The 72089-nt window shown below is 39.0% G+C and overlaps 5 protein-coding genes across 7 annotated transcripts in view; 3 read left to right on the top strand and 2 right to left on the bottom strand.

Annotated features, from left to right (window-relative positions):
* uhrf1bp1 (UHRF1 binding protein 1) overlaps window positions 1–4061 on the bottom strand; it is a 16713-nt gene extending 12652 nt beyond the window's left edge. Inside the window, exons 1-2 of the mRNA XM_022767587.1 lie at window positions 3888–4061; window positions 686–848 (exon numbers count right to left, since the gene is read on the bottom strand). Coding sequence (XP_022623308.1) covers window positions 686–848; window positions 3888–3931 — 207 coding nt within the window. The 5' untranslated portion in view covers window positions 3932–4061. The remainder of the gene's footprint in view (window positions 1–685; window positions 849–3887) is intronic.
* Window positions 4062–6348: 2287 nt separating this feature from the next.
* On the top strand, window positions 6349–13288 carry LOC111238206 (uncharacterized protein C6orf106 homolog). The gene is made up of 5 exons (XM_022767613.1): window positions 6349–6585; window positions 8469–8623; window positions 8713–8910; window positions 9736–10064; window positions 11093–13288. Exons 1-5 carry the CDS (start codon window positions 6422–6424, stop codon window positions 11126–11128), a joined length of 882 nt encoding a protein of 293 aa, XP_022623334.1. The 5' UTR covers window positions 6349–6421; the 3' UTR covers window positions 11129–13288.
* A 2401-nt stretch (window positions 13289–15689) lies between these two features.
* Window positions 15690–22357, top strand: LOC111238207 (SAM pointed domain-containing Ets transcription factor-like). The gene is made up of 6 exons (XM_022767614.1): window positions 15690–15746; window positions 19152–19578; window positions 20776–20973; window positions 21097–21141; window positions 21286–21423; window positions 22179–22357. The coding sequence occupies exons 2-6, from the start codon at window positions 19170–19172 to the stop codon at window positions 22355–22357; spliced, it is 969 nt and encodes a 322-aa protein (XP_022623335.1). The 5' UTR covers window positions 15690–15746; window positions 19152–19169.
* A 1609-nt stretch (window positions 22358–23966) lies between these two features.
* LOC111238196 (protein kinase C and casein kinase substrate in neurons protein 1-like) lies at window positions 23967–59149 on the bottom strand. 3 transcript variants are annotated; one of them, XM_022767601.1, is made up of 11 exons: window positions 59003–59149; window positions 52564–52634; window positions 38608–38737; window positions 35180–35336; window positions 34763–34998; window positions 33676–33831; window positions 30973–31148; window positions 29024–29144; window positions 28812–28918; window positions 27868–28064; window positions 23967–26116 (listed from the first exon to the last, which is right to left on the bottom strand). In XM_022767601.1, the coding sequence occupies exons 3-11, from the start codon at window positions 38665–38667 to the stop codon at window positions 26007–26009; spliced, it is 1320 nt and encodes a 439-aa protein (XP_022623322.1). In that variant the 5' UTR covers window positions 38668–38737; window positions 52564–52634; window positions 59003–59149; the 3' UTR covers window positions 23967–26006. The 3 variants fall into 3 exon arrangements, with proteins under 3 accessions (XP_022623322.1, XP_022623323.1, XP_022623324.1); XM_022767602.1 differs by lacking the exon at window positions 59003–59149 and adding an exon at window positions 58838–58856; XM_022767603.1 differs by lacking the exons at window positions 52564–52634; window positions 59003–59149 and adding an exon at window positions 43428–43646.
* A 10971-nt stretch (window positions 59150–70120) lies between these two features.
* The window catches only part of LOC111238195 (uncharacterized protein C3orf18 homolog), a 3918-nt gene continuing 1949 nt past the window's right edge, over window positions 70121–72089 (top strand). The window contains exons 1-4 of the mRNA XM_022767600.1: window positions 70121–70261; window positions 70403–70428; window positions 70558–70663; window positions 71998–72089. The exon at window positions 71998–72089 is cut by the window's right edge and continues 1949 nt beyond it. Of these exons, the coding sequence (XP_022623321.1) occupies window positions 70154–70261; window positions 70403–70428; window positions 70558–70663; window positions 71998–72066 (309 nt within the window). The 5' untranslated portion in view covers window positions 70121–70153 and the 3' untranslated portion in view covers window positions 72067–72089. The remainder of the gene's footprint in view (window positions 70262–70402; window positions 70429–70557; window positions 70664–71997) is intronic.

Genomic DNA, 72089 nt, shown 5'->3' on the forward strand with positions numbered 1-72089 from the left:
ACATACATACATACATACATACATACATACATACATACATACATACATACATACATATATGTAATACTGTCTGACAATGTTGAGAAAACATTTGTTTCCTACTTTAAAGCTACCTTTAATGAAACTCTAGGAGAAACTGAGGTTCAGGAGATTAAAATATATATATATTATGTGTAGAATTCACTTTATTAACTATAGGAATATTATTCCTGAACTTTAAACAAACTGTCTTGTACATGTAGTATTATTGGGATTATTTGGGAACACAAACCAGCCACCCTGACAGCTCAATGTACAACAGCCAGTATATCTCAGGATCACAATAGCCTCTGGCCTTTTCTGCCTCTCTGAATCATGGCTTGACTTTCTATTACCAACAACCGGTTCTGGTCTGAAGAATCATCGTCCTCAGCAGCGCCTCTAGCAAAGTTAATCTCTGTGGTACTGCCACTGATCATTTCCTCTACGATTCTACACATTCTGAAGTTCAAAAGAGAGCTCTTTGGCTTTAATAAAATAAAAAAACTTTTATTTAGTTTTAAAATGAACAAGGAGACAATAACCAAACTGAAATAATTCATGTAGCATTTCTTTACCATTTTTGTGTTTCAATAGTCTTCTCAGAAAAGGGAGAGAGCCTCTAGAGAGCAGCTACACAGTCAGGTTTGACCAGTTAATAACTTACCCTGATGGCGGCTTTGTTGCAGTAGACCCGAGTGACAGCCAGCCAGGTAGGCAGGTCAAGCATGTTCTGCAGAACCTCTTCATCAAGCTCAAGGTTGGACAGCTGCCCCTCCCCCTTCAGCGTGCTCAGATTGATCTTGTCTGGGGACAGGTTCTTGGTGAACCTGAGGAAGGGAACCAGATAAACTGTTAAAATAAACTGTTTTAATGTGAAAACACACAGGAGTTCAGTATAACTTTTACCAGGGAAACGCCAGCATACGTCACTGATGATGCGGGAGAAAAAAAATGAATTATGCAGCTTGGCTAAGATGCGTTTGAAGGAGTGCAAATGAATGAGTCATCATGAGAAACCATAGCAGCCACAGCTGTACTCCCCATCTAGGTTAAATGTCTGCTAATGTAGCAAGCTACAACAGTCAGGACTAGGCTACGACCGTACACAGGATAAATATAACAGAAATTGTAGCTAATTGATTTGATAAGTATTTTAATTTCACGTACACCACATGACTGAGCACTGCTCTAACAAATCCCTGTGACATTTCAGACATCAGCCAAGAGACACTGATGAAAGAGCCATAGATTAAGTGTGGCTCACAGTTTCAAGACATGTGAATGTAGTCAAACTTGTTAAAATTTTTAACACTGTTAAGCCTAATACTATGCTGTACCTGATAAACCTGATGAGCCAGTCAAAATGTAGGCTTCCCTTTAGTGTTGAGCAACAAAATAACGGCTCTACTTCTACTGTTGACAAAACCTGAGGCATTGTTTTCCTAAAATTAACATTTCATATTCACTCACAGTCTCTAAGGGCCTTTAATGAGTCAACTGTGAGGTATAGAGCTAGCCGGCCTGTCTGAAAACACAAAACAGCTTTGATTCAACTTTTGCATTTTTGAACAATTGCCTTTTGGATTGGCAGATAAGAATATAAAGAAGTGATTTAATGGTGTACATGGTTAAAACCAACAATAGAGCAAAGAATATAGTGGTTCTTTTTTTGTAAATCTAGCAATATTGGCTAATTGCTGAGATTAGCACGGTTTAAAAAGTGCAGAAATTCCAGAGCTTATCAAAGGCAATAAAGAAGTCATTGTACAAACACGGGCAAAAGCACAACTTTGTGGTTTTACAATTGAGCAAAACCAAAACTGCTCTGAAACACATAACACAAAAGGATCAGACTTGAAATCATCAATTTAAACCCATCAATCCCCCAGAAGTCCACTGTATGTAAGTTTTAGGTTCCATCTGTATATTTACAGCAAAACATACAGTGGCTGTGGACTTGGACAAAAAATCCTGCCATTAACAGAGATGTACTACAGGTAGGGACAGGTTACAACTGATGATATGATCTCGTCATCTTCCTGCCTGTGTTAAAAATTATGAGTATTATTATTAAGAATACTGCTACACTGGGTCACCCACTAATAAGGATATATTAAAACTAGCACGGAATGATAGAATATTATTGAATTATTGCTGAAAAGAAAACCGAAGATATCATAGGACTATGAAGCTCATTTCCTATCAAAGAGCAAGCTCTAACCCACAACCATGGATATATTATTAGACCCACAACATTAATGTGCTTGCATGTCTAGCTTTCAAGTATGTGTCCACTGTGTCCTATCTGGTGCAAATAATTGTTTTAATTATTCAGTGACAAAGGCAACAGAGACAAGGAGAACAACAGTGAGTCGAAGGGATTTAGCACACACCTATTGTCCAGGCACATGATCAACTTAAGCCTTTACCCCATCTAGCTGGGGAAAGAGAGACCTTTTAAACACATGTCAACATTGCTCTCTCACCCAAATTAATTTCTTCACTTGTCAGCTGTGCCAAACTGAGAACAACAGAAAACATGACACATTGTTTCAATAAAACCTAAAAAAAAAAAAAAAAAAAAAAAAAAAAAAAAATGAATTGTAGGTAGGAATAGAAAGTTTTATGTCTCCTGAGCAGCAGCATAACATATGGAGGAAGTGAGACAAGGTGTGGACAGAGAACTGCAGCCAGATCTGCAGGAGATGCTGAAGGTGACGAGAAAGCAGTATTTGCTTATGTATAGCAAGGTGTGAGAGGGAATAAATGTTGCTGAAAAAGACTGTAAACTGTAGGAGCATAACTGAGCAGTCTGATAGTAAATGTCAGCTGACAATTTTCATTCATTCATGTACAACAGGCCAAACAGTTTTCAAGATATAAATATGTAAAACACTAAATTACTCCCTTCATATCTGACTCTATCTAGAAAATCTTTTTTTCTTTCTTTCTGCTTGAGGAGATGTTAATGTTTTCTGTACTTGGGTGAAGACAGGAATTATGTTTAGATAGATAGATAGATAGATAGATAGATAGATAGATAGATAGATAGATAGATAGATAGATAGATAGATAGATAGATAGATAGATAGAAAAATGCTATATTTGTCGGGTCAACAGTCAAAAACACAAAGCTATTGAGTGTACTTTTATAGAAAACTGGCAAACTAGTACATATTCACATTGGAGAAGCTAGTACTTGTGATTTTTTTTTCGATTATCACAATTGCCATCAAAGTTAATTGTCTGTCAAAGGATTAATAGATTTGTCAAGTAATCACTTCGGCCCAAGGGTGCGGGCTGGTTACAGTGGGGAACAACAGGGGTCCATAAAGAATTTTTTGCCACAGGGAGGTTAATCCAGACAGACAGGTGGATGGATAGAGGTATAGATAGAAATGGCTAAAAAGAAAGGATGCCACTTCAGATACATTCCCAATGTAAAGTAACTATAATACTGAGGGCCTTAGACCGTTAAGTGATATAAAAAGACAGAGAAGAGCTTTTTCAACAGTGACGATGGGTAGTAGGCCCATTACCAAAGCAAGTAGGCTATATAGACTATCGTGCCTTTAAGAACACACATAGATACACTAGGAAAAGTAATGTAGTTAACATGATCTGTCTCGTCCAGATTGAGGTGGTTTGCTGCGTTCACTGTCCCTGTCAAACCTCCTAACGTTATTCTCATGGGGCTGTTACAACATGTGGCGTTGCGCTTGATGGTATGCTGTGAGTAAATCGATGCAGCTACATGTAGATGGCAAATACTAGCGAACTAACGTTTGCTGTGTTATATTCAGAAACGTTAACATCATCATCCAGCTGGGCTAACTGGCTAACACAAAGCCAAAGATGACACTTACCTTGACAAATGTTTCAGAATTTGCTTTTTAATAATTCCGGCCATTTCTGCTAGCGTTCGTGTCGTACCGGTAGCAGCAGTTCTCCCTCTTAAATAAACATATACTAGCTTGCAGGCACCTCTATACTGTACATAGCACTAGCTGTGTGCATCTTGTTAGCCGCTGCTGGCAGAGCACAGCCTAGCTGCTATATCGCCAAACACCGGACAGCAGCTGAAACCCCCCTTCTTCAAACACTCATACTCACACACACACACACACACACACACACACACATACACACACACACACACACACACAGACACTTCTCCAGCAGAAAAACGCAATGCTGCCATCTGCTGGATATTCAGGGGAAAACAGGTGGGCGGGAGTGCGGAGAATCCCACCAGTTATGACAAAATATTTAATAATAAAGTACAGTTAAAAATGAAAATGACACTACTGTAGCCTACTGTAAAGCGAAGGTTGTGTGTTTTAAAATTATATCTAGTCAAGAAGTCTCGAGGCACATGGTCGTATTAACTAGTCATGTTAACTCTGTTTTTTTGTAGAGGAAATAATTGTCAGACCTATTGAAAATGCAAATAATTGTTGGTTGCTGTCTTACAGTACTGTAAGGCCCTGTCACAGTATCTCTGACTGTTGAATACTTGGCATACATAAGAATTAAAGCATTTTGATTTGTTTTTCAACTTTACAACTTAAAATGAGCTAAAACAATTAAGTTCTTAAAACTAGCTTTTGACACAGAGTCCCTCTATGAGACCAGGACCACAAACTAGGGATTAATCATATTAAGCCTGGAGCTACTGGGGCCCCTGGGAGTCTGGGAGTCTGGGGCCCACCACTAAAAGGAAAATATAAACTTTACATTTTATCATTATAGATTATACTGTGCTCACATGGTGCTTTTCCTAAATAAAATTATGTTTCAACAAACTGCCACAACCTAAGTGACATAAAGTGTGTGTACCACTCATCTGTTTTTTTCAGTTTGTTTGTTGCATTTTCAATTTGCATTTCAGGGAAAAAAAAGAAATATTGCAAAAACATTTTTGGCTGAAGTGGAAAAGCTGGTGTATCAATACAGGCATAATGCAACAAAGTACAATGGAAATGACAGTGCACGCAAACATCAGATCTCTATGGAGTAATAAGGTGTCTGTAGGGTTCCACAAACTAAAGATTTTTAAAGTTTTATAGCCTCCTGTGTAGTTTTTCTGACAGCTTTACACACTACACAAAAGGATCCAGAGTTTGAGACCATGCATGTGGAGTACAATCAGTTGAAAACATCAACCCTGACTCCAGAGGGTTAATACATGACAAAAAGGTAAATGGCATATTTCCATTACACTTTCTAAGTTGCTTTTCATTGTTTGTGGCTTGATTGGCAGTATTTTAATTATGTCAACTCATTGCACTCACCTCTTCTGCAATGTTTAATGGAATAAGCTGTGTGGTTCATTTGGATGGAAACCAGACTATACAGAAAACCTGGATCCAGTTAGTATTCTAGTATAAGAGTCTTGGATGGTCTGTGGGTCTCTAAGCAAAATGTGCACTATGCATGATGGGAACTTGGAGGTAACAGCAAAGTTTTGGCCATGGGCCCACAAACAGGTCAATCTGGTCATGTAAATAGAACACCTGCAACAAGTGGAGGTATTCCCATTGCTCATTTTCCAGTGTACAAATACAACATTGCAAATCAAAGAAGAAATTTATACAGAAATACAGTGGTACGCAAGAGTTTAGTCACTCCTGAACAAATTACATATTTTATTAATTAAGTGAAAAGAAGTAAATACAACCCCTGTCAATGCACTGTTGCCTTATATTTTACGAACTTACAAAACAGACAAAAATTAAAGAGTTATTCTGGCATGTACAGTACAAGTTTGGGCACCATACAAAGTCACTGTTTAGTAATCCTGGCTTTAGTAATCCTGGCTTTGACTGATGTCACAGATTGCAAACGTTTTTGTACCTTTCTGTTCCTATTTCAGGAATGTTCCCAACTGTTTCCTGCAGATCACTTCAAGTTCTGTGATATTTTTTGGCTGATCTACCCACAGATTGGCAATAATGTTCAAGTCAGAGGATTGTGAGGGCATTTCCAAAAGCTTCAGCTTGCGTTACTTGAGGTAGTTCATGAGAGTTACTTCTTTTCACTCCAAGAATTGATAAAAACTTTAATTTGCCTATGGGTGGCCAAACAGATCACATATAACTGTATGTTTTATAAAAAAGAAAAAAACGTTTTATAAATTTAACAAAAAAAAAAAATCATAATTTGATAGTATTCAATTTGTTTAGCCTGACAGTTGATTACATATTATTAGTAGTATGATATACTGGTATAGAGATCAGTATTTCATTTTCTCCACCAGGCCTGTGGTTCAAAGGTAGAGGCACAAGATGCAATCATGTGACATGCGCACTCGGCCCTGTTGTTGAGTTTGTTATGACAAGTCGAGGCCTCGGACTAAATTAGGAGCGAAGCCCCACGTCTCTGTACGGGCGAAGCCGCGATGGAGGGCATGGACCTGGACCTGGACCTGGACCAGGAGCTCATGCAGAAATTCAGCTGCATGGGTACAACAGACAAAGATATTCTAATATCGGAATTTCAGAGGCTCCTTGGGTTTCAGCTTAACCCCGCCGGATGCGCCTTCTTTCTGGACATGACCAACTGGTGAGCTCGGGGACTCGTCTGGCCTGCTGGGTAGTTAGTGTTAGATAATAGATACTGTACACTAGCTAGCTTTCTACACTGTGGTTCTTACTGTACAAGGACAAATCGCCGAGAAAACAGAAAAAGATAATGATAGGAAGTGTCATACTTCATTGTGTCACAGTGATTTACCTTAGATATGTAAACATGGAGACAGTGACAGCTAACGACGTTGTAGTAACGTAACTAGCTGAGTCAGTGTGTCTCCGACTTTTGATTTCCAGTGAGGGATTCAGTGGAAGGTTGCTTAGCGGGGTTTAAAGGATAAATAGTCAGCCAGCACACAAGTTCGGATCGAAGTGGCTTTGTTTTTGAATAAAAATACATTTTATTATTTTTTATGTGAATGTTTTTCGTGGCTGTTCAGGCTACTGACACGAGTTGTACGTTAGCTAGCCGGTCACTACTTTTACATCAAGCTAGTTACCAAGTTATTACGTCACTGTACTGAACCGATCATTAATAGTTTATCAGTATTTTTTCACAATGTTTGAACTACTTATATTGTTTATCTATGGGAGGACTGTGTTAGATCCCTGTTTCGTTCGTTATCGATTGACAAAATGATCAAAATGTATATCTCTTCTTGATCTCAACCACTGCGAGGATCGCTACGGGTTATTACGTAATATCCGAAAAAATAACGCAGAGTCTAGTTCAAAACTCACACAGTGGTTGTGCAAGTCTGGTCAATCTGGAGCCTGGAGAAAATATAGTAATATGTATTTTCACGAACTGGGAATACGTCACAAATTGCAGTTGTATAGCCCTTTTTCGGGCTTCAAAATGTGGCTTCACGTGACATATTTCAAGAACGGAACAGTAAGCAATGTCCTTGAGTATAATTGAAAACATTAGGGACGGAAAGGTCATTCTGAAATTTCCCCAAAATACATTTTTCTGCGCATATGCAGTATTGAACATGCCGATGCACGTCTATGCAAGATAACAGGCAAGTGTCTATGGGCAGTGCAGGCTGTGGTAGAATCATGTGATGCCGTGTAATAGCTCCTCTGCAACGGGCTTTCTAAAAATAAAAACTGCTGGTTTATGGATGACCAGCATGTCACTGGAAGCCCCCACTCTGTGTGTCTTTTGGTCTGCAGATATCTCTGTTGTTGCCCTCAATATATGCATTTGAATGTCATAGTCAAATGTCAAAATATGCTGTCATGAATGGTTTAATATTTTAGTACAAATAGTAGTAGTACTGATAATAATATCAAGGTTAAAGAATTCTTTTTAATTGGTCTTGTAAAAGCAGATGTGTGTTTCTGTGGTTTCCCAATCAAAGCTAAATTGGTAGACACCATATTACTAAAGAAAAACAATTATTACTTTGTCATTCAATAACTACAGGTTCAAGTATAGTATGTTAAGGACTGAAACAGTTAATTGATTGTACTTTGTGTTATGTGATTGTAAATAGAATATCTTTGAGTTTTGGACTGTTGGTTGGACAAAACAAGTAATTAGAAGAGATCAGTTTAGGCATAACAAAATTGTGACATTTTTTTTTTTTTTACTACTTATGACATTTTACAGACCAAACAATTAATTGATTCATTGACAAAACAATCAGAAGTTTAATTAATAATGAAAATAGTCCTCAGTTGCAAATATGGGTTGACTTTCTTCATGATTGAAATTTTAAAATAATTGTCCAGACATGTGGCACAAAGCCAGGAAAAAGGACTTTGGCTCTCTATAGATTTTCGGCCTAAGCTCATTCATAACTGTGTAAACTGTTGCTGAATCATGGGTTCCTGCCTGCATAAATCTCCAATTATACTCCAATTTAGATCTGTGCTGATAACCTGGATTTCTGTCTTCTGTTGTTGTAGGAATTTACAGGCAGCCATTGGAGCCTACTATGACTTTGAGAGTCCCAACATCAGTGCACCGTGCATGTCCTTTGTGAAGGATGTGACAATTGGTGAGGGTGAATCAGTTCCACCTGACACACCTTTTACAAAGACCTGGAGGATACAGAACACGGGTAAGAGCCGATTCTAGACCTGGCAAATATAGAATCATTGCACTCAGGTGTCATGCCGAATTCAACATAGTTGTCTGTGTGTCTTTCAGGTCCAGAGTCGTGGCCTCCCGGGGTTTGTCTGAAGTATGTCGGAGGAGACCAGTTTGGTCACGTAAACATGGTGATGGTGCGGTCTCTAGACCCCCAGGAAATGGCTGATGTTAGTGTACAGATGCAGAGCCCCGTGTCTCCTGGCATGTATCAGGGTCAGTGGAGAATGTGCACAGCTACAGGACTTTACTATGGAGGTGAGGACAGCAACTTCCACACCAAAGACATATGTGAATTGTTGACTTTCAATAAATTCTGTATGTTGAATAACAGACTGAAATGATAAATCAATGAATCTCTTAGTTGAGTGACAGAAATTACATAGAAAGTACCAGAATGCCACTGACTGTAAAGTAACATGAACATTACCCAGGGAGAGCAGCTGCATCAACATTACAATTTGTCATCTTAAGTATGGAGCTGTCGGGCTTATTCTAGCCATCTTTTTTTTTTTTCTACTCCCTTGCAAATACAGTATATGGAGCCAAGTACTGTAGTTAGCAGCAGCAGGTAACAGTCATTAGTGAAGATGAAGTGCCATATAAATGTGTATGCTTTTACTGCAGTGAAAACTCTTAAAAAATGATTGGCCATTCTATTAGCCATCACAAATTAAATTAAGAGCGATTCATTTCACTGATTTATGTCGTCCTGAAAATACAACGTGTATCGTGGAACCCAACAGGAAATCCCCCAAGACTTGTCCACTTACAAATTAAGAAGCGGAGGGATAAATTATACTTGGCCTTAATATTTCATTTAGGTGTTCATAGGGATAATTTCTCACCTAACACCATCAGTGTCCTAGTGACTTTAAGAGGGAGAAAAGAACTACAGACCTGGCGCTCTCTCTCAAGTATCCTATATGTGTGGTCCTGCTTCATTTTACATGATCTAGATGTTGTTTCATTGAAATTTTATGATATATAGTTTTTGGTCCATCTGGTTGTTGTCTTTTTGTAGGGCAGTGTAAGTGGCTTTGTACTGTATATTGTAACCCAACTGTTTGTCTCTCTTGATAGATGTAATTTGGGTGATTCTGAGTGTGGAGGTTGGAGGCCTCCTTGGCGTCACACAGCAGCTTTCCTCTTTCCAAGCTGAGTTCAACACCCAGCCTCACCGCAGCCTGGAAGGAGACTACAATCCCTTTGCCTCACCAGAGAAAAGCAAGTGCCCCAACAGCAGCAACAACAACAGCCTCCATGATGACAGTGGTCACAGAGTCGCAGAGGAACATTGGCAGGGAAACCCTAACCAGCTACAGCAAGATCAGAATGGACTTTCACACAACTCTGTGGATATAGTAGCAAACAGTCTACAAAGCAATCTATCAGTAGTCTCTTATAACCAGGTAAGCCATATCACGGGGAGAGAAGATTCTGCATACCAGTGAATCCGGGTTGGGGATATTTTCTTTCTATTTTCTTACAAATTTCTAATTACAAACAATTAAAATAACGGAATAACTTCAACACCTGAAAGTACATGTTGTTACATCTAATCTATTTAGCAAAAGAGAATACAGTCTACACTGCACTGTTGATTTAAATTGAAATTGAACTAAAAGGAGCCATGAATGTCTGTGCCCAATCCATCCATCTGATAGTTCTTGAGATATCTCAGTCTGGACCAAAGTAGTGGACCAATGGATCGACACTGCATCCATAAAAAACACCTAAAATATGCAAATGTAATTGATACCAGCTTTAATATAGCATGTAAGTTAGCATTCTGAGCTAATTCTAAGACGTGCAGATCTACCTTGGGTGTCTGTAGTTGCTAATGAGTAAATGCTTTATAGTTGTTGGTCGACCTTTGTTATGAAACAGCGGCAGATGTCCAGTTAGCCAGTAACAACAACTCATCACTCAGTATGTTATGGTCTAAATCTATACGTGTATATCTTCCAAGAGGTTTTTGTTATCTGGTGTAAAGTAAAAGATGAGATAAAAATATTTTTATTATACAATTAGTGCTAGAACAAAAAATAATTTTCATCATTGATTAATCCACCAATAATTTTATTTACTCGATAAATTGCATGGTCTATAAAAGGTCCAGAAACAGTGAAAAATGCCTTCCACAATTTCCAAGGTGACATCTTGAATTGCTTGTTTTGTCCAACCAACAGTATAAAAGACAAAAATCATCAGATTTACTGTAACACATACAAGGGAATGTTTGTTTTTTTTTTGCTTAAAAGACAACTTACATGATTCATCTATTGTCAAAATAGTTGACAATTAACTCTCTGTTCAGCCAACATTTATAACGAAAGGCCTACACTTGCAGTATATACAGACCTGAGACACTATAAAGTGTACACTTAATCCTTTTTTTGTCTCATTTTGTCCTTACCATCTTAAATCTTCCTTGCAGGGTATACAGGAGTCCTATCCTTTTGGCCACTCTTAAATCATGGGACTTGTCACAGTGAAGCAGCACTAAACCGTACCTCTGGAGTCTGTCACACCAATAAAAGAAAGAAGAGGCTTTATCAGTAGCTGATGGAAAGTGTGGAGATTCAAAAACACTTTATGCAAAGTCCAGCTACACTTTGAGAACCCAGAGGCCAACGCTCCTGACGTGCAGCTCAACTAACATCCCACACCCACTGTATGCACGTGTGAATGCTAAGTTAAAAATGAGTGCTATGAGTCTTTTGAGTGATAATTTTTTTCAGATTTTTTTTTTTAGTTGTCAGAGTGCAAATGAAACAATGACGGAGTGTATATTTGTGAAATTTTGTGTATATGTGTGTGCAATGCACAACCTGAAAGAGAGACTTTGGAGGAAAAGCCATTTATTTTGCCAACTGATTCTCCAGTTTCTGCTGTCACTCTTAATATATTGGTTTCTGAACCAGTTTCCTTTAACTAAATTTAATAATATGAAACTATCCATTAAATATCACAATTAAATTTCCATCTTAATCATTTGGCACACACCTTTTTTGAGAAGGGGAACAGCGACTTCCCCCAGGTTCATTTAGTCAGTCAGTTTTTACCAATGTTTTTCAACATGGCTTGTGCATCATGGGATCTAATTTCTTTTCTCATTGTAGCTGCAATTTTAGATGCAATGCAATGTTCTCCCAGTGGAGGGGGTGAGTCACTGCTCTAACAAGAAGAAGACAAGAGCTGAGAAGCAGAAATCTTAGTTACAGAATGGCTCCTATGATTTGGTGAAACTTAGTCCAGATTAATGTACAGGAAAAAATTTTCTAGAGCTAGAATTTAGAGCAACCGATTTAATAATGTCTTCTGTAGTCAAACATTAAATTTTTGTAGCAACTCAGTGTAAATGGAAGCCAGACTTTTATGAAATTGGCATGAAAGCTCAAGGAGTCCTGCAAGACAGCGAGGTTTCTTCTCATCCATTAATTAGAGTAATTGCTGACACTCGGAAAATACATATCTATGAAATATTAGAAGAATATTAGCAGAATATTAATTATTGGTAATAATGAGTATTAGAGATTTCCCCAGTCAATGTACTGAATTAAAATAAAACACAAAGTAAAAGGATTAATGTACATTATCCCATAACACATTGAATTTAAGCCATATGAACAGTGGTAAAGACATAACTTCACATAATAAATTAAAACATATTTATTGTGGCCCTGCTCTGAATTCTCATTTTAAAGCTGTCTTGGACTTGCTTTTGTCACATTAAGTCGAATGTATTTGATGAATGTACTAGAGGATAAAGGTTTTTGGAAACATATTAATTTACCCAAAGGTTCTGCATTGTATATTTGCATTGAACTGGCAGTTTTGTTAGTGTGATAACGTTTTGCATTGTCCCGTCTCTCGTTCAAATTATGCTTGGGATGTTCCACATTCAAGCACACAAATGTCCTCATTGATCTTAGATAAGCTCTGTAGACATGTTGGAAAGTTTTATCCTGTTTCAGATGCAACATTAACCACACCAGTAAAATTAAAAACAAATGGCAGTATCATGTTTTCCTTAGGAACTATTACTGCATTATTTACTTGCACTAACAGGCTGATCTATGCAGTAATGTGACTTCTATGTTATGGTCTGTGCGTACTTAACTCCTCCACAAGTACAGTTAAGTCCTGAAGGGTTTATCAACTCTGTGATTTTATCTGTCATCCAAAGCCACTGTGTTAGACCAACTTGTCAGATGAACACCCCTTTTAATTGAAGCACTAACTGTAAGCCCCAGGGTTACTGAGCTGAAGAACATGACCACCAGCCGCTACTACAACATGTTGGAAGAATCTTTGGGCTCTCTGCTGTTTCACAGAATGGTGTGTATTTCTTGTGAAAAATGTTAATGATAAACGTCTCTTCCTACTGTCAATGTCAATTCAGGAAGTGCCGAGTGCATTTTGTTCTTTGTGTATTGTCTCTTTCAAGTTTCTTCTGGCCAGATTGCAGAATGAATCAGTTGGCATTAGACTCCTACAACAGCACATTTACGAGAGTTAGTAAGTGCAAACAGATGAAGAGGTGAAAGCTTTTTTCCTGTATGTATGTTTGATGAATGTTTGTATGATTAAATTATCACTTAAAACTGAAATCTTAGACTTTGTGTCATGTTTGTGCAGCAGCTTTAACTAACAGGTTGTAGTTCTGAAATGTGAATAAATTTCAAGTCGTGATTTTATACTGATTTTAACACCAGCCTTTATATTTTTATCGCATTTTCTTCTTTCCAAATAGTCAGTTATAAGATTTCTCTGTATTTATACTTTTATTATTTGTTAGTTCCTAGGACATCCCATGCTATTAGACATTAAAACAGTTTTATTATTTTCAAATCTAAAATATCTGTTTGCATTTGTAAGTAATGTTATTGCATTTTAATTGGTTCTTGTTCAGTGCTGTGATGCTGTTTTTGCATTTACTGTAACAGGGACTTAATCAGTTTAAGCAAATTATACATTACATACATTATAATACATACATTTTAAGCATAAAGAAATATTTAAATTAACATGAAAAGCATATAACAAGAAACTACTATATAATTAAATACATTATCTCATAGACCACATTAATGTTTTAACTCGTTAACTTGGGGACTCGGTTGACATACTGCCTACTCTTGCTCATCAAGTTTTTACATATAGTAAAAACAAATGATGAGAGTTGATGTAGTCTAACGAAAACTAACCTTAGATTGAACTTAAAGCTTAAATAGACAGACCATGGCCAGTGGATGAACAGCAAGCTCATGTGATGAGGTTTTTCTCCCTTTTTACACTTCAAGGAGGTGTCAGATTACATATTAGCCTGGAGGTTTACTGGTCAAATGCAGCTCCTCTAAGGAGCCCCACTGTTTTCTAGGGTCTGTTGTGTCTGTCAACGGCAGTGTCCAGCAGCAGTCTGCGAAACCAAACCAAACTGCCCGAGGGAGCAACGCTCACTTGTCATTTGTTCAGGTTGAGTGTTACATGTAAATGTGTTACAGCAATGTACAAAGGAAATACAGTAAGTGCAAGATTAGCAGATGAATGACTCACTCCAAAGGTCCCGCTGACTAAAAGGTTTAACTAAGTAGCTGTAGTTGTTCTGTTTCAGGCAGTAGCAGTACTCTGTGGCTCATTTTTAACTTTCTCCATCCAAGCTGAGAAGAACAGATTATGAGCAACTTCACTTTTAAAGCTGTCATTCTACAACTTATAAGAGGGCTTTTAAAGATGATCTGTGTGGGCGGAAACACAGGCAGCAGCTCTTTGTAATATTTCAACACAACCGCACAAACATTACTGTTTAGTTTAAGCAAACATTTACACACTCTCGCTTTCCCTTTACCTCTCTCTGACTCTCGTACTCGCTCTGTATACCAGTTATTCAACTTTTCCAATAATAGTTTTCCACCTTTGAAAACATATCTAACCATTGATGGTTTATTGATATTTCATGGATGTTGTGGCCCATGCTCTAGATCCCATTTATCCTCATATAGCCCGCCTTTCTCATGTCTTAGTTCCAGCTGAAATCAAGCCTATAAAATACTCTCAGTCCTTCAATTAATCCTGACAATTTATGACAAAAGTTAGTCTCTGTATGTGGCTGTCTGTGTGATCATCTCTGTCCTACAGAGGTGGCCTCCAAAAGACCCAGAGATAACTGGTTAGTAAAAATGTCTGAGGACATTTCCACACTGAAAATTCACTTTTATCTTCCTCAAGCTTGACTGCAGTGAAAAGCTACAACATGCAAACAGTGTGCTAATCATCTAACAGTTTAACAACTTGGCAACGACTTTTATTCGAGTAGAAAATCTGCCTGAAAAAGTGGGATTTCACTTTTTCTGCAGAGAGTTTTTTCAGTTGCTCAGGTAGAAATCATTTATGGGCCTGAGCTGTAGATTTATTCCGAAAGAGAGATGAATTATTCTCCACCTCCCACACAGAATAGTGGAACTTTGACACGATTACCCTCGTGGATCAGATTAGATTAGATAAAATTAGATTTCACCAATACTCTGGCTTCAGTAGTTTTGTGTTTAAAATTCACAAAGTTTAAATATTTTTCCTTAAAACTGCCATTCTTGAAAATAATGGCAAACTCTAAAAAAGGTGCCCTCCCAGCTTCTCTCCCCAGACTGTTAAGACCCAGGCTGTTAAAGGCTCAGCAGGTTTGTTTACTTAAGGAACTCTCCATACTAATACTGCCCCAAGTCATTATTAAGTAGGCACTTAGAGCAACCTCCCTCATTGAGACACACCCTGTCTTTCAGAACTGATGTCATGAAGGCACTGTGTCCCAAATAAGTCAAACTCTTGCTACAGCCAGGAGTCCAACAAAGTGTCTCAGTGGCTGGAGTGGACTAAAGTGATCCAGCTCTGAATGCTAGGAAGGACACGAAAACTACATACAGCGCATCCTCATCTGAGGGCAAAATAGTCACAGTGTCCAGAGGACCTGGACATCAGTCCACACTTAAACTGAGACAGAGGAACAGCCCAGGAGAAGAGCGAGGCAGAGCTGAGAAGAAGCCTCAGCAGTGGAAGAGCTACTGAATCCACTATTTTCAAACACTGACAAGGTAAGACTCCTACTACCACCACTACTACTATCATTACTATCATCATACTACCACTGCCAGCACTTCTTTTACCAGTAGTGGATGAAGTATGCAAGTCCTTTACCTAAGCAGAAGTAGTCACACACCTGCAGACCTGTAAATTCTCATTTGGACAGAAAATAGATCATGACTGGGATCATTTTGCCATTGAGTTTTAGGATAATTTAGTTTCATCATTGTTTGCAAACAGTTTGTGCTTTGTTCTGTTCTGTATGTGTTTTATTTCGAAGTTATGTGTATTTTAAAAGATGATCTATGGACGAGCTTTGCAGTTTAGCATAGACTATACATGCTGTCATATGTGGCATTGGTTCATGCTATTCACTTGTCCCTATACAAATAAACATTAAACAATTTAACTACCATAAAAGGCCATTTTCAATGATGACATTTTGACATGTCACAGTAAGAAAGACACAGATTAATGAAAGCTGAAGTTTATTTACCTGCTTCAGTTTCAGGGTTCTGCTGTTGTGCCTGCCGACTCACTGTCACACTGTCATGGCTGACTGATGCTTGAATAGAGCAGAGCAATCGTTAATGATATTAGTAACACCTGTGCTTTCCCCACTTTGACAACCCAGAAGATTGCTGCATACTGTGCTTGTTTGTTTTTTTGTTTTTTTATCATCTACTATTTTTATATTCATTATTTTTGGAAAATTGTAAAATAGCATTAAAATAATAGGCTAACTCTGAAATGCCTGAAATGAAATGTTTAGTAGCATAAAATGAAAATACTCAAGTAATGTAAAAAAAAACCCCCTCAAAATTGTAAATAAATACATGCATATTTGATTATATTTACAGTTACTTTCCACGACTTTACTCCCATTCTTACTGTTACTTTACTGTTAGTACAAGTACCGAGTATACTGTCTATTACTATACTGCCACCAACACTACAACAGCTATCACATCTAATGACATTGGTCCTGCTGTGCTCTGATAATGATTATAACAATGAATTTGCTTTCTTATAATGATGTCCGGACTAGGCTATTGAAATCATTTAATATAATTTAAAGCGATGTATTTCAACAAGAACTGAGTAGGCCTATAAAATATGTTGTTAATTCATTTAGGATTTCTTCTGCCATTTTATGATTTATTTATTTGGATAAATATCAGTTTTAATTTATGAAGAACTGGTTGAAAAAGTTGCTCAAGCTGATTTAATTAATCATTGTTTCTGCACATTAAGAAAAATGCTACATTAAAAAGAAGTAACTTCATTCAATGTCTCTCTGCCACTTTTAATATCTCCTGCAGGCTGAAACAAACACACACACACACATACACACACACATGCACACGTGCACACACACGCGTGCACACACACACACACACGCACACGCACACGCACACGCACACGCACACACACACACACACACACACACACACACACACACACACAGACACACAGGCTCACACAGACACACATATGTGCACAGAAACAGCCGCAGACATTTTGTCAGAGCAGACACAGAACGGCTCATAAAGGTGTGAGATTATCACATGTCCCTTAGTCCAGAGAACAGTGGAGTGTAAGGAGCAGTGAATGAGCTTTTTGTATCGACTAAATGCCTCTCATATCAGTTTGGCTGCAATCTAACGATGTGTTAAACACAGCACCAAATAATAAGCTTGATATCATGAGCATGCTGCTTTCATCTGAGCAGTACATAGAGAGAGAGAGAGAGAGAGTGAGAGAGAAAGCATATCCTAGACAAGAAAGTTTTTGCTGCATCTACACATTTAAACTGCTAATGCCTGTAGTCAAGGAAAAAGTAGCAGACACATGGACCAGACATCTGGGCAATGCAGCTTGTTCACGTAGTCAAATAGTCACATAGTCTTTTTTTCAGAATTTCCATCGTTTTAGACAAATGTATAGGTATAATATACATGTTGTGCATTTGTGGTGATCCTTTATTATTATTGGTCATCTTGCCACGTTATACACAAAACTGTATATAGATACACAGTAATCCCAGCACCTAAGATGATGAACATTTGTGGTGAATTAAAAAAAGAAAAGTTGGCAAAAGGCAATAAATAACAGCTACGTATACTGTCATCTCCTTTTCTACTGCAAGTACAATTTACCTACCACTTATCTATAGGTCTGTTTTGTTAACTAAACAGATTTTATCTTTTGTAATGGAATCCCACAGCAGTAGGTCAGCTTTTGGGAACTGCCTTATGTCTTAGGACACCTCGCACCATGTGTCAATGTTTTGAAAATGTCGGTCTACCTGCCTCTACCAGCACTTCATAATCAGTGTTTACCAAAAGATAAACTGTGAGTAGTATTCAGCATAATACGTTTAGAGTGAATACAGTGTGATACATTTCACTCTTAAAATCAAAATCCAAAAAACTTTATTGTCCATTTCAAAGCAATGGATATTTACCTTTGACATGGGCCACACAGGTACACATAGAACAAAATCTGTTTTAGTGAAGTCTCTTGATACTGCTTGTCATATGTCTTTTTTTAATGCCTCATGTATTCTATTTCTGAGTAGCAGAAAAATGAAGGAACATAAAAATACTAGCATTTTACTTTAATCACTGTGAAGTGAAACATACTGTGTTAGTTTTCATGTAGGTGTATATAAAACACATTTTTGTCAACTTAAACACTGGCATATCACACCACTCCCCTCCTGTTGAGCTGTTCTCTTACTCATACTATGATAAATACGTTCCAGTCACTTAGCCTTTATCCACACATTGTATGTGTCCCACCCTTTATGCTGTATTCTATCAAACATTCTTTTGCAATTAACTTGTGATCCGTCGTGTCGACCTGATGTGGTCGATATCTTTTAAAGGCAGTGGGTGTTTCATTGTGATAGCGGCCAAACAACTCTTTTACCAGTAAAACTGACAAACACATTCATTTTTACTTGTAGCTGGGGTTACAAACAAGCCTTTGATCTTCCTTGTATAATCTGTATTTACAATCTAAAAGACGGAGTAGACTGGACCTGAATATTTCCAAACATATAGATTCATGAGAGAATCTAAAATGAATGCTCATAGATACTGGATTAAAAACAGACTGACATTTTGGAAGTCAAACAGTGGCTTCAATGAAGTGAACTGTCGTAAAGGCTCCAGTTGGCTAAAATGGAATAACTGATTCCTTATTCCAGAGTAAGTCCAAGCAAAGTAAATATCACAGAACAAATGTCAAGTTTACTTTAGGATTGCTACTGTTTAAATATTGAGAATTTGGGACTGGTTGCAGCATCAATGCCACTCTGTCTCAGAGGACAATGTCACTGTTCAACAGGGTGTTAAACTGTTATGACACCAATGACAACATTTTGTGAAAACAGTGCTTTCTTCTTCCAGCCTGAAAGGAGTCTGAGCATGGGGAGTCCAGGTCGTGAACACATGGGCTGCACTGCACACTCGCCTCTGTACATCACTCACCCCCACACTAACCCCTGGTTGGAAGAGGCGGAGGACATCAAACCGCCCCGTGGTTTGCTGGGGCTCCCTGAGGTCAGCTGGCCGGGGATCTACGTCCCCTGCTACGACAGATTAGCCATGGAGGAGAACCCCTGGGTGCTAGGGATGACAGAGCCCCCCGCTCTTGCTGCTCTTCCCTCCAGGACTCCGGAGGTGAGCCCCCCTGCACCCAGCCAAGCCCAGGACTCCTCTTCTGAGGTGGAGGGTCAGGTGGAGGAGCGCTGTCTGGAGCAAGTCCGGACCATGGTGGTGGGAGAGGTGCTGAAAGATGTTGACACAGCCTGCAAGCTGCTCAACATTGTTCCAGGTAAAACAGAAGATGACAGGCTAATGTAATTCTATCACATTCAAACAGAAAAACCTGCTGTAGAAAGTTATGACAGAAGTTGTAGTCTAATAAAATAAACCTTCAACCATCATTTGCTTGTTTACTCTGGCATCAACATCTACAGTGACACTCAAGTGACACCTGGTCAGTCAGTATCTGAGGCCCTGCTTATGCAAACTCCTCTGTTGACAAGATCATCTTCAGTTCTAAAGAACTGAGTTGTTATCTGGAGCCTTCAAAATCATTCACTGTGTGAGCGATTATTTGCTTTTGTTATGACAGTCTCACCATCCCAGAAATTATGAGACATTTACAGCTCAATACCTGTTGTATCATAGTCATAATTAAAAAAGAGTACTCCAGCTCCAGCACTGAACTTCCATAAAGAGTCTGAGTAAAAACAATAGTCAGAATCAAAGGCTGAGATATCCTGACTTTTTGCTGCTAATATGGGTACACTGTAGGCTGGATCCTACATTTCCCACAATGCAACCAAAAGCATCTTTTAGAACCTACTTGCTTGGTGAGTGTTGTCGTCTTCACACCTAGCATAACATCACTTATGTTTTTTTTTCTGAGATTTGACAAAGCTCCTCCTTAGAATTACACTTTCTTTTATTACTTTCAATGACTCCTAATTTGACTTTAAAAACAGCCCAGTGACCCTCTGAATTAACATAACACTAAGTCAAGTCGTCCAACAACAGGCTTTGTTTTTGTCTTCTGTTTGGTTAATAGATGATAAGATGTGGTTGCATTGTCATCCTTTAACTGTTCTGATGACAGATAACTGTTAAAGTTCAGACAATCAGATTAAATTCTGTCAAACTTTGCTTTTTATCTTGTCTATAGTCATTCTAAAAATCACTCTGTTTTAAAGGGGTACTCCAGCAAATGGTCCTGATTTTTAATCCACAGTCCACAACTATCAATCGTCTGGACTTCGCTGCTTGGTGAATGTACAGAGATTGTGGATTATCAACAATCATTGTCAACAATATTTCATTTAATTCAGTATTAAGTAACAGCTTCATCAAAACAAATGTTGGTAACAGACTTATTGAAAACTGTTAAGGCCTGATTATTGACACATTTTCAGCATCAGAAAATCAAAGCCAAACATGTGGGGAGCTGTGTAAGAGAAAATACCTGGTCTCTCTATGATTTCCTCCTCAGATCCTTTAGACTGGAGCTGTGTGCATGTTCAGAAGTGGCTGCTCTGGACCGAGCACCTGTACAAGCTGCCACAAGTCAGCACGATGTTTCAGGAGCTGACCGGGAGGGATCTGTGCTCCATGACAGAAGCACACTTCAGACAACACTCCTTGCAGTTTGGAGATGTGCTGTACGCTCATCTGGACATCTGGAGATCTGGTAAGAACAACAGCAACACTGGGAAATGAACCATCAACTCTACTGTAGTGTTGGCAAGTTAGAGAAGGTTGCTTGTTTTGCAAACTGCTGCTGGATTCATTCTTTTTTTGTTTGTTCCTTTAGCTGCAGCGATGAAGGAGCGCTGTCCACCAGAGGACAGTAAATCTGGTAAGTTCTTGGTTTTGACTGGGTGCAGTTACAACACATACAACCATACTGCAATGAGTACAACGCTGTAGTAAAATAAAGTGAAACAACATAGTTTAGTCAAAAAATGTGTCATCTGGTTTCTGAAAATCTCGCCTGTGTCAGCAGCTGATGATGATTCCTGGTCAGATGTGATGTGTAACTACCCCAGCCAGCCCATCCACCTGTGGCAATTCCTTCAAGAGCTTCTCCTCAAGCCGCACAACTACAGCCGCTGCATCCGCTGGCTCAACAAAGAGAAAGGTAATGTGATAGATAGAGACACAGAGAGCTGTAAGCAGAGAAAATGAATGGCAGTTAGGCACACCAGTTGACCTGGTGCCTGCAACTAATCACAGGGACTCTTATACTGTATATTGTATACTGTATACAGTCTTGTGCTGTAGGCTTTCATATAATTGATCCTTGCTGAGTGTTTGTGAGGCTTTGTTGTATTTAAAATTGCAGTTGCCCAAAAAAAATCTTACATAAAAGTTATGCTATAGAATTAATACCTGGTGGGAAACACATAAACCAGGATACTGAGACATGTAAAGCCCATCCTGTCTACTGATGGGTTATGGAGCCATGCCGACCCCGTGTAGGCCTAATGTTCTAGTCAAACCAACAGTCTGGTCTTTGAAAGCATAGCATCAGACACAATATACCATATAACGTAAGCAGGTATCCATAAATGGGTTATTCAGGATTCATGAAGTTTACTATCGAACCTAATCATGCATAGTACAGCCTCACTGATTGCTCTATTCTGCACCTTGTTGGGTTTCAAGACAGTTCAATACCCTTTGAGACTGTTTAGTTTCATAAACCATGCCATGAACTATTACATAAGATCAGTCTAACCTGTGATCGTGTGGTTAGTTATAGTCAAATAATGAATGTAAACTTGCTACTGCTGGAACAGTGGTTACATAACATAAGCAGAATTGCATTCCTTTTAGCCTTAGCTTTATTTTGTGTTTAATTTGTTTTGTGAATTTTCTTTCTTCTGTCCACAGGAATTTTCAAAATAGAAGACTCAGCTCATGTGGCCAGACTGTGGGGCATCAGGAAGAACCGCCCAGCTATGAACTATGACAAACTGAGTCGCTCTATACGCCAGTACTATAAGAAAGGAATCATTCGGAAGCCTGATGTTTCCCGTAGACTGGTCTACCAGTTTGTCAACCCTGTATGATGAAGGGGATCAGCTGATCAGAAGACAATTATTAGCTCAGGGCCAACCAAAAATATGCTGGACATACGGTAGAAGTAACATGAACTCTGAAGCTTATTTGTATATTGTATTTGATGTTTCATGCCAATTGTATAGACTGCCTACTGAAACATGCACTCCTGCCTATCATAATTTCACTCTATTTTATAATTCTTAAAAAGTGGATTTTATTTTGTCTCTTTGTTGTCTTTAGCACTCATGTTTAACATTACTCTTTGGTGTGATGTTTGGTTTCTCAAAGGACTTTTTTTTCCTTCTGACTGAGGAAACATTAAAAAAAAAACTAAATATGCCTTTTCCCTGTTTGATGAAAAGATTCAAATGTCCCATGTATACTTAATTCTGGTGGTAGCAGTCAGATAGCTTAGATTAGCATAAAGACTGGAAACAGTGTGAAACAGCTGTCGCTGCTCTGTCCAGTTATGAAAAAGTCTGTATATGAGCACCTCTATGGCTCACTGACACATTATGCTGTGTCATGTTTGTGTAATTCATAAAAAAACAAAGTGTGGCTTTAAGGGCTCATAGGGTCTTTTGTTACTTTTGGACAGAGGTAGGCTAGCGTTTCCAGTCCTTGCTAAACTCCGTGCTAAGCTAACTGGCTGCTGGCTCCAGCTACATTATTGTACAGACATGAGATTAGTATCTTCTCAGCTAACTCTTTGCAAGAAAGAGAGTTTTTAAGTGTAATTCCCAAAATGTAGAACTATTCCTTTAAATTCTCTTTTTTTAAACGATGACACTTCCTATTATTCCCGGGTGTCGAGAATATTTAGAAGTTGCAGAACAATGCCAAAGTAAGTGAATATTTTATTAAACCTGCTGTGATAAATAGTCCTTACATATCATTCTTTGGGTTTATGTTCAAGATCTACAATAAAGCATTAACTTATTACCAGGTGTTGTCCCTTTAAAAGCAGAAACAAGAAATACTCCAATAAAACACTCACGTGCAGTCCATACAAAAAACACACTGACACTAACTTTTTTTTTTCAACAAACTTGTTTCCCTTTCATACCAATATCGCAATATTGACACCATCACAACAAATTTGATTTGGGTTTTTCATCACTATCATCATTATTATCTGTGATCATAATCATCTTTATGCATATTTAAATGAACTTCTTGTTACATCAAGATGAACAGGCACTACACCAGTTAGGAGATAAAAGTACATCACTAACTATGAACATACATCTTCTAGACCGCTAATATAGGGTTTCCACAACATGAGCTGCTGTCCCCTGTGTGCATAAGGAAGAGATCATCAACATAAAAAAGCATTTACATGTACACCTTTTTACTGCCTCAACATGGTTAGGTCTCATTTTCAACTCAACACAGTTGTACAGTTACAATAGAATATAATCTTTAAATTACATCATCATATACAAATCTGACAGCGTGGGATAACGTCACGCTTTTATGATACACTGACAATTCCATTGCAATGAAATTCATACGATATGGTACCTATTACTTAATATGTTTTCCTTTGCTGTTATTTTAATGAAACACATTTACATGTATAACACTACATTTTGTCTTAATAGTCAATCACTTGCATTTTTTTTTTTTTTTTTTTACATTTTTTCTGTTACATTTACACAACTCATACACACTGGATGATGAAGATGTTTTCCCCCAAAATATTAACCTGGTAAAGTGGATTATGTGTTTGAACTTGCGTGTACTGTGTATATTCGTGTGTTTAATGCGTGTGTATTGGTGTGTGCGTGTGTGGGTGGGTGTGCATACGCGCATTGCGGATGTGGGACAGTTTGATGATAGGAGTCCTTTTTGCTATGCTGGACAGCTTTACTCTAAGACACAACTTGTGAGCTGGTGATGTGTTTCTCCTCATGTGTGAGACCCAAACCTGTCAAATCCTGTTCCAGACACAGAGCTAAACACATCTGACTGCTGTTGGTCTGGTGAAATTTAAAAACTTCAGGACAACTAAGTTATAAAAAGCTCTCTCTCATCTAATCAGAGATTTAGGTGCAACTCGTAGCAAGACAACTCACTAATCAACGTCTGATGAATGCCAGTTCCTGCTATAAATTTAATTTCTATGGAGCAAGTTAAAGATTTAAAAATAACCATGTAATGCACTGTGTAAGCATCATCTTACATGCAGTGCAGTACTGGTGACAAATGTTCTCCCTGTGTCATTGCGCAGTGTTTTGCAGACAAATGAAGTTTGGGTGGACTGGGAGGCAGCTACAAGTTCATCTTCACTGAAGCTGTTTCATATGTGATATGTGAAGTTATTGCATGGAGAGAAAACAGAGTTGATGGTACTGGGTCATTCTTTGGCTCAGCAGGGAAACGGGCCACATAACTAGTGCTTTTTGCTAGGTAGGGCTTTAACTGACAGTGGAGAACCATGTTTAGACAACATGCCCTCTTTCAAGCCCAAACACTAGTACATTCATGTCCTGTTGGAGAGGCTTCGATCTTCAGACAACAGTCTGCAGCACAGTAATGCATTGACATGCCTCCATTGGCCCCTCACTCTGGAAGAAAAGTGCCCGGCAAAGGCATTGTTCAAAACCCTCCTCTCATACTGCAGTGGCACCCTCAAAAAGATGACTTGATCCGGCTTCGCTCAGAGGGAATGTATCACTCATGTTTCTTGTTAGCAGTAGTGGATTAAAATAAGACCTGAATTACTGAACCAAGAATGAAAGCTTCTGCAGAAACTGCATATCCTTTCCATGGGTTGCATGAAGATGATATTGTGATGCTAAGAAAAAGAAATATCTATGTTAAAAACAAAACAAACAAACATAAAATCGGTTCATCAACAAGCTTCCTCTCATGAAAACAGAAGCATGTACATGTCCAGAAGCACGTGATGCTAAAAAGTGAACTCTGCATTTGTAGTTGAAGTGTTGCATCAGGTTGTAGCCTACACAAGGCTGCAGGAATCAGGGAATGCAAGTTGTTGCATAGCACATGCTGCTATGCAAGCTTAGAAACAGTTAGAAACACATAGCACTGCACACACTGGAAAAGAGGTTGGACCAAATCACAAAGAAAAACAAAAAAAGAAAAGAAAAGGATACTGTCTGTGGTACTTTTAACACTACACAGCATTCCTGATGTAAGAATGACGACTGACCACACACAGCATTAAAAATGCTACACAAAAATGGCATCACACTGTATATACACAATGCAGGTTAGAGAAGCTCGTCTTTGTCGAATGGGTATAACTGATTATATTATCTTCCCATTTTCACAAGAGAACAGACTGCAGTGTACTGCAAGTTTAAATAAGCTGCATTATATGTTAAATACAGCTACACAGAGAAGCAATGTGTTCCTGCACTGTCTTGATGTTATAGTTGAGTGTGTATATACTGGAATAACTGCTGCTCCTGTTTTTAAATGTGTAAGTCCACCCACCCCAAATGCTGGATAAAATATATTATACTGATATATTGTCTTTTAGGTTACTAAGTTTTTATTTAGGCAAGACTGCTTGGCGCATCTGTTGGGCAAGGGATGTGTTGCTCTTAAGTCTCTGGCTATGTGCGGTGCAATTGGATGGGACAGTTCAAGCTGCCTCCAATGGCTTGTCCTTGTCCAGTAACGTGACTAGATTGGCTCGACGTAATTGGCCGGGTACAGTCCCTCTCGGCCGTTGTCCAAACGACCTCTACACCAGCCTTGCTCGTCTTCATCCTCAGTCTTGGTCAGTTCATCACCTGTGAAGGAGACACCACTCCTTAATCAACACGCAGTCTCGTGTCAAATAGTGAGAGTGAATCAAAATCTGAAAGAGATATTTGAAAATACTGCTCCACATTTCTGCTGATTAATGCCTTTTAGATTTCTATAATACACGTCTCTTTTTGTATTGTATTATAGCTGGTATGAAATTCTGAGGTTATGAATCCAAGTCTTCTCGCTCCCAGTAAAAATCTGATTAAAGAAATTTAATATATTTTTTTATTATTTTGAATTTTCATATTCTATCTACTCAGATAAAGAAATTATTTGACTTTTTCAGAAGGATAGCTGTGCCTGTACAGTAAATATGAGCTCCTGGTGGTTAGTTTATCTAAACATAAAGACTGGGAAGAGAAGGAGTAAACTAGGTAATTGCCTGCTGGCTTATGCTACACTACACATCTAACTCATAGAAAAGAGCGTGGTATCAATCTTCACAAATAACTCATGGCAAGAAAGCAGATGCACTTCCCAAAAAGGTAAACCATTCCTTTTACTGTGAATTTCAAATGGTCTAAACGCTGTCTAAAAGTCTCCAATACAGTTAGGAATCTAACTGTGGTGGAAAAATACTGAAAACCTTTTTTTATTGTTCTTCTCTTCTTCTTTCCTAAAATTAGCCAAATATAAAGATAGTGTGTGTGTAGAGTGACCTATCAAGTGTTATTTTTTAATTGTAGGATGTAAAGTCAGTTTTTGTATAGGTATGCAGACTTCTTTTTTCCCACGTCTAATGCATTTCAGTGACTTGAATTTGATTAGGCTGTGCCGATCCTGTTTCACCGAATAATCAAGGTAGAGTAAATGAAAGATACCCTATGGAGTTTTTGACCATTAATAATACTATGAAACATTGTTTTTATGTGTGGGTCCCTGTTGTGTGTTTTCACATGGATGTGCATGAGGACACACGCTCACAAGCACAGGGTGACACCAATATACTGTATAATACAATTCCTGCCAATTGTCTCACATTATTCCACTAATGTACAGGTGGCAGTAAAGAACCAAGAGACACAGGAATAGAAATAGAAAAGTTCTAGCGAGTACACACAAACAAAAAATTTGCTTTGCAAATGTTTTCTGAGGAAAGAAATTCATTCAACACATTCATTACGCCTCAAGGATTTACATAATTGCACTTTGGTGAGTAACACTGAATGTAAACATGTGTTTTGTTTGTTTACAGGAAAACTCCATAGGACACCTTTAACTTTTAACCTCTCATTTGCATACAGGTATAAAAGAAGTCTTTAAAGACTAAAAGTTTAAAAACATCTTATCTCAAACTGTGAAGTTAGAAATAGCATGTGGGAATGAAATGAAGACACACAGCTGTGGCTTCTTTGATAATCTTTATCTGCGTAAAGCTTGTCTTTAAATAGTTAATTATGTCACTGTGTGCGGCTCTAAAAGCACTTTTTCAGACCTTTCGCAAAGAGCTTGTGATAATTGGTGGCAAGTGCCTGTAATTTGTTTTCTATGTGGCCATTATTGACTAATCACTGCTATCTTCTGAAGAGGGCGGGAGCTTTAGAGCAGAAATCCGAGGCAGAGTTGATGATTTTTGGCCAACTGTGTGCAGCTTCTCATCTCATCATAAAACCCCTGCCTGCAGTGTCCCAGGTCCTTTATACATTAATAAGTTAATGAGTACATGTGAGCTTAGCTGGATGATGGTAGGCAAAAATCATTTCTCCTGTGTCATGTGGTCACTGATAATTACCTGCTTTGAAGGAGAGCTCATCCTGTTCCTGGCCTTCATAGTCATAGAGAGCACGTACACGGACTCCTTTCCCAGTGCTGGAATCATCTTCGAATGAATTCCCGTTCCCACCGTTTTCATTGCCGGAGTACGCAGCAGGCTGCTCATCATCAGACCACTCGGTCGAGTAAGCTTGATTCTTATCATAGCTGCTCACACTGGAGGTGAGAGAAAATGCACGCTTTGATGTCAGGAGACCGCAATGCATAAGCCTTTTTAAAGATTGAGACGAGTGATAATCTATAATTTTCTTGTTGTTAACGAATCCCATGAGAAGGTCAAAACCAAGAATGGATTGATTTTACTATTAAGTATTGCTTGTATGGCTGTATTCTCCTGTGCCATAGACCTTCATTGTTGTTTTAAAAACACAACAGTGACCCAGACAATTGCACTGGATGTCATGTTCCTTTATCACAATGAACACGGACGTTTTAGTTTATTTGAATCAATTGCACTTATACCAGCGTACAGTTGCAATTACCCACTATGATTCAAAATCCACAGATGAAAATAGTCCCTGGCAAATATGACACTTAGTCCTGATGGAGTAAAATTTAGTAAAAACAGCAAAAAAAAAAAAAAAAAAAAAGGTTCATATTTGACCTGTTTTTAAAGATGTATATCGTCAGTAGGAACCAATGGGCCTGGGAGTGACTGCTACAGACATGGTCTAACACGGACGGACACATTGTTGGTTTTGGTCGTTTCGTGAGATTTGTTGATAGAAACACAAATATCATTATCAACAGTTCTTCCAAGAGTTTAAAATAAAGTAAAAGATACATTAGTCACTTCTTCCAATATAATGATCAGATTTGATTCGTAATGTAATTTCCTGATTAAATAGGGGTGTGTTTAAATGTGATGGATGTGATTGTAAACAATAGATTCCTTGAACTAACCTGCTACGGTCACCAGGTGGAGCCACATGGTCAGTGCTCGGAGTGGGTGGGGCTCCGTCTGGTTTCTTCTTCTTTGGAGGAGCACTGGCCTGGTCTGGGTTGTATTCCTGGAGAGGAGAGAGAAAGGAAACACATGGAAGCAGAATAAAGAATTGTAATAAATTAGGAGAAAGGGTTTCCTTGTGTTTTTGGTGGAAGGTTTGATGCTGTACCTCAAATGCAGGCCAGTTCATATGCATCCCAGGACCATGGTTGTTGCTGAACCACTTCAGGTCCTCTTGTGTGTTTGCAGCCAGGATTGTGCGCTCCAGTTCTCTGTATATTGTGGCATAGCTGAGGAGAGGAAAATGGAACAAATAGTGACAATGAAAGTGCCAGAAGGGATCTGGGGGGGAGGGGGTCTGACAATTTGGCAACAGAACCCACAGTGTAGTTCAAATGGGTCTGGGTTGACAGAGCTCCAATATTAGGGCATGAAAAGACTGAAGTGTCTCCCTGAGTTTTCTGCTGAAGCTGGAGCCCCCCAACAGCTGAGTTATTTGGCCTGAACAGTCCTAGCCTTGTATAAGGATTTTACTATGTTGCCACAATCTTCCTAAATCACTGCAATCTGTAGCAGATTAAAAAGGCACATTAACCTTGTAATTGTATTACCTAAAATACAGGATGAACCAATATGTCCATGTTTAACTCTGGTCTAGACCGATGCAGTAAGAAAAGTATTTTTTTCACATACAGTGTGGCATAATCACGCACAAACAGCAACATCATTGAAGTGTTTTTTTCCCCCAAAGCTGGAATAAGTGATGGAAGAAGTGAGCTACAGCATGTTTTTGAAACAGAAAATTAAGCAATTAGATTTCATAACTGGATTTTGGACAGACGAGTGAATGCCTCTCTCCAAAAGGCAGTGATATAACTCCTAACAGCGCAGCAACTGCCTCTCCACAGATAATAATCTGAAGCTTTATTCAGTGATGCTGGAGGAATATTTAAATATATTCAATTTGGGCATATGTAAATTTAAGCCAATAAAAGCTCACAGGATACCTCAATTGCCTTTTTCCAGATGTAATGTGACACCTCTGTGGCAAAGTAGAAATATAGATTAATCTAAGTATAAGAACATATCTAATATGTTGAATTTGTTGTGTTATAAATGAAATCTGGCAATAATTTATGAGAGGACTCACTGCTGCATGGAAAAAAAACAGTCTCATATACAGTAAATACATTTCATCTGCTTTTCTGTGGATAAATATATGAGTATTATGCCAAAAATGCTTTCACGATAGAGGAGGAAAGAGCACTGGATTCAGTCATAAATAAAATGAATACCACATAAAATTATAATGTTTGGGTGTGTCTAGACTTACTCTATATAACGCAATATGGGCACTCAAAAAACAGTTTCTCTTAAAACAAAGTTATCTGATGTCATTGAAGGCAACACAGGTGTGAAATGGCTGAAATGGATCAAATCGAAGGTGAATGATGAAACCAGTGCAGCTCTCGACACTCTGATGAGCTCGACTAATCCATGACAACCAAAGATGGCAGGTTTGGTTAAGGAGCCTGAGGATCACTTTGCCATGGGTGCCAGCTTTGTTGTAACATGCAGGTTCAAAACATCCAAGAATATGACAAGCATTCACTCTGAATAAAATTCAGTTTGGCAGAATCCTCATTGACTGAATCATCAATTCATTAGTGCTGTGAGTCTGAACGCTAATGAGAAATGTATGCCTGGTTGAGAAGTGTGTTCAGATTAATCAGTTTGAAGTGAACTGTACTGAATGTGACACAAAGCAAACAAATCCATGATACATTTGTTTGCAATGTGATTATTTCTGATTAAAAGTAAGGGTATGCAATCCAGCTCTAGGAATTCATTACCCATGTTGCATGTGCTGATGGTGCATCGAAATATACTGTTCATTTTGTATGATGACAATTTAATGGACTGAAATGATATATAAATGTAGGGGAGATGTGGAAAACTGAAGAATAACAAAATTGATAAAATAACATGATGAAAAATCTGTGAGGTCTGCTTTTACCACTCATACAGTATTATATGTCAGAGCAAACACAGTCAAGTGATCCTGAAACAGTAGCTCTGAGAAGCCTAAATAAAAGTGGCTCCTTCAGCCTGACTAACCTTGGGTTCTCAGTGAGGTTAAGGTGGCGTTTGATGTCCAGCAAAGCCTCCTTGAGGAAGGTCAGCCTCTTGACTTCATGCTGCTGGCACTGGTCAAACACTTGCTCCATGCTCTCCATGTACTGAGGGGTGCACTTGTTCAGCTCCTCCAGAGACTTCTCATACTTTTCTTTAGCCTTAGACAGAAAACAGAAACCACAGATTAACGAATTGGCTAGAAAAATGTTTAATTATAATTCCTATTTTAATGACTAACTTATTCTTATTTGGAAATTCATACACTGCAATTATAATATATATGCCCCCTAAAACTTCAATGGCCTTTTAATGGGGCTTGCACTACACTTTAATGTACTTCATGGTGCTGTGACTTTTTTGTACAACTAAATGTCTGCTCCTATAACCAAATGTATCATTTAAATATGCCCATCTTTGCCTTTGCACCGCATTCATCTATCACGACATAACATCTTAAACTGTTCATTTAAATAAGAATATGTCAAAAGCCAGATCAATTAGCTTAATCAATAGCCATTTAAAGCCCTGCCAGGTCACCAATATGCAGCAGCAGAGAGAAGGAGCCTGCAGCAGTGAGATAAGACAGGATGATACTTTGTGGTCTGTTTGCAAAGAAATGTATATATATATAACCTTTATTTAGACAGGGGAATCCATTGAGACCGAGGTCTCATTTTCAATGGCGCCCTGGTTACATACAAGGAATCTGATTCATAAAAACAATATAAAACAATCAAACATTTGTTTGTTCATAAAACAGTGTAAAACAGTCAATACAAAAACACACAATCTCACCAGTATCATATAAATTAATAGCATAAAATAAAAAATTGAAAATAAATAAATAAATAAAAAAGTTTAAATTTATGTTAAAAAATATACAAAACATATACAGCCCTAAACATAAGGCTCAAATAACAAATCTTAAATGCGCCCAAAGAGACTATGTTATTTAACTTAATTGTCTCATTAAGGTTATTCCAGGCTCTAGGCACACAATAGCTAAAAGCAGTTTAACCCAGTTTAGTTTTGACTTGTGGCACTTCAAGGATTAACCAATCCTGAGATCTTGTCTGGTAAGGATTAAAGTGCCACACAATGAGGGATGTTAGGTAATGAGGTAGTTTTTGTAAGATAGCTTTATAAGCATACATAAGCAAATGCTGTCTTCTCCGAGCAGCCAGGGCGACCAACCCACTGCTTGGTAAAGATTACAGTGATGTGTTCTGAAGTGATCACCAGTAATGAAACGAAGTGCTGAGTGATAAACACTATCAAGCTGTTTCAAAGTGGTAGCAGCAGCATGCATACAAATGGTATCACCATAATCAAGTACAGACAAAAAAGTAGATTGTACTAACCGCTTTCTAGTTTCAGCCGAAAAACAAGATCTGTTTCTAAAAAGGAACTCAAGGATCATCCTCAACTTTTTAGCATGATGTTTAAAGGAGAGCTCTTCATCAATGAATACCCCAAGGTACTTACGGGTGGACACTCTTTCAATTTAAGAACCATCCATTGTGCAAATATTGAAATCAATTTACTCCAAGGAGTGTGATCTTGTAAATGGAATATATTTTGTTTTTAAAACATTTAAAACAAGTTTAAGCTGTAAGAGTGAATGTTGGATTGATTCAAAAGCTATCTGCAAAGTAGATAAGGCTCCCTTCAATCTAGGTGCAGATGAATAAAGCACAGTGTCGTCAGCATTAAAATTCACCTTACAGCCATTATCGAATGAGACAATGTCATTTATACATAGGGTGAAAAGTAAGGGGCCTAAAATTTAACCCTGTGGTACGCCTTTAGTGACCTTCAAAATGGTGGAACGTGCAGAGTCTGCAAAAATACATTGTGTTCTCTCTGCAAGATAGCTTGCAAACCATTGGCAGGCAATCTGTTCCAGGCCAACAGAGGCTAGTTTATTTATTAAAAGTAAATGGTCAACTGTATTGAAGGCTTAAGACAGATCAATGAACAAGGCAACACAGTACTGTCCATTGTCAAGACCACATATAACATCATTGAGAACAAGAGATGCAGCTGAAATGGTACTATGGCCAGATCTAAAACCAGACTGAAAAGTATTTAAGATGCTATTTCTCTATTTCTCTTTAAGAATTAACTAAGCTGTCAATTAAATAAAGATTCAAGGATCTTGGCTAAACAGGAGAGCTTGGAGATTGGACGATAGTTATTTCAATCAATACTGTCTCCTCCCTTATGAAGTGGAAACGTGTGCAGATTTCCAGATCTTAGGAACGATTCCTGAGCTAAGAGACAGGTTGAAAATATATGTCAGGGGCCTGGCTAAGACCAGAGCAGCTTTCTTCAGAAGACTGTGGTCAAGCTGATCAGCACCTGTAGACTTTTTTGGGTCTATTTTCAAAAGAGCATTTCTCACCTCTGTTTCAGACAGTGGACTAAAAAAGACATAGTAGTATTTTAAAGACAGTAGCAAAAAATCATGCTTTAAAATATTTGTGTGTACACAAATATGTATTAGGTATTTTTGTATATTTCATATGTGTGTATTTAATCTTCTATAATCTTCTAAACAGCAATCGTCTATCAAAGGTATCTTAACTTATTTTGCCATAATTTTGTTCTGGACACATTTGTTTTTTACTGGACTAAAACTAAAAGAATTTAATCTCTTTATTTGATTTCTGGTCTTTTTCTCACCTTGTGCATATCCTGTTTGCATTTGTCCACTTTCTCGTGGAGTTTCTTCTGCTGGTCTGGTGTGACAGAAGCCTCGGTCTTGCCGTTGGCCTCTCGGGTTGCAGCCAGCTTCTCCTCCTTGCAGGCCATGTGGTATCCTTTCTTCGCTGTCTCCATCTGCACATCCAAACACACAGACTCTCAGTACCTCAAATACATAATTTGATTCGACCAAAGGAACATAAGGGAGTCATATTTTCTCATCTCAAAGTAGGAATGGCCTTGTCCAGACAGGATATACTCCATGTTATTGTGATCACTTCATAAATATTATTATGGACCAGAGCCGTGTTTTGTTATTTAGAAAAAAAAGACCAAAGTCCTTGTCTAAGTTCTGTAATGTCATGCTGAGGCAGTTGGACCCAAACAGATCTTCAAAATGACCAAATAAATGAAAACTTCAACCTTGAACACATTGCTAAATCATTGGTTTTAGGCAGTAAAGTCAATATCCACAAAGTGTCTCCTTAAGATGAAAATCAAGACACAGTCCACTGACAGTTAATTAGTGAGTGACTCTGTGGAGTCGTTGAGTTTTTATTTGAAACTGTGAATTAGGAAACATGCCAGTATAACCACCATGGGTGCAGATGAAATCATTAGAACAGCCTACGTCTCAAAGGTAAAAGTCCAATATTATAGAAATAAGATAGAAATTCTACTTCAATCAAAAAACAAATAATTAACAGAGAATAGTACTTACATAGTCTTACAGTTTGTTTACACTTTCGAGGAGCTGATGGATTCTGGACAGAGCTAGGCTAGCTGTATCTCCTTTTTAAGGCTTTGTGCAAAGCTAAGCTAACCGTCTATTTCCCAAAATGTCCCAAATAGTGGAGAATGACAGAAGAGCGAGGAGAGATTACAGTGTTGATGTGACATAGCTGGACACTAAGCAACACAACAGTATGACAAGTAGATGGTGTGAGCTCGCGAGAACCAGTAAACAGCTCATTACATTCACGACATGCTTACTCACATTCTTACAACCATTTCTGATTTACCAGGGACAATGATGATAGTCAAATTTGTTTCCATCCACCCTCACCTCCTTGAGCTTTTTGGCCCATGGTTTCTGAGCCTTCTTGAAGCCTTCTTCCGCCTCTTTGGCCTCTTTAAAGCCACCAATCATTTGCTTGTGATATGCCTCCTTCTGCCAGTTCTTCACTTTCTCGACGTCGTCGTTCATCAGGTTGTTCTTCACGTCTTGGTGCAGCTCGCTCACCTTCTCTGCCTCGGTCATCACAGCCAACCAGGCTCTCTCCACGGAGCCATACTGTGGGCCTGCGAATCAGAAGAAATGATTCCTTGTGAATAAAATATTTAGAGGCAATATTGGGCAGTCAAATATGACCACAAAGCAAATATCAAACAGTGTAAACAGAGCTTTGGCAAACTGAAAGACAGTGTAAAGTACATTCATTTATCGAGCTATTTATTCTATTGACCCTCTCCAAAAGCTGACCTTTCTCAATAAGCTGTCTCCATCTCTTGGACCAAGCAGTTAGCTGATCACCGTAGGCTTTTTCTATCTTGGCACGTTCCTGCAGGCAGCCCATAAGGTCATTGCAGAGCCGATGGCCGTCATCAAATCTCTTGACAGCACGTTTGTAGTTCCCCACCTGAGAACAGAAAGACACAAATGGGTTAAAAGGTGGGACTTGCAAACATCTGTACATATATCACAGAGGAGTAAATACTACAAATAAATTTAAAAAAACTGACAAAAATGATATATCATGATACATGTGTGCTATAAAATGTGCAGAATTTGACTTCAGTATGGGTTTGTAATAAGTTAATTAATTAATAGTTAGCAGAGTATTAAATGTGGTTGCCACAGCAAATTGTGTAATTTTGATTTTAGATATCTAAAGAATATTAAACATGAGGCAACTTTAAGGAGGTTTAGCTCTTTCATCATTTCTACATTTTAAAGATAGGTATTTAGAGGTAGGTATGAATCACTAATTATTCCTCATCAATCATTTTTATTTTAATGCTTATTGTAATTCACAGTTAGGTTTTGCTCTAAGCAAAGAAAACACCCAAGTAGTATCAAAGTATGAGCTGAATTTCTGTCCTTTCATGTAGAAATATCACATAATGGTGCTTTAAAAAAAAAAACTACGTTCTTATTTATTTAATTATTAAGAGATTATGGTGTTTGTGTGTTTAAATTGTGGGGGATGATACTCTCAATACACTTTACCCATCCCACTGGGGGTGTATCGTCCATTATTACATATTTTTTGTGGCTGGTTCTACACATTAATTTCTTCATTGATTACAGTATCTTATTAGATTACCTTCTGTTGTTGTGCAGAATCCCAAAGCAGAAGTAAGTAAGAGGGACATTGTACTTTTTGCATTTAAGCAACACATAGACGTGAAATCTTCTGACATTTGTTGGACACAGGCTGAGTTATATGTGGGTGTCTTCACCCATCTTACTCTATACTGTACAGGAGGCAGTAAATTGCAATATATGAAATGCTACACTATCACACATTCTGAATCCAAGCAGGAAGCAGCTTCAGCCATCTTCATTCTCTGAATAAAGGTATCAAAGCTCCATGCATTCTCTATTATCCAACCCACACAAACATACAAGTACTGAGATTTATTTTCTGTCAAAATTACTTCACTCTTTTCTTTGAGATCTTGCCACCTTAAGTGAGACTGCCTTAAAAAAAAGCAACGCCAGGCTGTGTGGCTCCGCCTCCTCAGTGCCTGCAGGGGGCGTGAGCTCATGGTGCATGATGAAGGAAGGGTAGTGAGGGAGAGGGGGTTGCTCGTGCCTGTGCATGTGTAGTTATGCAATGACATGGGTGCTTTATTGCGTGTGTGTGTGTGTGTGTGTGTGTGTGTGTATCTGTTTGTGTGTGCACAAACTGCGACTGCTTTAATCCTCTTGAGTGGTGTAATGCAGGCAGACAGATTCTCAGGGAGACAGACGATGAGGTAGAGACAGAAATACATAAAAACCTCAGACTTGGTTTGTATACGCTGTAAACACATACAGTTTTATACATCATACAGACATGAGACATGAAAAGCGTGTCTGATGTGCTCGCTGGCTGCAGAGCTGCGCTGTGATTGGTCCTGACATGAGCCTGCATGTGTGCTTATGGTTTGAGATGAGAGCGCTGCAGGGAAGCAGTGAGACAGGTGTGTGACGGTATGAGTTTTGGCCTGTGTGACAGACTGCCAAATCACACCAACAACAACACACAGGTACACTGGTTCTACATATGAAAACACACCTGAGCTCTTGTATTTCGACAAGGTGGGGATTATTTTATGGCTATATGAGGTTTGATTGTGTTTTTTTGCCCAGTTGTATGACACAACCAGAGAGTAAAGCATTTTTCTTTTAGCACTTATAAACCATGAGCTGATCCGAGCTGCGTTGCTAGTATACAGATGCTATAGGCAGGTGCATGTGGTGAAAGGCCGTCTCAGAGTGGCCGATGACTGAAGCTCTTTGTCTTTGTGTCTCTGTGGCTAAGAGCCATGATACAAAGAAGACTCTGTACTGGGGGAATTCATTAACGCTAATTTGGTTAGAAATGCACACACACAGACACATACAGACACACACATAGTGCATTCAGCACAAGTGAAGATGGATACAACTTATATGACGTTTATATTTGTCTATAACAAAAAGGATTTATAATACATACACGAAAAGGAACATTCTCTAAACAACAAAGGACTGTGTTAAAAAAGTGCCCCTGCAGTAGGTTCACATTTGTTCGTTACATCGTAGTAAAAGTATTAATTAAGTATTAATTGTGAACTGGCCACAAGGAAAGAATGATGATAAATATCTAAACATATGTTTATCTTATTCATCCATTTAGTTTGGAATAAATACTTTAGGTGAATGATGGAAGCTCATTTACAGCAGAAAAATTATTCTTGCATTGTAACAACCTTAAGTTTGTTTTTTCATAGCCTGCCTTAACTTTTTTCCTAGTACGAATTGTTAATTAAATTTATTCCTGCCAAGAAAAAAGATACATAAAAAGTAAGATTAGCTATTCTTACAAAGAGAACAGGGGGGGAAAAGTTAAGACAGGCTTTAAAAACGTATTTCATTTCTTTTAAAAAAGTATATGTACGTGTTCACAACACCAGATAATAAAATGAGAATAATGCAAAAGTAATGCGTTTGTTAATCACTGTCATTACTCCTCAGTTTTCTTATTATAAACACGCTTTCTTTCTTTGTCACATCTGAATGTGTCAAACCATCCTTTTTTACAGACACTACAGACAAGTTTAGATTTAAATACACCTCTTTGCATCCTTTTAGACAGTTAGAGAAGAAGAGTCTGTTATATATGAAGCTATAGCCAGCAGCCAAGGTTAGCTTAGCTTAGCAAACAGACTGGAGACAGGGAAAAACAGCGAGCTTGGCTGAAAGTCTGCTTACCAGCATCTCTAAAGCTTACTAATTAACGCTTTACATCTTACTTGTGAAATCCAGGCAGATTTTGTTACCTTGATATTTACCAGACAGATATGTGATGATATGGTGGTATCTATCTTCTCATCTAACTCTTGGCGAGACAGCAGCAGGCATCAAACCCTCCTTTAAAGCGTAAAGCCACACTTAAATTATTTTGTTTCTGCAGTGTTTAATGCCTCAGATGTGGATAACAACATCAAGTGAAGTGACCCCTCGGTGGGTATCAAACAACATCATTACGACTTGAGACAAATTTCCTTCTAAAAACTTAATGACAGTAATCTCATTTTCATGGTTTCAGTGGTGACTCGGCTTGATTTCAGGGGCCAAATCAATACAAGACAAAGAGAGTGGGAGGGGTTGTTTTGCAGGGTGAAAAGCCATCAGAACAGATGCTGACGGTGTCTCTTTACCTCCCAGAAGCTGTCCATGGTGTCGTCAACACCTGCACTTTCATCGTAGGAGCCAGACATTTTCCTGGATGTGGCAAAGCACTCTAATGACTAAACCTGTCCTCTGCAGCAGAGCTGGGTTCCTCATGCACTGAAAGAGAAAGAGAGCAACAACAATGTGAGACAGTAACATGACACATACAAAAAACAAAGAAGTACAGTGAGTATGAGCAGGAAACATTAGTAGGAAAACATGGCCAGGCTGGCCTCTGTGTAACGATAAAGAACAGCAATGTGGCAGTTTTCCCTGACAACTGGAGGGAACCTTTCAGCGTGAGGGTTTCTATTTGAGACACTTATAATAATGAGATAAAAATAGTCTCCTCCGCCATGCATACAGCGCCTTGCTCCGAGGAAGGAGAAGGGGCATCTTATATTGGCGTGTCCTAGAAAAGACACCAAAGAGAGTAGAGCATCACACGGCTCTGACCCTGAATCCTTCCACAGAGCAAACCCACATGACACATTAAACCTTAACAACAGACACACAACAGCACACATGCTACACATGCTTCATCACAAAGTTCAGCAGCCCAGGAACGCGCTTTGTGTGCAAACATAGTATCATGTAATTGCAAGACTTAAAATAGAATTGAAACGCACACATTAAAAGAAGATCAACATGCCTATTTTCACGCCTACACATGTCCTTTAATGATGTGCTCTAATCACCGGTTCCTGCTGGATTTCCTCCAGCATTTAAGGTGATTTATATTTATTTGTCTGACGTCTGGTCGATATCTTACCACCAAGGTTAAAACAGAAGAGACTGCTGGATGCTATATTGGTATCGAACTCTGTTTGAAGCCTAATCCATTTTGCTCACATGACTAATGCTTCTCCCCTGACAGAGAGCTCTTCATCGCACTGCAACAACCAATATGACAAGGCAATAATATATTGCATGTGCCTAATAACAATGATGAGGCTGTGTTGATAATGCTCCTGCTCTGACATGGTTTCTTGCTCTTTATAATTAAATGTAGTTGATTGCGGCCATTATCTAATTCTGCACATGGTCAAAATGCAACTTTATTATAGCTTTTAATTAAAATGATGAAGAGTTTTGCACAATGCTATTAAGAGTACAGAGTCATTTATTGATTCTTAATATGCAAAATCCAAAATAAGTGTTAGTTAAGCGTTCTAGATAGAGGTCAATGAAGATGAAAGACGATTTTCGGCTAATTCAGATTATAAACTGAGTCGGAACTCTACAGTCTGCAGCATCACAATGAATATTTGGTTCAAATATTACCAGTGTCCTCCATACTTCATCCTTCAACTTCTCTCTGCAGTCAAGTGCAAATTAATTCCTGCAACATCCTTCATCCCTGGAATGAGTCATGAACAATGACTTTCTGTGTTAGGCTCAATTTGAACCAGCCTGGCCTCACTTTTTCTTATACACAACATGACAACACGACTGTCCTTGTGAGAAAAATAAGAGTGCTGAAATCACAAGGTCATCTTGCGAAGGGAAAGTAGTTTCAGTAGCAGCTCCTGCAGCGTGCTCTGTGTTTTCATACTCTGGTTTCAGCTGCAGAACAGGCAATCTAGTCCAGCTCAGAGCACTGACTGATTTAGCCGAGCTGTATTTTATCAAAGGCCATGGTTACTGTCACCAGCCATCACACCAGTCTGTGGGGCTCTTAACAGTCATGGCTTTCAGACAGCGGCTATTTCAAGAGAGCACTCTGTGCTGGTGCAACACAAAATACCAAAGGACTATTTCATGATTTAACAATTTTACAATTTCAGTTTCTGAATGAAAGACAACTCGAGCCTTTCAGTTGCACTGGGATCAGCAGCTTTTTTCCTGAAAAGGCAGCTCAAAGACTCTGACAGAAAGAAAAAAGAAAGAAGATGCAATGTTTTCTTTGCACTCTACTCCTCTATCTGAGTTGCAGTGTTTGATACAACTGCCAGCTGCATATAATGTAACTTTTCATAGGAGAAACAACATTTCACATGGCACAGAGTGACTGATTATGTCCTAATTAAAGCCTATAGATGAATTGAATATCATTATCAGTCATGGACAGCACAACCAATAAAAATGAATGCGATATTATGTATGTGCATAATATATAATAATCACTTCACTACCATCACAGTTTCATCTTTTAAATTTTGTTAGACATTTTCTGTTCTGTTCTGTTCTGATTCCAAAGACCATCTTGAGCTTGACTGACTTCTACTCCTGTGAGTTTGTACATCTTGCGGGGCCTTCCACATTATGTGTGAATCTATCATTTGGGACACACCGTCAGTAATCCCCTTCTTGAAAACAGGGACATGACCCCTTTCTGTAAATCCAACACTGAGGAGACATGTCAGCCACCCCAACAAACTGCTCTACAGATTATAGAGCCGAGTATGTAATCCATACCCTGTGCCACTGAATACAGTTCATGACAATAAAGAGACTCCAATTACATCACTGACTTACGCAAAGAAAAATGACTCAACCTCCCAGAGTTCAGACACATCTTTCTGTCATCCTGAGGACATACAGCATCTGTTTAAATTAAGTTTCATAAAGAAATAGTTTGACATTTTGGGAAATACACTTTCTTGCTGAGAGTTAGACGATTAGAGTGATACCACTCTCATATCCATAGGATAAATATGAAGCTACAGCTACAGCCAGCTTAGTTTACCATAGAGATTGGAAACAGTGGGAAACAGCAAGGGGAAACGGCTGTTTCCAAAGGTCATAGAATCTGCCTACCATCAGCTCTAAAGTTCACTAATTCACATGTTATATCTTGTTTGTTTAATTGGTGCAAAAACCAAAGTGTAAACAGGACAAGATGTGGTTTTCCAGTCTTTATGCTAAGCTAATCAGTAAAACTATTCCTTTAAAGGGGCTGTAAGTTTTCTCTGCCACAGAACATGGGTTAATTTTGGGAGCAGGTGATGGTGATGGTCGCTTGCTAAGAGCTTCAGCCATTGTTGTATTTACAAGACAAGAGGTTATACTTCTTTAGGACAGACTGGACACTACAGTGACAAGACAGACCTGGCTGTACTGGGACTAGCTGGTTAGCATGCTAACTTCAACAGAGGACAGGATGTGATAGAAATAGAAGTGTCAACATTGGCGTTGCTTTCCACAACTGATGACAGCTCTTGGCAAGTAAAAGAACAGCTGTTAATGCTAATGTTGGCAATGGAGCGATATCAAAACTTACAAATAGCTTCTTTAAAAAAGAACCTTGTGGCACAGCGTCCAGTTGAACCTACCACTGAGGCTGATATTCTTTTGTCAGTTGGACATAGTGATCATGTGTTTTGTAGACTATGTTGTATGTGTAACCTAATAGAGACCAATTATATGCTTATAGTAAGACACACTTGCATTCATAAGTGAAGGTATAGAAAGTTCAACTAACTAGTTTATATAGTTTCATACTCTTTCTTTAGGACCTGTGTGGTAAATATTCAGGATACATTTAAACAGGAGATTTGCTGCAATGGTTGATGATAACAATGCTTCCACCTGCTGAGATCAGTCTGACGCTCTCTCCTCAATAAATACAGACTCACCAGCGACCTCAAGGCCCTGCCTTATGGACGCAAATATTTGACTGAAGGTATTTTTGAAGAAAAAAAAACACACTGAAAGCTTAGTGACATAAATACTCAACTATGTGATGCAAGAAAACTTCATGCAGCTAGAAAGTTAAGCAGCCATAAGTAGCATTTCTTAATCTCAATAAACAAACACCATTGGTCAAGTTGCCGACCCGTCACCCTATTCGTCCAATAAGCTTTGGCATCCGTGACTACAACATCTAGTGACATCAAAGCCAGTTAAGCTCCGGCATGATGCCAGAATCCCATCTCACAATACAACCAATGTGTCCAGCAGCCAATTTTAACCAAAACTCACACACTTAAATCAACATAACACTTGATGACATTTAGAAAGCATTTAGAAAAAAAACAAATAATTCCCAGATAACGATCCACACATTTCATTAATTCAGTAATCTCAACATAGACTGGAGTCAAATAATTCTGTTGCTTGGATAATTATATGTACATGTTTATGTCAGTGAAAAGAGTGAAAATAAAAATATAAAATACAAAAAAGAAAAAAGAAATGGTTTTGACATCTGGATTGGTTTGTTAACTCTAAGGACAGTGTGGACATAAATATCACCACCCTTGGTTGACTGGGTGATCGAGCAGAAAGAGACTACATCATATAAAAGTCACAGTTTGGGTCCACAGTGGGAGAGTCTAGTGTGTCCCATGAGACAGATGAGGGTGGGGGGTGGTAGTAGTAAGCATTCTGGAGAGGGGGCTTATACTGGAGTTATTGAGGTCAATCCACCTCAGTGACTGCGAACACACTTCACATTCCCCAGTGTATTAGCTGGTGAGGAAGTCATAGTGAAGACAGAAGACTGTTTCTAATATTACTCAGTGTTTATCAGAACAAATGTGACATTAACGGGATGGAAGGCCTGTATACAATGTATACACTGCAAAGAAACACCAAGATATTGCACACATAGGTAAATCATAAATATAATAGCTGGTCTGCACAAGAAACATTGATTCATTTGAATGTATCTTTCAGTCTGAAACCGCTAACATCCCACTTACTGACAAAACACTTGCTGCTGCCAAATCAATTCCTTTTGTAATGTAAAGTCTCTTAGGAGTCTGCAGTGATGTTGCAGAGGCAGCGTTGTTGTCTGAAGCTGGAAAAACACTACAATCCAAACTTTGTAAATAAATAAACATTCTTCGGCACATTCACTTACCATGGTTGGCTCCATCATTGCAAAAGAAAAAAGAAAAACAATCCCAAAAATTTGTAATGACACACAACTCTAAAATGACAGACTCCTCGTGGATGTATGACTTTGTAGTCCAGATGTGTCCTTTTTATGGTTGGTAAAGGATGTGTTGCAAAATTTTATTTTTGCAGCTTTGACCTCTGCGGCCAAAGTGAACGCAGAGAGGACGATAAGTCTGACCAAACCAGCATGTCTCAGAGGCTGAGGGATAATCCTGCAGTGTGCCACTTGAATAGCTTTAGAGGGGGGAGGGAGGAAGAGCAAAGAAGCGGATAGGATGAGTGAAACAGAGAAACAAAAAGTGGGAAGAGGAACATGATGCTGACAAGAAACTGTAATAATTATGACATTATGTACTGACAGGATAGCATAACTGTGAAACACCACATAAGGTGCATTAGGGTGGGGTTTCTAATCTTCTTTTTTTTTGTGGACTTTCTTTTTGCTCATGCAGCACTTCACTCCTGTGACTGAGCTCACAGCAACATGACGCAACAAAAAAACTGCAGGTCCTCGATGAATGAATGCTTTTAAGAGAGTTAAAGAAAATCCCTGATCCAGGTGAAGCAAATGTTCCTAACACAGTCAGAGGGTCCAGTGTTGACAAGCCTTATAAAGCACTGAATGGGAACCACAACAAAGACGTAAGCTTGTTACAGTAAGAAGATTTGAGAGAGATGAACTAACTTTACTCTAGCACATTATCAAGCTCACTGTCTCCCGACCAATTAGACAACAGCAGCTGAAAGACGAAGTTGCTGACCAAACTCTCTCTAGTAATGTATGGTGATCAGAAAATAGCTATGGCTGCACTTAAATTTAATATGGCTTCTCAAACATTATCAGAAGACGCTCAGCCCTCTGCTGATGTTTTGATACAGTTGGTTTACGATGCCTACTGGTTGTCTGCTGATTCTGTCTGATAAACGCAGCACGCCCTCCTATTTTACCGACCGAGTAAAAAGGGGACACACAAGGAGAGAGACAGAGGGAGGTCTTTCATTGAGATACAGCAAGGAGAGGGTGACAGAGAAAAACTGAGCGAGACGCCAGCGGCAGGGAGGAGAATAGGAGGGGAGATGAGATGAAGATTGAGATAGAGGCAGGGACAGAGGTGACAGGAGTGAGGTGATGGAGAGGAAGGTTGGGAAAAAAATGCAGCAAGTTCAGGAGGTAGCGTGGAGCTGGTCAGACGGCCGGACCGTTCCTCTGTGGAATAGAGAGAGCCAAAGGGCCAGGACGTAAGCTGAACACATCAGGACTGAGATGTGATTCATCTCATGGTGCAGCACAGCATAAGCTGACTGGCTGGATGTTGCCAGGAGACAGAGCTGCCTTGTGCAGACTTCACACACGCCGTAATAGCCGAGGCCATGTGACCATTGCTTTAGACAAGAGCAAGAGGGCTGGTTCAGTGACGCAGGGTCAGCTGTCCATTCCACGGTCGTGGGACGTCCTCGAGTATGCGCATGCACCAATGCACACAAGAGGGGAACCGGTGGCGTGTAATTGCATACTGAACCAAAAGACAGAAGGAGACAGAGCATTGAATTGAAAAAAAAGATGCAGTAACGGCAGGGCTAGTTAAAAGAGAAAGTGCAATAAAGGAGAAATGAAGGGAGGCCGGTGAGGGTGATGGGTGATGGTGGTCTTGTGTTGGATTTATCAGCCGAACGTGTAATGCCGTGAGCCCTCTTCGCTGCTCGCTGGGGCATGGAATAGGAGAGTCAAATCTGAACTGACATGTTGATCCAGATGGGGAATCTGCCACAGAATTTAGAAAAAAACAACCCCCCCATCTCCTCTCTCTCTCCTTCCTCAGCTCACGGATAGCCTAGCCAACAGAGGAAAGCCCCTGAAACATCTGTATACAATGACAGAATTGTCTTTATTTGTTTGGAAACATTCCGTCAAAGAAGGAGACAAGTAATATATATCTGGAAGAGAAATGTGGTACCCAAGCGGTTTTTCCATTGTTAGGGAATGCTTATTCATAGTTAATCATACTGCAACCAAGTTAGCAACTCTGAGGCTGTACTTAAGCACAGTGGTGCTGTCAGTATGCTAACATGCTCACAATTACAATGCTAACACTGAGATTAATGTTTACCATGTTGACCATCTTAGTTTAGCATGTTAGCGTGCTAACATTTGCTATTTGTTGTGATTCATTATGTGAAGCAGTCCGCACCTTGTAATACAAGCTGAGGCTGATGGAGACATTAGTTTTGCAGGTATTTGCTCATACACCAAAGCATTGGAAAAATAATAATGTTGATCTGCTGGGGGAACTAGATGAAAAGTCAGAGAACCATCAAAGTTTTTAAAATTCAACATCAGGGGGGAATGAATAAACTAAACTTCATGGCAATCCATCCAATAATTGTTGAGACATTTCACTAAGTATCAACCTCAAGATGGTTAATGATGAGCATGAAAGTCATTAGGATTAATCATCCAGGAATGAATGTCTGAAGAATGCCATCTTGTAGATTAGTTAAGTTAATAATTATGACCAGCTGATGGCTCTAGAAGAAAGGCCAAGCGATCATCAAAGTTGTTTGAATTCATCGCCTGGGGACCATGTATGTGTGAGATATTGGACCAAATGTTGGACCTACCAGCAATGCATCCCTAGTGCCATGCTGCTAGTGAGGTGAAAACATTACAGCGTTAAAACTGTGTATCTGAATGCACAACATCACATGTCATACACAAACTGATGGTTGTGAGACCAGCTTCATCATAAGCTCCACAATCCTACTGAGATGAAGGCAGATCTGACTCTTATAACCTGTAGCACCAAGACGTCACTTTCGATCCGTCTCCCACATCAAACCCATCAGATATTCTGTAAATAAGTATCTCTCTTCATAACGAGCTACTCATCCAACACACATTTCATTCAGAATTGTAATGAGTCTACTTGATTGCAACTGCCAGATGTTATAATATAACAACCCAGTGCATAGCAGAATTTGCATGAGTAGACTAGCTGTGTATGTCATGATTTCAAACAACCAAGTGCCGGATGACTCAGCTATCTGATCACGAATGCCTCCAGATGTCCTCTGGGTTGTTGCTGCGCAAGAATCAAGTTTCTGCATTATTGTTTGTTCCTGCGGTGGGTGAGGGCTGGGGGGCACTTTAATCAATATCTATTTTGTGTAGCTGTGTGAGTCAGCCAGGTGTGTTATTGCTAACCTCCCAGAAAAACAGACCACACAATAATTCATTATCACTGCAATGTAAATAACAGAAAAGACATGAGCATCATTAAGTAATATTACACTTCAGTGAGTTCTATAGGAAAATGTTCTCTTCCTCTTTCACCATCACCACATGGAGGTCAGAGGTCATGATCAGCCACAGGTCATATGGAGCTGGTAGGGGGCAGAGTGTATGCTGACACACCATGCTGCCTGTCATATGACAGCCCTTAAAACAGTTTGTACACTGCTTCAGTCTCTACTGTCTGTTTTGATACAAGCACTATCCAGTGTCACCGGAGAGGTGAGGTATTGGGATGGCACTGGTTTATACTGGCAAACAAAAATAAGAATTAAAGCTAAATTTAATGGGAAAAAATGAAACTAGTCAATGTTGTTTCTGAAAAACCCTTGAATGAACCACAAAGCAAAATGATGCAGTACAATATGCAACAAAGTACGATGGAGCAAGGCATGGTCATCAAGCGGTTGAGGCCCGAACCATGAAACCACAAACTTCCCTTTTCAATTTGGACCGAGAATCTTTGTCACATGTCATCATCATCCTCTCTCTCTCCCTGTGTTTCTTGTCTCTTTACGCTGTCACAGTATCAAATGCGTTTGTTTTAAAGCCATTATATATGTCTGTAATCTGCTGACCCACAGAAAAGACAATAAAAAAGAGAATTATCACAAGGAAGAAAAAGGACAAATCTGGTCTCTGACTAGAACAGTGATTGTACAGACAATAATATTAAGATGAAAACACTATTAAGACCACTAATATAGAGAATCATAACACTGACTATGCTGAAAAGTGCCCCTTTTCTCTTTTCAAATTAAACCCTTTGGCTGCTGCTTTAGTACGTGTGTGTGTCATGACAGGGCCCCAGTTAATTCATTATCAATACAAATATGAACAAATAGAGCCGATCCATGCGCTCCATCCTGGATAAACAAAAATATAAAACCTTAAACTGAAGTGGGTCTTGCCTATTAACCTTGTGATACTCCTGAGACACAGACTGATTGAACTTGGCAGTTTATATTAAACTGTTTTTGTCCTGTTCTCGCTCTCCCTCCTCTGCACAACATCTTGCTTATGTTGTTTAGAATATCCAACCTTATCGTAACCTCAGCAGTTGGGGGTCATGCTCACAAAGTTCAACACTACAACACCTCTAATATTCAAACACAATCTGAGTATATTATTTAATAGTACTCTGAGGCTGACAAAAGATCTACTTTTGAAGAGTGTGGTTCGTGTGATGACATGACTCACCGTCTCTTAAACCTAGTATATTACTACAAAGTAGGCAGTGTGTAGACATAACCTGAAGCGTTTAGAGGAGAAATCTAACATTTCCAAAACAGCTGTCAGGAGCAAAGAGTAGAGCCCAATGAGTGGTGTCTACTTCAGTCAGGTCTAAGAAGGGTTAATGTCACAGTGAAAAAGAGATATTGAGTATTTATCATCTATTATACAGATAATTCAAAAGTAAGGGTAGTACAGTATGATGAGTCCAGGGATCCAGAGGTGAAGGTTGTATTTATTTTGTCCATGCTCAAAGTTGCATAGACAAAAGTAAGATGATGAATAATTTCCAACTCATGAAACATGAAACTCTCCTAGCTGAATTAAAGCATCAGTACAAACTAATATACTGTATGCAAAGGTATTGAAAAGAATCTGGTTCATTGATAAAAGGCACTGATGCAAGACAAAGTACAAAAAAAAGTCATGGGAGAATTCAAACACAAATCCTGAGGTGCACTGCTGTGAGAAAAAGCCAGTCATAACTGCCGGCACTGCTAATGAAGGGCTTAAGTTGAGCTTCATAGAAATACATTAAACATCCTGAATTAATTCTGAATAATAATACGGAAGTTTTAGTCAGCTGCACAGCTCTGGGGATGGCCAGTGGTTTGGCTGTTCAGTCTATAGTTTTGGTCAAGACTGAAATATACCAACAACTACTGGATGGAATGCCATTCAATTTTATACAGACATTCATGGTCCCCAGAGGATTAATCCTAAATAACTTTGGTGATGACTGACTTTTCCTCTTGCACAATCATCAGGTCTAAATATCAATTTGCATTTTTGTATGGCCAAACACCCACAAAACTAGTTTTGATTTTTTATTATCCTGTGAATTCATTATCCATCTCAACATTTACTAGATTGTTTGGATCCATTCAACATAACAAACCTAAAGAAAAAAACTCAAAAATCACTTTGGAATAAGACAAAATTCTAGTGTAAAATTATACAAGGGATTTCTGTGTTTCTTGGAATAATGTGAATTTACAGTGGGGAAGCTAATACTGCTCTGTTCAATTTATATACACACAGCTATCTGACTCAACCATCAACGCCAGAGACTTCAAAATCCCTCTTCAAGAACAGATGAACAGTGAGAGATCCCAGACAGCCGGAAACAAACAGAGGGATAGAGCGAGAAACCGGAAGAGACTACAGGAATATCACAATAGGCAGTATTATTGAACACACACACACACACACACACACACAATTGCGACTGAGTTGTGATTTAACACAGTGTCCTGAGCGCTGCTGCAGTGGTTATGTAACTATCAAGCCTCTTGCCACAAGCCTCCTGGTGACAGTGTGGGGAAGACAGGGGAGAAAAAACGGCAGGGGGAGGGCAGAGAGATAGAGATGGACAGGAGAGGCAGAGCTGAGCAGAGGAGGGAAGGACAGACATATTGTGATGAGGTGGTGATGAAGGAATGAACTGCAGAAATGCAGCAGTGGCTGTGAGGTGGAGCAGAGAGGATGGTGGCCCTGGTTCCAGTCCAGTTTTTCCTGACGTCCAGGCAGAAAGAGGAGCAGAAGAAGGGAGGGAGTAAATGAGCAAGGCAATAGTGAATCTGGGAATGTTGCTCTTCAAACAAACCAGCTTTCTGCCCTCTTACCATTTAGCTGCCTGATGCTGCACTGAATACTGATGGGCTGCATTCAAATGGTTCGCCTGTACGTACGTATGTGTGTGTGTGTGTGTGTGTGTGTGTGTGTGTGTGTGTGTGTGTGTGTGTGTGTGTGTGTGTGTGTGTGAATTTTCGAGAAATGGAGTGGGAGGTGGAGTTACAGTGAGGGTGCCTCAAATTATTCTAACTGATAAGGGATGCACATCACATATATCAAAAATATATGTATAAAGCAAAATCATCTAATATTATCATTTAAAAAATAAATAATGGGGTTTTAAATGGCACTGCCCATCAACAGCAAAGCTGGTTCCCTGGTTCTTCTGGTTCCCTTTGCACAGGACATGTTATACATGTTACTAAATATTATGCTTTCATACTGAATTTAAAAACCATTTAGAAAACATGATGTTCCTGATGATAAAAATGTATTGTTTGTTTGTACTCGAGAGGGAGGAGAGGATGGAGTGCTTACACAACAAAATGAAAGTCTCTTACAATCAGCAGCATTCACTTTGTATTTTGATCATGAAAATAAAGATGAAAAAAAGAGGAGAGAGATCCTGTGAGGCTGAACTTATGCATAGCGATGCATTGAGCTAAATGCTAATGTCAGCATGCTAACGTCCTCACAGTGACAACATACTGATGGTAAGCCTGGTATAGAAAGTCAGGGGATCACGAATCATCTTGTGGGGACCATAAATGTCTGTACAAAATGACTACATATTTCTATGAATACTGGCCACCAACATAAAGGAGCTATGTCCTTCACAATGCTGCTAATAAGCCAAGATATAAGGGGAATACGATGCTGGTGTGCTGTATATGGTGTCAGTGCAATGAACATCTGACTGTATGATCATTATTTAAGGAAACTGACAGGGGAATACATGCAACAACACCAGTTTGCCCACAGATACGTCAACTGAGTGTCCAGACCATAATCCCCTTACATCCCTATTTATATCCACCTCTAATACCTAGAGGCCATTTAGGAAGAGTGAGTGACTGATTCCAATGTGTGCCAAGTGACAGAGCTGGAGACCAAAGACCTAAAAATCAAATCAGACTTGAGTTGCAAAAAACAAAGTGTTGGGCCGGCAACAGGACCAGAACCTGTTCAACGCATAGCAAACAAGCAATTTGTCTTGAAAGCAAAAGCCTGGTCAGAGTTGACCCAGTGAAACTATAACAAGCAATAGCTAATAATTTTTTTTTATTTGTATCCATATCATACTTTGAATTGGCACATACCTGTAGTATTTATTTGAAGCAGTCTTGACAACTGTCATTGCCAGTTTGGCTTGCAGAGTGATGGATGGGTATGCCTAATCATGAGCCAGACTAGTGCTGATGGTTGTTAAAATAAAGAAGGAAAGAAAATAAATAAGCATGGTGTAAATGTCTCTATGCAAGTATTGGCTAACTATCCTGAAAGCATAAACAAGTAAGCAAGCTTAGGCAATCTACTCAGCTGGCACCAGGACAAAACAGTGATCAACTCTAAATCTGACTTTAAGAAATTAGATTATCACTATCCTACTTTGCAATTTTTACAGGCCGTGCAACCGAGTGTGGCTGAGTTCAGTTAGAAAATAAACTAAATAAAATGAGCAGTTTTAAGCTATTATTTAGCACTTCTAAATGCTTCTTCCTCTCTTTTGGTCAATAACTATGTTTTTTGTTTTTGTACACACTGCAGAGTAACACAGATGTCCATTTGCCCATATATTAAATATAGAAATCTATTATGATGAGAAATAGTGGCTGTGGACAGCATTCAGTGACCGCAATCTGATCTGTGTCACGATGATTTATGAGTATGCAAAGACTGAATAGAGACTTTGTACTGAGACTTTGCTTTGCACCAAAACATCTAAAACAGAATCTAAAACTAAAACTCGACCTGTTATTATAAACTGTCCTGGTTATTAAATAAAGCCATGTTGATATTATGGAAATGAGAATTGAAATGAGAACATGTTGTCCCTGATGATCAATTTGTGAGCAATGGTTATCTAAATTCTTGAAAGAACAGAGGTATTTCTACAAATGGCCATAATATATTTGGTACTGTATTGCTGAGTTTGTGCAGCTGTTTCTTTTTGGGGTCTTCGGTTCCTACTCAACCTTAAAGCATCATCTGTTTACCAAAATCACACTACATTCTTCTGACCCAGCTTCCTCTCCCAGTCCAAACTGCACAGACTCCCTGGAGAAGCCTAAGTGAACTGGGCCATCATGTTCTGATGAGCCTTCTATCATATACAAACAACAGTCTGTGCCTCACCAGACAGCTGCTTAAGCTCCCTGCAGCAGCGAGGTTCTGTCATAATGCACACAAAACAAAAAGATCAAACAACAAAATCAATAAGTACCCCTCCCCTGACATATCATTCTTCCCTGTGAGACAGCAGCAGCTACTCTTATAAGTAAATTCTCCGATAATCTCCTCTAAAAACAAAAAAAAAATACGAAGAATATTAAGAGAGACAAAATGCTATTGGTACCCTAGAGCCAACAGATCAGTGGAGAGGATCAACCGGAGAGGCTAGAAAGCTGAAATGCAACCCTGCACTATCACCGTAATCCTATATGTTATGTTGCACATGCTCATGCACATATAGACCACATATAGAACAGTCCCAAAAGAGGGTCTCAAATTCAGCAACAAACTTGACCCCTCCTATAGTTAGCTCATCGACAGACTGGGACACCCTCATGAATTATTAACAGCACTGGCAATGAGCTATTAATTACCTCAAGTGGTGTGTTTAGCAGTATACATTATGCAAAAGGTCCTTAAAAATGTGTTTGGGTCCGTGCTAAAGCCTGGCGTTGTCCTTCTGGAATACCTGTGCAACTTCACACTAAATGAAGATCAAGGGAAACGGGAAGATTTTGAAGGACAGACAGCACAAACACGGTCAACTCACCTTCTCGACCAATGGGAGGTCAGGTTTCCATAAACCTTACAGAGAGCTGTTGGTCCCCTGCAGGAGATCACCTGTGGAGAGAAAAACGGTAGGAGTAAGTCCTTTTGGCATCAAATAACTACTAGCTAATAGCTACATTGCTCTTAAATGGAAATCAGCATAACATGTTTGAAACAACGTGTCAAAACACCAATTACCGTTACAGAGGCAAAGATATTAAGAGATTAGCTGAATTTCATTTTGAACAATCACAATCAAGGGGAGATTAGTAAACACTGACACTGTGGGAAGAGGAATATTTAATAAACTCAGCCTCCTCAGTTTCTTTATAGCAGTACACTAATACACCGGCTGGTGTGCAGAATTAATGTCGGCAGAATTATAAACCAGTCAATGTTAAAATAAACCAAGTTATGAACTTGATTACATGATGACACATGATTACACAGTAGAAGATGATAATGTACTGTGTTCTAAACGGAGTGTCAGGACAATGATTTTGTGTGAATCCTACATTATTTCTTTTCTTTTTTTTAATATTTTTGAACATGTGAAAGCAGACAACACATTACGCTGATGTAAGATGAGCAGTCAGGAAGCTGCTTGTTGCAAAAGATAATGTACATGTTCAGCATTCATTTGAAAAAAGGGCAAGCTTTCTGCTGTCACTAACACATACCCCATTTTAACGGTAAGCAGCCCACACAAGATTCAACACAAACTACTGACCCACACGACAAAGCAAAACTTTAAACAGCAATAAAGATGGTATTAAGGGATGGGGGACTGGATGAGGATTAGATAGAGCTAATAATATAATGTACTCCGATACAACAGCAACATAAGCATTAAATTAACAACTCTGTCTCAGTCTCACCAAAATTGAAAATAATACACCTCAGAAATCTGGTATCTATTTTTTACAGTATATGTGAGAATGAATTAACTTGCAGGTTTAAAGCTTAAAATTGCTGTGAGAATGCAAAGAAAAATCCCACACCTTAATTTAACACTTTAACACTTAATTTTTTACCTGGATTTGCTGTCTGCACAATTTAAAACACTGTGTCATTTAAGCCACTGTGTTTAAATCCACCCTGCAACCCCCTGATACCATGATTGTTTCAGAGATGTTTATGTGCACCTGTGCTGGGATCATTCAATGGATCACAGTGCTCTTTTTCTGTATAAATAATTCCATCCACTGTTGGTCGATTTAAATGTTGAATTTACATAATATTAACATGAAAGGAAAAATCTGTGGTTTGATACACTTTGAAACACATGGACTGTCTTCTGACTTCATCAACTGCAAAAACAAGTAGTCGATTAATTGACTGACAGAAAACTGAAACAAAATTTGAATCATTGTCATTTACAGAGAAAAAAGGCCAAATATTCATTGTTTCCAACTTCTGAAATGTGAGGATTTGTTGCTTATATCTGTTCATTCATCACTGTAAACTGAATATCTTTTAGTTTGATGCTGTTGGAAGGAAAAAACAAGCAGTTTGAAGATGTCAGTTAATGTGGCCAACTGCTTAACCAAATAAATAATGAACAAATTAATCAGTTATGAAAATAATTCAGCTCTAGCTTCAGCATCATGCTCATATCATCATACGGCCATCTTGTCCTGTCTATAACACCTACACATTCAGTGTAGACATTAATGAAGCTATAATGAGTTTAATCTGTCCGCATAATTTCTATCTAAATAAATGTGTTTTTCATCATTTATGAAGAGTGACTGAATGTTTCTACCCATGTGTGTGTGTGTGTGTGTGTGTGCTGGGTTAGGCTCCTGCACCCTCTGCACAACATAAACAGTTATGATAATGGAAGGGTGTACTGACGTTCAGGCAGAATCATGATGAGGCAGCCCACCCATGGAACGGAGCAACCGGAGATGTGGGCACCATCTGACGGCTAAATGGGATGCCTGACAACAGCTCCATCCAACTGAGTCTGGCACAAATTCATGTTAAAATGCTGAGTCATGGTCAGTTTATGCTTTTGGTGTTTTTCGCCCATGACTGTTCAGAGTTCTCAAGGATACAAAGTCTCCGAGTGAAGAAATCCCAGCAACGATTGCTAATCATTTAACGGCTCACAGCGGTTTCTGATAAATTGATTAGTCACTCAACTGAAAATTAAATCAGCAGCGATTTCATACGTGCGTAGATAATTTTTAAGCAAAAGTGCCCAAAATCTCTGGTTTGAGCTTTTTAAAATGTGAATATGTGCTTGTTTTCCTCATCTTGTATAACAGTAAACTGAATATTTGGGGGTTTTAGATTGTTTGTCAGACAAAACAAGATATCTGAAGATGCCACCCTGGACTCTGGGAAACTGAGATGAACATTTTTCACTATTTTTTGACATTCTGAAGACCAACTATTCATTGAAAACTCAATCTGATGCCTAACTGATAGTGAAACGAATGGTTAGTTGCAGCACTAGCTACACGCATAAATATGATGAACTGTCTTACTAGAAACATGCCATCCAGTCAAGTAGTCACTAGAACATCATCAGTTCTCTCTCGGTCTCTCCCCCTATCTCTCTGTATATGTCCATGAGGAACACACCCTCTAGTGTTCAAAGCAATGACACTGCTGCATTCACAGGTACATTCAACTGTCACCAGACGACGCATCGACAAAATCCATTGATGATGATGCTTAACCATTAACATCTGATTGTTTCGAACCCCAGTGCATGATTCATACCTTCAGCTGCTCACTGGGACTCCATTTTGAATTGCCCCAAAGATCACGATACGTACGCTCACAGTGCTCTGCCTCAGGTTGAGCCACAGCTACATAATGATGATTCAGAACAGGCAAACACTGACATGTTGTGGTGACACAGCATGAAAGGCACCAGGTAACACGAATCTCATTTATACTGTTCAACAAAGGGAAACACACATGTATCTACTGCTATGCCTAGTGTAGATATACTTCCAATAAAAGACATTTCTTATTCAATATTACCATTCTATCCCTCCATATCACATCTAGTGAATTTATTATTACCATAAATATTTCATAAATAGAATATTAATAGCATGTGTGTTTATCTTTCTGGGTTTTAGTGTAAAATCATGGAAACAGATTAGGATAAGGCTAAAAAAACAAACAAAATGAGATTCTTTCTGTGGTGTGAAAGGCAGCGTGGATGTTTTTGACAATCTCCAATGTCATAAATCTTCCGCCAAGGATAGAGTCTTCCCCCGTGTGTGTTCTCCTCTGCACTGAGAGAAATGAGACACTCCCGCTGCCCTTCAGACTCTCTGTTCTTACATTGCCTCTTTTTTCACACCTTGTCAGACACCACTATCTCCTCTTTTACCAGAAGAACAGCAGCCTTTAACTCTTTCATCAGCAGACACGTTAAAGACAGTGTACAAAAAAAACAAAAACAAAAACAATCTCCCTATTTCACATATTGTCCTCTCTCTCTCTCATATGATGTCTGATCACCACCCACAAAGAACTAAGAACAACACACAGGTCACCAACATGAGTAAACAAAATGTGGGCTATATTGAAAAAGACGTGACAGAATCAGATCTAACCAAAACCTGCTTTGGATTGAATGGATGTAGATTTGCATCTAAAAAGTGTTTTGCTCAAATCTGTAAGCTGCATCTCTTCCTCTATTAGCCCCCACTTTATCTTTATGTATTGCAATAAGATTTAATGAAACCCAAACCAAAGTGTGTGACCAGGAGAAGTAAAAACCTCATCTGAAAACAAATTATTGTTGTGACGCTGAGTTAAATTAATCATAGATCTAATTGCCATTTAATGTGATCAGTTTTATCCTTAATTCATCAGTGCCTTCCATTTAACAAGGCAACCCTCGCTTGCCAGAAGTACTGCACCTATTTTAGACATCTCACATTAAATAGAAGAACAAACAACCAAATGACAATAGCTTGTACTCAATGCTTCCCACAGATCTCTTGCTCCTGTTAATCCGTTGGCCGTTATTATGCACATGGCCAAAAAGAAGCCAAACTGAAGAGGAGTGAGATTAAAACTACCTTAAATCATTTAGCTAAAACTGCCTAGAGCTATAACATTTTTCACTTCCTGGGTTAAGATTCCTATATGCTATCACTACGTTCTTTAACGGTCATGCCACCACTATTCTATTAATGGTTAAAGATAAAAACAGATCAAGCCAGTGGTTGCATGAGTGTAAGTCATAATTAAATTCTGACAACAAACCTCCTGAGCAGGAAGATGCTGCATCACCACAATCAAAAGCAAAACAAGTGAAGCATGGAAACACAAAATGAACAGTACCGCCGATACACTGTAAGCACTGCAGGAAGTCAGAGAGGACATACTTGTGGCTTTAGAAATTAAACAGCAGTCTCAAAGGGAAAAGGGTGAATGGTTTGTGACTAGCCCTTTTGTCTCTCAAGGACTCAGACAAGCATATACATACACAGACTCACAAATGAATGTAGAGAGAGAGGAAGTTAGAATGCGGAGTATATGGAAGTGATGCTGTTTTGTTTGGGCCTGCGTGGCTTACTCGCAACGTTAGAAATATTTTGATACCAGTGCCAATACCACTGATACCAGAATGATACTTGGGTCAATACTTTCAGAATTAATAACATATTTTGTTACAAAGAAGGTTAAAAAGGTTAAATGTTGCACAAACACACACGGCTGTACTAAAAATAAAAGTCTTAAATGATATTTGGTTCTATAGGTATATTTCAGATGGTAAACGACTGATACCCTACACAAGATGATGTTTACTTATTTCATTTCTTATAGGTAGATAGATGGATAGATAGATAGATAGATAGGTAGATAGATAGATAGATAGATAGATAGATAGATAGATAGATAGATAGATAGATAGATAGATGAGTTCCTGGTGAGACACTTTTAACTTGGCTCCACAGTGAGGAGTGAAGAGTCTGCTAATAAATAGCAGGTACTCTTTAACTCCCCTTTCCGCAACACAATTGGATTACCCCCCACCCCCACCCCCTCCACTGGCAGTATCATCATCTCTTCACTGCAGCCTCGTGTCAGGCTCTCTTGGGGGCACCTTGGCTGCTGACAGACGTGCACTCCAGCAAACAGTGGATTCAGCACCGCGGACAGCTCCAAAACAAGTTGTGGCGATCACGAGCGACCTGCCTGTCATATGTCACCATTATAACAAAAAGCAACAGGGTTTATATACATGTGTATATATGTATATGTATATAAAACACACAATAGCCCTTAAATCAGCCGTGTGGCGAGAAGCTGCTTGATTTGACAAAACTGGATGTTTTACGAGCTGGAGCAACTACCATTAACCAGCCTCTGAAACGCATCATCATCATCATCATCATCATCATCATCATCATCACCATCACCATCATCATCATCACCACAGAATATAATAACAACTCTGCTGCTAAACGCATAAATGTGGTTATGAGATACTTTGGTCAGCTGTGAGCCTGGATGTATTTCAGCTCGAGGGCAGATTTGATGAATGATTAAAAGACCACATGCACCTAATCCCATGTAGAAAACAGGATGCTCCTCCTCTGTTGGTTTGTCAGAGAAAAAAAACAATGACGCTAGAGATGGCTCATCGCTGTGCTGTGACAACCAATTACATAACGTCAGAGCGGAGAGCTCTCATTTACATTCGCGTCCATTTCACCAAGAAATCCTCAAATAAGGAACAGGGCTCTTCCTTACTCTTATCCACTGTATTTGTAGCGACAAAATGCATCATGTACATAAAAACAGGGACGATTACGACATCTTTGCTCGACGTAGTTTATATACCAAGTCTTGTTTACCCATTTGGCGCATGGGAAAGAGCATAAAATGGCAATCCCTTCTCAGCATTTGCCACCATCTCCAACTACTATAGTGTACTTAACATGGAAACAGTCTTTGATATCACACTGACAGTTTCTGTGCTGATATTTCTGCAGATAAACACACTGCATTGCTAATACAGTGTGGACACCGAGGTCAAATTTGCTAATCCTGGCAATTCGTAGGGCAAGAGAAAGATGCATAGTAAAAACAACACCCTGTGTTATCTTATAATAGCAAAGGAAGTAAGAGCATTAAGCAGACAGTGCCAAATCAAACTATAAACGTAATAGTAATGCAAGATGATGCAAGATCCTCTTCACCCTTGGCGTATGCAAAACAACGGTGCACCATATAAAATGACGCATGCATAATTCAAAATCGCTATAGTATTGCTAGTGAATCAGTAGTACTTGGTCGGTGTCGCAGCAGAGAGAGGATAACACATTATCCAAACGATGGGAAATGATGCGAGATTCCTTTATCCCTGCGTCGCCCTTTGCTAAAAGGATGCTCAGCTTCTCTTCCCAGTGCAGCAATGTGGCATCAACACGGAGTAGATACACAGACTGACTTACCAGAGATGCTGCTGCTGCTTCTGTCGCTGCTGCTGCTGCTGCTGAGGTCCACTACTACCCAATAGCCTATGCTGCAAATAATTTAGTATTTCCCCTTGCAGTGACAGAAGGTGACCCTGCGTTCTCTGCAAGATTCTGCATCCACTAGATCACGATGCACGCAGCAAGGGGGAGCTCCACAGCACAGGCGCGCGTCGGGGGGATGGCCCAGCGATTTCCTTTCAATGGACGACAGAAATAGGCTGCAGGGGGAAAGAGTGAGCTAATGCTACTCGGAAACTAGACTTTTTAAATCTCCCCTCGCAACATTAACTACATGAGAGTGACAGGAGGGCTTTGCCAGATGTATGCACATCTGCAGGTGGGAGTGGGGTCGTTTGCACTTTCAAGGTTTCATCAGCAAGACAGTTTTGAGTGGATCATATTTGGGTCTGTGGGAAACATTTTTCATTACAGTTAATACACAATTTCTCAAACAAGAGTTTCTGTAATGGGGGGAGCCCCAAATGTGACTTCCACTTCCCAACCAATGAGGAGAGCAGATGGTAAGAGTAGGCGTTACACCTTTTCTTGTCAATCACGTCCACATTGCACTACACTGCAGGGGAGGGAGATGTGTTTTTGTCCTTTGGCTGCCTAACAGGCCTTTTGACTAACCAGCCACTATTTCAAGTACATAACAGGAAGGTCTGCTCAAGTGATTGTTTATGTAGTTAGTACATTTTGTACAGCTTTTGTTTAAATGACAAAATATGACAATAAACAACCATTGTAAACTGAGTAGTGACTAAGCAACCAATAGGTAGGCGAGATAATACTAGACACGTTGTATGGAACATGATCCGAGGTCAAAGAGAAAGGTAGCACTGAAATGTTCTTGGCTCTGCGTTTTTGTGACTTTCTGGGTGACTGACTCATGTTTGGAAGCCCCACGGTTGGATTAGCTGTGTTTGGTAGCTTGCTGAACACATCATTAGTGGTGTTATGTTGGTACATCAATGTGAGAATTTCACCAACACTAAAATCACAAAGTAATGGTGTTACATATATATGTTGATTTTGTTCATCCTAGGCGTAATCACTTACTAATCACAACCCATAAAAGAAAGAAGAAACTAATAAGACTTAATTTAGAAGTCTTAAAATAAATCATATGATGTATATATTTTAAATCTTTTCTTTACTGGCACAAGAACAGATGGCAAAGAAATTACATGTCAGAGGTTTTGAGCTCACGCTCACAGTGCAGGCTCTTTCCATTACCCTTCCCTTTTTAGTGCACTTTGTATTAATGTACAAACAATGAGACATAAGACCATCTGCCTTCATGCTTTATGGATGGGTGCAATCATAACCCTTTGAAATTTCATCTGCCTGTAATCCAACAGAGGAAATGATCTAATCTACCAGCTTCCTATGAAAAGACAACACTAAAGTTAAGAATCAGCAAACATCTCTTTTGAATAAGGGAATATTGTTTGTTTGTTTCTGTTTTTTTGTCTTTTTCTTTTGCAGCACTGGTCCTTTCAACTCTCAGTCAGGCAAAGCGCCCTGTCAAAGCCACTCAATATCTGACACACACAGGGTGAAGAGTGGAGTTGTGTTGTTCTTTAGATGAGATATGTGGAGGAGAAAATGACTTAAATGTTTACTGTTGATCTCCCTGTAAGTATGAGATGTTAGAAAAACCAGGGTGCAATCAATTTGTGGTCTACTGGCATATGGTTTATTTTGTTCTGCTGATTATCCTGAACTGACAGAAAATATCAAAAGTTTACACTGCAATATATCAACTGAAAATATAAGGCAGTTTTAACTGATTATCCAAAATGTATATGGGCATGGGGAATCTTGTAAAGTCACAGGTATTTAGTGACATCTAGTGGCAATGGACTGACAGCACAAAACCATAACTGAACCTGCTGTAAACTCAGTGATGACTGAATGCAATGCATTTTTCTTCTCTGATTGACAGCCAGAGTTTTAGGTCAATCCTCCACACTGGCACACGTGTTGTCATGATAATAAAAAAACAAAGCATTGTTTTGCATCATTCTTTGTATTAACCAAATGTTGTTACCAAAACAACTACTTCACTAAATTTCAGAGGCAAATGTTGGGCTTTTTTTCTCCACTATAATTATTAAATTAAGATGAATAAATGAAGATAAAGAGCTTGTAAAGTATGATGCTTTGTTATTTGAAACAGTTCCACAGTAGCCCCGTTAAAATTATTACAGGAGTTAATTAAATGTTCTGTAATTCTGTGCAGTAGACACCAGCATCTCAGAGAAAAAAGAAAAAAAGCTTGGTCGGCCATTAAAATGGCCACTAAACAAACAAGAAGCACAGCTGATGCTAAAATCCTCAACTCTACAGCAGAGATAAACATGTTTACAGCCTGGTACAAAAAGCGGTTTTGGTGTCGACAGCTACTTTCCCCCTTCATGACAACTGTAGGGTGGGTTAAATTTATATAACTCCCTCGTTTAAATTTTATTAAGACTTAAAGGTCTGCATAATTGAGGGTCTGCCAGTTTGAGTGACAGGTGCGTGAGCGAATAATTGCCACAAGCCATGTGTACCGAAGTCTCAACTCCACACGCGCCCCTCCTCTTTGCCCATTTTTGGAGTAGCTGGGAGTACGGCGGAGTCAGGTACTGGCAAGATGGTGACAGTGGAACAGCCCACTCTCAGCTTCAAAACCACTCTTCAGAAACCTATGGGTGACGTCACATCTACGTCCATCTTTATTTACAGTCTATGGTTTTAACTAGCTCTGGATACTTGTGATGGAATATATTTGCATTGAGTACTTCTACTTTAGAAGATACTTTAAGTACATTACCCTGATTATACTTACAAACTTTAAATCCAGGACTTTTACTTGTATTGGTGTATTTTTACAGTGTGGCATTCATACTCTTACTCAATGATCTGAATATTTCCACCACTGGTTTTACCCCTGTACTGTACCTTATCTGTAGTTCTAATGTGACACTGATTTGAGGCCCATTGGAATCTAGACTGTTCCTACATGCATTATGACATCATATAGATATTCTACAGTATGCTCTACATCAGTGAGTGTTGAAATGCATCATTCTATTGTAAACTACTGCACAAGAAGCCTCCAGTCGATCAAAATCCAGAGAACTGGACTGATAATAACAACTGAATGTGAGACACTCCGTAGCTGATATAGGTAAAGCCACTGTTTTGTTTTCTCTTTTATAACAATATTTGTGAGGTTGAGTGGATCTGTAACTTGCAACCAAAAGTGGAAAGATGAGTGAAATATGCAACATTAGTATTCTAGTGTATGTTTATAATTTAAGTTTTTTTTTATCAAGCAAAAGGTCATGGGAGAGGTAACAGCAGGTGTCTAATTGTAAATAACCACTATAATTTCGGACAGTAAACTTAGATAGTTGTTAATTTTGAATTAAAACTGCACAAACATGAACTTGCCAGGCTAAGCTATTATAGACATTCACGTTACAGGCTAGTATTTAACTTTGTACAAGATGCTGTGTGATAGCAGGTCTGTATCAGAACAAGCTGAAAATGTTTTACCTGCACAAACCCTGGTTAGCCTAATTAAAATAATTAAGTTGAGGCTTTCAAATACCATTAAAAACATTTATTAATGAGGCAGGGAAATATCAAATTATGTCAAGCAAGGTTTAGTTGACTTTTTAGTTGGAAAAACCTAAAATAAACTGCGGTACGATGCAAAATGTAGTCTGTGTGGAAATGTGTATAAGGAGGTTTATAACATCCTAAACAGACTTTTAAAGCAGGTCACTTTAGCTCCACCTTTTGAATTTGAAGATTGTAATAATTTAGCTGTAGATGGATGCACTTATCGTATTAATATTCAAATAATGGCCATATTTTAAAAGTAAATCTAACTTGCTCTTAAGTTTTGTGTGTACCAGTGCACTAGCTAAGAATACATGTTTAAATGTTTCTTTTTAGTGTTTAACTGTTTGCGTACATGCGCTACTGCAAATAACATATTCACACGTTGCTTTCAGATATGGCTCATCAACCCCCGATAAGCACAATCTCACAAAACTATAAGATGTTCAAAGTTTTGGGACAGGGCTGCTACGGACAAGTCATCAAATGTTTAAAACGGGACACTGAGGAGACCGTGGCTGTGAAGGTCTTAAAACAAAGACATTCACAGTTAAAAAAAATAAGAGAGGTGAGCTACAATTTAATGGTCACAGTTACTAAAAACATTGCCTGCCTTTGATTACATAGCCATTTAACACTTGTCATTTACCTGCAGATTGTCATACTGGAAAAGCTTAAATGTTTGGACCCTGGTAAGTCTAACATCGTCAAATGCCATGAATGGTTCCACAGGATGGACCGGACCTTCATGGTGTTTGAATTTCTGGATATGAGCCTCTTTGATTACATGTGCAAGAGAAAATGGGCTCCTCTGCCTCTGAATGCTACAAGGATCATTGTCAAAGATGTAAGGATACAGTACCAGATAGAAAAATAGAATTTAAAGTTTATCAGTTTTTCATGGGACATCCTTCATTGTGTTTGGCTGACTTTACTTGCAGGTGGCCACAGCGTTAAATGCGCTGAATGGTGTCGGACTGATCCATGCAGATTTGAAACTGGATAACATCATGCTGGTGGACCATCAGCAGCAGCCATTCAGGGTGAGGCTCATTGACTTTGGCCTCACTCTTCAAACATTTGAAGCAAGACCAGGTCTAGTTGTTCAGCCCCTTTGGCAGAGGTGAGACCGAGAGACATTTTCATTAGAATTGCTTAGGTTAAAGGTTCCTGTCAGTTATTATTATCGGCAAACACTTCTCTGCTGGAAGACAAGAAGTCCCACCACATTTCTGGGTTAGCTTCTGTGCGACTAAATTTAAAAATGTCCCATTTTCTGACTCCTAAAAAAACTGAAACATGATACCCGGGTCGAAGCTATTGATGTGCCACAAAAACTGTATTTGTTTCATGCTAAACAAATAATTGTCATATCTTCGTGGTTAACACAATAATGTGGTCAAATTTGAGGGAAGAACCATAGTTCCAAGGCTTGTTGAACAGAGGCTAATTTGAAAAGCTCTCTATATATGTGAGGGAAGTGATCTCCATTTTGTCTGTTGCTGTTCTTCTACACTCAGGTCTCCCGAAATCCTCTTTGGCCACAAGTTTACTGAGGCCATCGACATTTGGTCCTTTGGCACAATCATGGCCGAGATGCTCGTTGGCTTTCCGCTTTTCCCAGGGAGACACGAATATGATGTGGTCAGTACTATCGCTGGTTCATGTCTACACTGCTCTTAATATATGTAGTAATATTCTTCTGACACATGCTAATCTTAAAAAGGGCACTTTTCAATACTATGGCTTCTCTGAGAGCAGCCACATAAAAAAGTGCGAACAAGACAAAGACTCTACAGCCATGCTGTCTGTCTTGCGAATTCTCGTGTGGTCCTAAGCCGCTGTGAGACTGTATACAGGCTAGTGTTATCAATATTGGCTAAAAATTACTATTGATGATTATGTGATTATATGATTATTCCTTCTTATATGATTAAAAAAACATATGGGTAACAATTTAAATATCTATTTTTGCATTTTATGTCCATAAAAGGGCACACCAATACAACAAGAGACATAGCTGCTTGCATAGGTGCTCATCTGGGTGCATATTTTTCAGATGTCCCCTCAGGTTGCTCGTGCTGGAATGCTGCTGCAGTATTGCTGCTTTTTTTCATGATCAAATAGTAATTTTCTCAATCAAATGTCTTTTTTTAGTTGTTGTTGTTGTTATTGTTTTTGTTTTTGTTTTTTTTACAATTCAAGTATATATTCAAATTTAGAATATTCATTCACAGCTTGAACTTAGGCACAATGGTGCTTTGAGTTAAATGCTAAAATGCTCACAATGACAATGCTTACATGCCGATATTAAGCAGATATGAAGGTAATGTGTTGACCCTCTTAGTTTACCACATTAGCATGCTAATATGGTAAACTGTCAGCTGAGCCTGATAGGAGTATTATTAGTTTTTGCAAGTAAGGGCAACATGAATGTGTGTGCCACTTTTTATGGCAATCAGTAGTTGTTGGGACCTTTCACTCAAAGCCACAAATGTGAATCTCTTTGTCACGCTAAGGGAAAAGTCAGAGCATTGCCAACATTAGTAGGATTCAGCCTCTGGGTATCTTGAATGTCTATACTAAATTTACAGCTGTCCAATAGTTGTTGAGGTATTTTAGTCTGGACCTTGGTGGTGGAACAACTGACAGAGAGACTGAGAGGCATCGCCGTCCATAGAGCCATGATAATGTATTTTCTTTCCAGCTGCGTTTCATCATCGACATTCTGGGTGAACCTCCTGAGAAACTTCTGAATAAAGGGACTAAAACACAGCTGTTCTACCACAGACGTCACAAATACTGTTTATTCAGTCACTGGAAATTCAAGGTATAGTACCAAACCTTTGACATTATGGGCCAAACATGAAATATCCTTTATTAGATAATTTATTTTTTGTAAGAAAGAGTTAACTCTGATCAGCAGATACCTGAAGTGGATTTTGTATTATAGATGCCAGTGGAGTATTACACTGAAACAGGCATCAAGCCGGTGGAAACCAGGAGACACCGACTCTCATCTCTGGATGACCTGGAAACGGTACATGCTGTCTGCTGATGAGCCCACAAATTAGTCTCTTTTCTTGAGTTATTTTGGTTTAATGTTAATTTAACCAATTCTAATTTTAGATGAACCTGTACCAAGAAAACAGCACAGAAGCTGCTGGTCGGAGTGCTAGTGTTGAGCTGTTGAAGGAAATGCTTCAGATGAATCCACAGAAAAGGATAACACCGAGTAAAGTCCTGGCCCATCCATTCATAACAGGGAGCCACCACAGTCCAAGCAACAGTTCTGAGTAAGTGTGTCTGAATGAATGCTGTGCCCGAGTCTGTATATAAGATCTTCTTGGCACACAGGTTATGAGACAACGGTCAGCTTTATAGATAACTTTACTGGCTCATACAATGTGTAGTGTGTAGGTTTTTCCCTCAAGAGAGGCAAAAGTGAGTAAGAACTGGACTTACATTCATCAGATAGCATGAAACTTAAGTCCAATTGAATCATATTGCTCTGTACCAGCTGTTCGCCACTCACATGTTCAGCAAATCAACTTAAAGGTGATGATGATATTTCAGTGTTGTGGTCATGAATTGTTTGCGCTGCCCCCAGGTGGCCAAAAAAAGTGCTACTTTATACTTCTACTTCACTACAGTTCTGAGCGAAATATTATATGTTTTACTCCACTGCATGTATTTGGCAGGTATAGCTACTTGTTACTGAGCAAATTAGGATTTTACATATAAAGCATATGGCGAAACTTTAAAATATGATGCATCGTTATACACAAATTTATGTAAAATTGTTGAAACTTGCTCTTGTTCTTCCACCATTGTAAATAATATGATTGCAAAATACTCACAGGGTGCATTTTCCCGCTCGGACTAGGAGTACTTTTACTTTCTACACTTTAAGTACATTTTGCAGACACTACTATCTGTGCTGCTTTTATAGCAAGAAAAATAACCATTAAACATGATTTTTATTTAACTTGTGACCTGCCTTATTTTTATCATTACCAGAAGAAGAGAGAGGCTAGTAGTATTCTTATGCCACATTATGACTTTTGCAAGTTATCTCTGTTACCTCAGTTCAAGTAAGGTCACACTTTCAACTATTAACATTAGCCTCTTGAATGCAACAACAAGACAGTAGTCCTACAAGCACAAAACACATACACATGGTATAATATGTGAGAAACGGCAAGTACTGGTAACACTAACCAACTAACACACAAATAAATTTGCTACTGCAAGTAGTGAGGAATAGGCTCTTTCATATAGTCAAACCACAGATGGGCAGCACGTATAAAGACCTTGGCAGCTCCCTCTCAATCAGCTGTAATAGTATGAAATTCTTGTTATTTGCCAGTAAAATACAACACATTAGACATAAGTGACAAAAGTGAAGCTCATTCATCACGCTGCTCCCCCAAAACCTCTCAGTCATTCTGGTTTTGCTTCTGCCATGGGTCTGCGCCTACATCGCAAGATGATGTTGCCCAGAAACCTGTCTAATACTGCTTTAAATGAGTGTAGGTGTTATCAATAAAAGAAACAGCAGGTTGAAGACATGCCCAATAGATCCAGACCCTTGCCCTTAGAAAGATAATGTCAGTGCTTCTCTCTCTCATCTGTATGTGTGTGCGTGTGTGTGTTTGTGTAGTCCCCAGGCTGTGCAGAAAAAGATGACCAACAGTTTTAAGGCTAATGATAAAGACCTCAAATTGGAGTCCAGCAGTGACCATATCAAAACAAAGCCAGCATACCGTGACACTATCAGCACACCAGTGGTTCTTTCAAACAGCGCTGTTGAAGCTCCTGACTCCGCTTTGAACCAAGCCTACGGCAGCATAAATTCCTTTCACGCACCTGGTAGGAAATATTCACCTCAGCTTGAATTGTCATGTCGTTCCACTCTCCGTTGGCTAAAGCGCTGACTATACCTTTGATGTGCAGAGAGCAGTGAGCCTAAGACAAAGAAAAAGAAAAAAATCAAACGACTCTTCTCCACCTTGAAGAGGAAATTTTCCTCCTGTTGCTATATGTCTGAGGATGACGATAAGCGCAATATGTCCTGAATTTAAATGTTGGCGCTGGTCTCTGGTGCCACAGATCCATTACATGGGTATTACTGTAACTATCAAGCCTGTTTATTGTATTACATTTTCCAGTTGCAAATAGCAAATAAAACAAACTTCAGAGGAGTCATTTGTACATTATTTTGTTTTTGTTCAACCTGTACTGTGGTCGACCAACACAGGTGTTTTCTGCTATTTTGGCTGACTGAATCTCGAGCTAATTTTGGAAAAATGGGTGGTGCGTCTCAAACTGAATATACCCAAAATAATGCTAAGGTTCAAGTTATCCAGAGTTGTCTGTCTGCAGTGAAAAGAAGTCCAATTATCAATTAAAATTAGTGGATTTCAAAGGAATTCAATAGGCCTCTGTCATTCATCTTTCAGACAGTAGAGATACGATGATGGATGAGGTCTTTTTTTCCAACTTTGGCTATCCCAGTTTGTGGTGTACCTTAGGAAAAGTGGCCAAAAGCAAACAGATAACAACAGGCCTCTGGCAAGCCTCAGGCCAAACCTTAAATTTTTTCATCCTAGCAGTGTCAAGGATCTCAGCTGGTAAAGACCTGCTACCTGACTTGTGGCTGTAATCAAACAGAGCTGACTGCTGGCTAGAAAGTGCAGGCAAAAGCTGATGCTAGCAGGATACTGTAGAGGTCACACAATGACAGTGGTAAAAGAGGAAATAGTCAGATCATTTACTTAAGTAAAAGCAGAAATGGCCTGTGTAGAAATACAAGTCAACATAAAAAACATACAAACATACTGTTATGTTGAATAAACTATTTATAGTAGTGCCCCAGGACATTTCCCAAAAAGTGGTCCACTTTTGCGGAGCCCACCCTGTGAGGATGTCATGTTTTTCTTTGTCAAACATAGGCTAATGCAGGTCAGAAAAACATAAAACAAATGTATCACCTTGGTCTGTGGGAAATTATAACGGGCATTTTCACTACTTTCTTACAAAGCAATTGATCTATTAATCGCAATAATAAGCGGCATAATGGGAAATGGTTGTTAGTTGCAGCCCTAGATGAAATGCATTTGAGGGGGAATATTTTGTGCACTTTTGTACAGAAGCTCATTGCATTCACACAAAAAACGTGAGCTCATCTTGTAATTATTACTTTACTACTAACTATTTCACATTTACTAGATATAGGAAAACTACTGCGACAAAAATAGGGTCGCTTCAATACTTACCTGAGAATAATCGGGTTTTTAAGATTCCCTCAGTATCAAAGCATTTCACTCGTAGTTGTCAGGACATCCAATGGTATATAGCAAATAGGAACCGTTAATGGCTAATTCGGCGTTGTTAATTTCCCAACATGTAGACAAATGTAGACTAAAAAATGGGGCTCATGTAGCTTAACTCACTGTATCTATGGCAGCATTATACTCCATGTGTGTTAGAAAAGTTTAGATCTGTTCACACAAGTGAGGACTTTTACAGTTTAATTGTGAGCTCGTAGGTCATTGTGAGATAATGTCTCAATTTTTTTATGTGAATGCAATGCGCTTCCGTAGTTTTGTGTGGTTATTGACCGAAGCTCTTACTCTGAAGGATTCAGACAGGAAGTGTTGCTGCTGCTGCTGCTGATAGACAAACTGCTTGTGAACCGCAACAGTAACGTTGGTGGAAATAGGGGCATTGCAAGTCGCACAGTGGGTGAGAATTTACTGGAATTGACTACAAACAGGTGTACTGTAGCTCGTTAGAAATCAGCGTCGTTGTGATGCGGAGGGCTTGCTTCAGCTTGTGTTTGCATTAAAACAACTTGTCAGGTGCGGTGTCATCTACCGGTGCAGCTAACGGTAGCTATGTTTATATAGCTAGAAACGCTGGGTCATTGGTTCATAGCCTTTATGTCTATGTGGGGCTTTTAAATAGATAAGTTCATCGACAGCAGTAGTTACGTTATGTTTTAGTTCAGGTGGTTATTAGTTACACGAGCAGATAACAGCAAATACAAGAAAATAAACTGACCGCATCAAGAGAAGTGGCTCGTACAGGACTTGCTAACGAGACATAATTGTGTATTGTATTGAATTGGTCCATTTGAATGTTTGAAACTTGTTACATGTTTGCCAGCTTACCAGTCAAATAAGAAACTTGATAGGATATCTTTCCCCCGTGTTATCTGCCACTATGGTACAACTTCCTTGATATGCTTCTAACTGTGCAAATTCTTTTCATTCCGTGTTCTCTCAGATTTCTCGCTGATTAGGGAGGTCAGTGATACCATGTGGAAGTCACATGAACGACAAGGATGAGGCATAAACAACAAAGGCGCAGCTTGAGGAGACAGCCACTGCACAGTGTCTGCCACAGGGAGGGGGTTAGCTGCTTGTAAAGGCCTTGCACAGGCAGCCCCCCGTGTCCCCCCCCCCCTCCCCGTGCCCCCCCCCCCATTCCTGAACATATGCAATGAACAGCACTACTCAGCCCCCTCCCATTATTGATGGGGATGTGGCAGTCAGCTATGTGTTGGTGCCATTTTTCCTCATCACCATCATTGGAATAGCTGCAGCTGTGGTAAGTTGTTGGGTTGGATGGCATAGGACGACTTGCTGAAAAAGATTCAGTGGTAATAATACCATTAACTTATGGCAGAAATTTGTCACTGTGCCTACTTATACACAATTTATGTAAAACTGTTAATTTTATCTGTTTCAGGTCATGTATATCCGCAAGAAAAGGAGGTAACACTTTTAATCTATATTGATTTCATGGCACCGGCAATGTTTATTTGATAAATTTGATTGCTTCACTTCTGTGTGTCAGTGTGATTTATTAAATCACTGTTTGATTTCTTGAATTTTGTCCCTCAGAATTGACAGACTCCGTCATCAGCTGTTGCCAGTTTACACATATGATCCTTCAGAGGAACTTAATGAAGCCGAACAAGAAATGTTGTGGAGAGAAGAGGACACACGGGTATGATGCGCTATTGGTTTTCAAACTTTTTGTTATGTTCTCCGGGGAACATTCTTACCTGTGGGAAAGTTTGCTCGTATGAAATCAGATGGAGATGGCAAGATCATTATTTATGTATTTATTTTTTTTCTTCTAGGTCAAGTTAATATGAAAAAATTATATTTCCAGTTGTATGGGCTTGGGTTAAGCAGGCTAGATCTCACTCTAACTGAACATTTTCCACAAAGATGGAGTAAAGACATGTCTACTGATGCCTTGTGTTGTTACACTGTTGTTTTACTGTGTTTTTGACCTTGGTTGCATAATTCACTCTAACGGAACAGTAGTTCCCCAATTGGTCAGTCTCTTCCTCTTCCACATAAAAACATAGCTGTAAATAATAGTAGTAGTAGTAGTAGTAGATGAAAGGCTGCGCTACTGAATGTCTGTGCAAGCCTCAAGTCCCTCACAATCGCAGTGAGTGGCTAGTTTTAGGATCTCGTCACTGATCAGTTGTTTTCTCTGGATAATAGACACTTTTCTTTCCATGGTATTAGTACTCATGGTACTCTAGTTTAGAAATAGAAATAGATGGTTATGGCTAGATAAACACTGAAATTAAATTCTTGGCCTGGTTATTTCCAGTCAAAAATTATGCACTGAGCCATGAGAAACACTAGGTGGCAGTATTTACCATGGGCAAAGTTACACTTTTAAGTTTTACTCCACAGTTGAGAAAATGTTAAATAGGAAAAACAATGTCATCATGTAAAATTCTGTATTGGTTTAAGAGGCTATTATTAAAGGGTCAGTTTTTCCAAATCGCACCAATACTACTAGATGGTGAGAGCGTTTGGTTTTATCTACTGAGGCTTTGTGATATCTGGAGGAAGTGAATTAAATTTAGTTTGTGGTGCTTAAAAAAACTCTAAAGCAATCTCTGATATTAAGGATAATCCACAGAATACGCTGTCGGGACTTTTCACTTCATCGGGACTATTTCTTTGGTAGAAAGTAGTTCTAATAATAAAAACTGTTCATAGTGGGGTCTGTGGATTGATCTCCTCAATAAACAGGACATGGTCTCTGGAAAGAAGAGTTGCCTTAGAGTTTTTGTTTCTTTGTTTGTTTGAAAAATGAGAAATGAAGGTTGAGAGGCCGTGATGATGAATCACATCATGGTTTTACACCAGTGGGAATAAGTGCGGAAATATCTGTTTGAGTGATTTGGGTGAACTGACTGTTTATTATATTGCAACAGCTTCACACATTCTCATTGAAAACCATATTAGACTTGTGGTTTTAAAAATTATTGCACTAAACTAAACTGTGCACTTTGCATTTTGTGTCCTCAGATTGTTCAAGGTTGGGCCAGAAGTTATCAACAGCGTCGCCCTCTTCTGGCCAAAGACGTCAACGCATGATGGTTGTAAACCATGGGCATCGA

This window comes from Seriola dumerili, unplaced genomic scaffold, assembly GCF_002260705.1.
Source record: "Seriola dumerili isolate Sdu_G_001 unplaced genomic scaffold, Sdu_1.0 BDQW01001222.1, whole genome shotgun sequence".
NCBI classification, from domain to species: Eukaryota; Metazoa; Chordata; class Actinopteri; order Carangiformes; family Carangidae; genus Seriola; species Seriola dumerili.

Coding starts and splice junctions, on each gene's coding strand:
- LOC111238206 (XM_022767613.1), top strand. CDS start 6,422: ATGGAGGGCATGGACCTGGACCTGGACCTGGACCAGGAGCTCATGCAG. Junction 6,586..8,468: donor TTTCTGGACATGACCAACTG/GTGAGCTCGGGG, acceptor CTGTTGTTGTAG/GAATTTACAGGCAGCCATTG. Junction 10,065..11,092: donor CAGTAGTCTCTTATAACCAG/GTAAGCCATATC, acceptor TCTTCCTTGCAG/GGTATACAGGAGTCCTATCC.
- LOC111238207 (XM_022767614.1), top strand. CDS start 19,170: ATGGGGAGTCCAGGTCGTGAACACATGGGCTGCACTGCACACTCGCCT. Junction 19,579..20,775: donor GCTGCTCAACATTGTTCCAG/GTAAAACAGAAG, acceptor TTTCCTCCTCAG/ATCCTTTAGACTGGAGCTGT. Junction 21,424..22,178: donor CTGGCTCAACAAAGAGAAAG/GTAATGTGATAG, acceptor TTCTGTCCACAG/GAATTTTCAAAATAGAAGAC.
- LOC111238196 (XM_022767601.1), bottom strand. CDS start 38,667: ATGTCTGGCTCCTACGATGAAAGTGCAGGTGTTGACGACACCATGGAC. Junction 29,145..30,972: donor AACCTCACTGAGAACCCAAG/GTTAGTCAGGCT, acceptor TCCTCTCCTCAG/CTATGCCACAATATACAGAG. Junction 28,065..28,811: donor CCACCTGGTGACCGTAGCAG/GTTAGTTCAAGG, acceptor TCTCACCTCCAG/TGTGAGCAGCTATGATAAGA.